Below are 72,089 nucleotides of genomic sequence, written 5' to 3' on the forward strand. Positions count from 1 at the left end.
ATGTGGTGTACACGTGTGTTATGTGGTGTACACGGGTGTAGGTGTGGTATGTGGTGTACACGGGTGTAGGTGTGCTATGTGGTGTACACGTGTATTATGTGGTGTACACGTGTGTTATGTGGTGTACACGTGTGTTATGTGGTGTACACGGGTGTAGGTGTGTTATGTGGTGTACACGGGTGTAGGTGTGGTATGTGGTGTACACGGGTGTAGGTGTGCTATATGGTGTACACGTGTATTATGTGGTGTACACGTGTGTTATGTGGTGTACACGTGTGTGTGACCATCAGTGACATGGCAGCTGTTTTAATGAGGTTCTAGAAATTAGATATATAGGAACTTTTTGTTATGACCGCAGCTTTAAAACTCGATAGCGGTAACTCGTTTTAGCGGTAACACACGATAGCGGTAACTCGTTTTAGCGGTAACACGCGATAGCGGTAACTCGTTTTAGCGGTAACACACGATAGCGGTAACTCGTTTTAGCGGTAACACACGATAGCGATAACTCGATTTAGCGGTAACACACGATAGCGGTAACTCGTTTTAGCGGTAACTCGTTTTAGTGGTAACACACGATAGCGGTAACTCGTTTAAGCGGTAACACTCGATAGCGCTAACGCACAATAGCGGTAACTCGTTTTAGCGGTAACACATCGATAGCAGTAACACACGATAGCAGTAATGCACGATAACAGTAACACAACGACAGCTGTAACCCTCGATACCGGTAACGCACGATAGCGGTAACTCGTTTTAGCGGTAACACACAATAGCGGTAACACAACGACAGCGGTAACACAACGACAGCGGTAACTCGTTCTAGCGGTGACACACGGTAGCAGCTCGCTGTGTCCGCTGCCTTCCGACCTTACGCAGTCCGTTGCCTCCCTCCTCCCTGCCGCCCACACCGCCCTTTACCGCCCTCCCCGCCCTGCCGCCCATCACCCTGCCGCCCACACCCCACCTGCCGCCCATTACCTTCCCACCCATTACCCTAGAATCACCTTAATGTAAAAGGTAGATCATCGTTTCAAGGACAATATTTTTTAGACCGTTTACAAGTGAGCCAGGTTATTTACTGTGGCTTCTACTGTTGTTGTTATTGAAGTAAATTGGTGATTGTCTGTGTAATTGAAGATGTGGTTTATAGTTGATGGTTTGTGTATTATTATTATTAATATTATTATTATTATTATTATTATTATTATTATTATTATTATTATTATTATCATTTTTATTATTATTATTATTGCTACAGGTATTGTTATTATTATTATTATTATTATTATTATTGTCGTTATCCATATTATCGTTGTTATTATTATCACCACCACTATCATCACTATCATTATCTATCATCATCATCGTCATCACTGTCATCGTCATCACTGTCATCGTCATCACTGTCATCGTCATCACTGTCATCCCGTCGACTGGTGATCAAAGCCTTCCTCATCTACTGTTTTTTCTGTCAGAGTAAACCTAACCTAACCTACCCAATGAGGTTAGATTGGGTTGGAGTTAGGATAGGGTGGGATAGGTTAGAGCAGGTTAGTTAGGGTTGGATTAGGATAGAGGTTAGGTTAGGTTAAGTTAAATTATGTTTTATAAAATACCATAAAATAATATTTTTCTCAAATTAATGGTCGACAATCTCAGCGCCAGGATAATCTGAGCTGAGAGTCACAGCAAAACAATCTCAGCTTCTTAGCTTATTGATGTTGAACGATGAGACACAAGGTTGAGCTGTGTGTGTGTGTGGCGAATTATTTTTTTTAGTCTAAACAATGTAATTAATTTTCTCTAATAGACTCCAGGTGTATAGAGGTTAATTAGTATCAGTAATTACAAGTGAAAGATCTTACCTGTATGTTGTGATGATGATGATGATGAAAATTATATTCTCAAACTTTCGCCGTTGTAAAATATCCTGGAGCTTATAATTTAATTTACACTTTTAATTACGTGTTTTCGTTTACACTCGCATGTCTTTATTTACATTTTTATTGGTTTTATTTTACATTTATTTTCACACTTATCATCACACTATTTTTTCATTTACACGTATTTTACAAGATTTACTTTCCCATAGTTTCTTCATTGCTGTCTCTTTTACACAGGTTTATTTTACACCTTAATTTACACTGTTCTCATTCGTCTTGTCTTCTCTTACCGTTTCCTCTCCCCTCCCTTTTCCTCTCTCCCTTTCCACAGTTCCTCTCCCTCCTTTCCCTCCCTTCCTTTCTTTCCCTCCCTTCCTTTCTTTCCCTCCCTTCCTTTCTTACCCTCCTTTGTCACAGTTCCTCCCCCCTTCCCTCCCCTCCCCTCTCCCCTCCTGAAGATCTCCCCTCGTCCTGATAACACTGGCTGGTGGTAATGATATCACGTTCGTCCTCGACAAACGTGAGGGCTGCGTCTCTCTCTGTTTCTGCCACACGCCCACATCCACACCACGCCCACATAGAGCCCACACCCACACCACTCATCACGCCCACACCACACCCACACCATAACCTCACCTACATTCCCTCCACACATCACGCCAACATCCACACCACGCCCACACCCACACACCACGCCCACATCAACACAAGACTCAAGATTCCACAATAACCAGCACCACAACACCATAATGCACCAAATTAGGATAAAGTACGTCACTATAAGCCACCATACGCTCCACTACACCACAATTCACCACAACATACACCATTAAAGCATTACTCCACCACATTACGCATCTCTTATACGCATTACACTGTAATAACGCCATTACGCACCATAATACGCCACAAATTATAATATTACTCCATAACAATACTTCACTATATCATTCCACGCCGTTAATACCATAGTATATAACATTCCTCCATAATTATACTAAAATACTCCTTTACGCTCAATAATTCGCTATTATTTATGATATCACTCCATATTAAACTATCATACTCCAAGACTATCATACACCATTATTTATTATCATACCACATCTGTATTACATTATACACGCCAATAAACACCATAGTATGTTACATCAATCTATAACAGTATTAGAATATTCCATAATACACCATCATACACCATCATACACCATCATACACCATCATACGCCATCATACGCCATCATACACCATCATACACCATCATACGCCATCATACACCATCATACACCATCATACACCATCATACACCATCATACACCATCATACGCCATCATACACCACTATGTCATACTTCATAACAAGGTAGTACTGCAGTATACACCAATCACCTGAATTTTACGCGTCAGTACTGTAACAAACTCATTATCCACCGCGACACGTCCACCTCACGACACGCGAGAGTGAGTCACTAAGTGTGTTTGAGTACATCATCAGAGTGTGTGTGTGTGTGGTACGAGTCACACACACACACACACACGTAGAGGGGTTCGTATGTATGTATGTATGTATGTATGTATGTATGTATGTATGTATGTATGTATGTATGTCCGTACCAACCAATATTAAATCGAAGTAGAAGCGACAACATGTCTTTATAAATCGTCTCAGGAGAATAGAACTTCTTGCACGACAGACAGACAGGCCACGACAGACAGGCCAAGACAGACAGACAGAGCAGGCCACGACAGACAGAGCAGGCCCGACAGACAGACAGAGCAGGCCCGACAGAGGCCAAGACAGACAGACAGGCCACGACAGACAGACAGGCCGACAGACAGGCCAAGACAGACAGACCCAGGCCACGACAGACAGGCCAAGACAGACAGACGGGACGAACAGGCCAAGACAGACAACAGGCCACGACAGACAGACAGACAGACAGACAGGCCAAGACAGACAGACAGCGACGAACCCGAACCAGGCCACGACAGACAGACCAGGCCAGACCAGACAGACCAGGCCGACAGACGGAGCCAGGCCACGACAGACAGACAGACCAGGCCGACAGACAGACAGACCAGGCCACGACAGACACAGACAGACAGACAGACCAGGCCACGACAGACAGACAGACAGACAGACAGAGCAGGCCAGGCCACGACACAACAATACTCAAGCTCTTTTAACGCGACAATAATTCACAGGTCGTCCAGGTACACAACACGACAAAAACACGCAGTACTTACACTTCATCTTGAACGACGATGCAACATGATACACCAAGGCTTGTCGTTTAGACTTGGTAGTATGTATAGGAACTAAATTATACTTCAGCATCTGTCTTCACCCCTTGACGACGACACAACACGACTCAACACACTACATCACACTTAAGTCGTCCTATATTCTGGAACACAACACCAACATACTGAATCATAAGTGTGTGTGTTTGTGTGTGTGTGTGTGTGTGTGTGTGTGTGTGTGTGTGTGTGTGTGTCCTGGTAAACGACACCATAACATCGTCAAACACGTCATACTTATCATACTGCTGACCTCGGCTATAGTGTGATACAGCAGTGTTGGCAGGTCTCTCTCTCTCTCTCTCTCTCTCTCTCTCTAAGGTCGTTCTCTCCCTGGGCATAAAATTTTTGATGGGTCTCTTTACTTTAAAATCTACTCCCTCGCTGTAGTTCCCTCCCTCTCAGTGCCTTACCCTCTCGCCTTCTCCCTTTCCTCTCTCCTTTGTTCTCCCTCACCTTTGTCCTCCCTTAGCTCTGTCCTCCATCATCTTCTGTCTCCCTTCCTCCCTCACCTTCCTACCATCACACCACTTTCCTCCCTCACTTCCTTCCTCCCTTACCTCCTTCGTCCCTCATCTCCTCCCTCACCTCCCTCCCTTCCTCACCTCTTAAACCTCTCACTTCACTCCTCCCTCACCTCACCTGCCTCACACTCCCTCATACTCTCGGTGGCCGTAGTATGGCTCTGAAGCGACCCTGGTAAAAGCTGTCATACTACTTCCAGTGTGTGTGTGAGAGCCTCTACTAGCCTACCCCCCCCCCTAGCCTCGACAACTGCCAGTGTAATATTGTGATGGTGTCGGAATTTTGTCCACAACAGACCAGCCTGTACAGGAGTTTCCACACTTACACCTTCTCCTTCTTCTTCTTCCTCCTCCTGCTTCTTCTTCTTCTTCTTCTTCTTCTTCTTCTATCTTCTTCTCATTCCTTCTTCCTCCTTCCTTCTTCTTCCTCCTTCCTCCTTCCTTCTTCTTCCTCCTTCCTCCTCCACTTCCTTCTTCCTCTTTCTTCTTCTTCCTCTTTCTTCTTCCTCTTCCTTCTTCCTTTTTCTTCTTCTTCCTCTTCTTCTCCCTCCTCCTTCTTCTTCCTTCATCCTCCTCTTCCTTCTTCCTCCTATTCCTCCTTCCTCCCCTTCGTTTAGAATAGTGCCTCGTTTTACACTCTCCCCCCAATAAGAACAGTGCCACACTCTCCCCCCCCCAAGCTGGATCGGTGCCTCCCCCCAATGTCACAACAGCTGGGCGGTAACAGCTTCACGCTCTCTGACAACAGCTCGTAAACAACCCTGTGATAGTTTCATAACAACCTGACAACAACTTTACAACCTTCTGGTATTATCTTACAAAATCCTCTGGTATGATGACCCCTTCAGTCCATCAGAACAGCCCCTTCAGCCCATCAGAACAGCCCCTTCAGTCCATCAGAACAGCCCCTTCAGCCCATCAGAACAGCCCCTTCAGCCCATCAGAACAGCCCCTTCAGCCCATCAGAACAGCCCCTTCAGCCCATCAGAACAGCCCCTTCAGCCCATCAGAACAGCCCTTCAGTCCATCACAACAGCCCTTCAGTCCATCACAGCAGCCTTCAAGTCCATCACAACAGCCCCTTCAGCCCATCAGAACAGCCCCCTTCAGCCCATCAGAACAGTCCCTTCAGCCCATCAGAACAGTCCCTTCGGCCATTTTAAAATCCTCTCTCGAGTCCTTTTTAATATTCCTGAAGCAAAATCGCAAAAGCCTTCAAAAGTCTTCAAAAGCCTTCCTCTTGGCCCCCAGTAACACCTCCAGCAGTCCGAGCAAAGCCTCTCTGCCAGCCATCAGCACCCCTTCAATAGCACCTTCAACAACATCGATCATAGCTCCTCCAACACCTCCTTAATAGCTCCTCCAACACCTCCTTTATAGCTCCTCCAACACCTCTTTAATACCTCCTCCAACACCACCTTAATATCTCCTCCAACACCACCTTCAATAGCTCCTCCAACAACATCGATTATAGCTCCTCCAACACCACCCTAATAGCTCCTCCAACACACCATCAGGATCTCCTCCAACAAAACCTTCAATAGCTCCTCCAACACCGCCTTAATAGCTCCTGCACCCCCCGTCCTCAACAGCCACTGGACCAGCCGGCAACAGCGTCGTGATCCAAAGGTTATGAAGACTGATCGAGCGACAATCCCGGGGTTTACAGGTTCTGCTGCCCACATGATCCCTAGCGCTCTCTCTCTCTCTCTCTCTCTTTAATATCCTCCATCCACCTCCTATCCTATCCTCTTACTTACAATCCATCTCCTAACCACCTGCCTAATCCCTCATCCCTCTCCTTCTACCTCCCTCCCTACCTCTCCCTCCCTCCCTCTATCTCCTAGCCTAAACCCTCACCCGTCAACCTCTTCCCTCCCACCTCTCCTCTATCTATTCTCTTGCTACTATCCACCACCTCCTATCCTCCTCTCTCACCCTCCTCCCACGTCTATTATCTCTCCCTGTCTCTCCTCCTTCTACCAGACAGACAGACAGAGAATAATTTATTTTACTCGTTAATTATTTTTTGTACACTTAATTGAAGTATTTTCTGGCATTTAAAGCGATGTGAGGCCATGGAGAGAGAGAGAGAGAGAGAGAGAGTCTGTCTGTCTGTCTGTCTGTCTGTCTGTGTGTGTGTGTGTGTGTGTGTGTAATTTATTGTTATTTATGGATTAAGGAAACGTAATAGTGCAGTGGAGCTTGGCTGTACGTCACTCGCTCTCGCTCACTTAAAGCTGACGTCCCTAGCTGCCTGACCGCCTGCCTGCCTGCCTGACTCGTACCATCTTCCACCATATATCTCCATCATATTCCACCAGCTTTACCATCTTTAAACTATCTGTAATTAGCTTATGACTTCACTATATGGCTGTTTTCCTCACCACCTACAACGTATCACCACCTATCATCACCTGCCACCACTACCACCTATCACTACCACCACCACCTGCCACCATCATCTGCACTACTTTTTTCCACTACCTCGTCACCACCACCATCACCACGTATCACCATCACCACGTATCACCATCACCACACCATCACCATCATCACTGATAAAGGATATGGGGATAACAGATGGGGAAGAAGGAAGAGGCGAAGGAGAGAAGAGGCGAGGAAAGAGAGAAGGGGGAGAGGATAGGGGGAACTGAGAGAAGGAAGAGGTGAGGGGAGGGAACAGATGAGAGGTGAGCTGAGAGGTGAGGGGAGAGCTGAGAGGTGAGGGGAGAGCTGAGAGGTGAGGGGAGAGCTGAGAGGTGAGGGGAGAGGTGGTGGGAGAGAGGGGAAACAGGGCGGCCATCTTAGTATGCCAGGCAGGTCGAGCAAGCCGCCGTGTATCTCACATTAGTTCCTCTATGTTTCATTCTCGCTCACAGGCGGGCGTGTGTTCCTGCCAGCCACGCCCGCAGGCACACTCACACACCAAGACGCCCACACCCATACAAACGAACACACACGCCCACGCTCGCTCTACACACAAAAAATAGACGCCCATATCCATACACCCTCTCACGCCTGTACACACTCCCACATCCATACACACGCAAATCCACACAAACACACATATCCAGACACACACACACACACACACACACACACACACACACACACACTTACAATATTATCTCCAAAAATCAAATAATTTCAGTAAGACTTCCCGCCTCAGGTGACGACGAAGGAGAGTAAATAATAATGAATTAATTGGTCAGTAAAAAACGGAAGGAAAATAACTGATGGCCAGAAATAACAAGTGAGTGATAAAGTGTTTAAGAGGAAGCACATTCCTGACCTCCACTCAAGCGGCAAGTCCTGGAAGTGCACTCAACCAAGCTCAAGTGGAGGCTCACGCTCAAGGGCCTCTTGGATCATTGAATGTGGTGGTGGTGAAGGTGGTGGTGGTGGTGGTGATAGTGGTGTCTCCTCCATGGCCTTACGTACCATTACACACACACCCCCCACACACACACACCACCCCACACACACCCACACCACCCCACACCCAAACACCACAGACACCTACTCCCACCCCACACGCCTACACACACACACACAGGCCCAGGAGTCATCGTGTATGCGTGCTGGTGTCTCGCTTTCCAAATTAACAGTCGGCTTCTCCCCGTATGTTTGGGGTCTAAGCAAACCTCTGATGATTTTAATTAAACTGGAAAAATGACGTTGTTGAGAGTCACCCGTGTAAGGCTGGTGGTAATGGCTGACCCTGTGCCTCTACCACACCACTGATACTTAATTGTTTTTACTTGTCTTTGAGTAGTTGTGGTAGTGTGGGGTGGTTGGTTGGTTGGTTGTTAGGGGTGGTGGTTGTGTTTGTTAGGTAGGTGGTGGTGGGTGTTGTGGGTGGAGGTGGTTGGTCGTGGTTGGTTGGTTTAGGAGGTGGTAGGGGGTGGTAATTACGTCTCTACCACACTAGGGATATTTAATTGCTTTTATTTGTCTTAAAACTTAGTAGTGGTGGTGGTAGTAGTAGTAGTGGTGGTAGTAGTAGTAGTAGTGGTAGTAGTGTCAGTAAGAGTTGATGGTTGCAGTAGTTTAGTTTGTGAGATAGTAGTGGTGATTGATGGGTGTGGTTACGAGAGGTGGTTGTAGTGGTGGTTAGCAGATAGTTGTAGTGGTGGTTGTTGATTGGTTGTAGTGGTTAGTGATTGGAGTGGAGGCGAACCCTATCTATGAAATCTGGTCGATAGATAGATAGACAAATTAGACAGATAGATAGATAGACAGACAGATAGATAGATCAATAGATAGACAGACAGATAGATAGATAGATAGATAGATAGATAGATAGATAGATAGATAGACGCGACCTTCTCTTTCTACCCATTTGTAAACAGTGTTACATCCTCTCCAGTTTACTTCTTCCCCAGCTTACGTCTTCCCCAGCTTACATCCTCCCCAGCTTACGTCTTCCCCAGCTTACGTGTTCCCCAGTTTACGTCTTCCCCAGTTTACGTCTTCCCCAGCTTACGTCCTCCCCAGCTTACGTCTACCCGATTTACGTCACCCAGCACATGTAAACCCAGGACTAGGGGGTGGGTGGTGGGTTGTGGGGTGGGTGGTGGGTTGTGGGGTGGGGGGGTCATTCCTCCAGACGGCACCAGGGGCTTTTTTCATTATTCTCTTTATTGCTCACGGGCGTGGTAATGGCAGTGGGCTGAGGGCGTTACATTTACCCGTTAATCTCTTCAATAACGCCAGCCATTTTAATTAAGAGTTTAAAATGGCTGCTGAACTATGCATATCATTAGTCAAGTCTCCGTGCCACATACACGCATACACACACTTGTACAAACACGTATGCAAGTACATACATACATACACCCATACAGACACATACACATACAAGTACATACATACATACACATTACACACACACACACACACACACACACACACACACACACACACAAAGGAAAATAATTATTGGGTTTTTTCTGTTTATTTTTGATCGATTTTTGTGAATATTTTTGCCGTTTTTGTATTATTCTTTAGTTTTGTGATTCATTATTGTTTTTGTTATTTTATTTGTCCGATTTTTCTTATTTTATTCTATGTTTTGTTCTTGTTTTATTTATTGCCCGTCTTGGCTCATTTTTCCCGAGATGTTTTATTGAGATATGATTTTTTTTTATTACATTGTCTTCTCAAGTGAAATAATTTTATACAATTATATTTTTTTTTTTACTTCCTAGTGACCATAAATATAATTCCCTTAATAAATCATTATTTTTTCCTTCCGTGGGAAATAAATGTAACTGTTTTATCTTCCTTGTGGGTCATGAATAAAAAAAAATATTTATTTGTCAACCTGAAGAGAATAAATTAATTTTTTCACCCATTTTTTTTTTCATTCTTGTGGAAATAATTTGTTTAATAATTTTTGTTTTGTCACAGGATATTTTTTGTTTAGGCTTCCATGGGGGTCTATTTTTTATAGGGGGTGGGGGAGGGGGTAGGGGAGGGGGGTGTGGGGGAGTGTTTTAGAGGGTGATAATGATTTTGCAGGTTATCAGGGTCACTTCTTTTTACCAAGTGATTTTCAAAGGAAGTTGATGATTGTGCAGAATGTGTTCACCATCACTACCACCACCTTTACCACTATCACCAGCTAGTCACTATCATTTACTACCGCCACACCCACCACCTACTACCACATCCACCACCTACGGTACTATCTATCTATCTATCTATCTACCACCACCACCACCACCACCACCACCACCTACCACTATCCATCACCATGGCCTACCACCGCCACCTACCACTATCCATGACCTACCACCACCACCTACCACTATCCATCACCATGACCTGCCACCATGACCTCCCACCACTTGATGAAAAGGGTAGGAAAGATAAGCACCCTATCCTATCCTACCCTACCCTACCCTACCCTATCCTACCCTACCCTACCCTACCATACCTACCCCTACCATACTACCCTACCCTACCCTACCCTATGTTTCTCACCGATAATCTAACCTTCCCTAACCTAACCTCTGGTGCTGGGTGGAGGCTGGACGGGTGTCTCGCTGTGTCTTGGTTGAGTAGGCACAAGGGAGGTGATCAGAGCTCGGCCCAACTTCCTGTGTTGCGCTACACCTGCCCAGAGTCACACAGTCATCGGATACCGTCGGGGAGGGTAGAAAAGTTATCGGATGCCGTCGGGGAGGGTAGAAAAGTTATCGGATACCGTCGGGGAGGGTAGAAAAGTTATCGGATGCCGTCGGGGAGGGTAGAAAAGTTATCGGATGCTGTCGGGGAGGGTAGAAAAGTTATCGGATACCGTCGGAGAGGGTAGAAAAGTTATCGGGTACCGTCGGGGAGAGTAGAAAAGTTATCGGATACCGTCGGGTGACAAGAACTTATCGGATTTAGTAGAAGAATTGTTGAATAAAAAAAGGTTTCATAGATTTGTCAGGTATCGTCGGAGAATCGTTGGTTATCGTCATGTGATGTCCCCCAGAGTCATCGTACAATTATTGTTTTATCGTCAGGAAGAGGTTCGGGTATTGTAGATAAATGGAGGGACGGGGAGGGGGGTCAGGAACACGGTGGGTATCGTAGTTGATGATAATACTGTGGCTATCGTATAGTTGATAATTGGATATTGCCCAAGGAAAAAAAAATACATTCAATATCATCGAGACCGTCATCTATCGTACCTACAGTCATCACTACGATAGGTCCTCCTCTCCTACCACGATACTTTGCCACGCCCAATTACCCATAATAAAAGCGAAAGAAAATGTGACTCAGGCCAAATAATATTATCATGGGAATGGTTGAATTATTGTCCAAATGAAGGCAAGAGTGACGACTTCTTTCTTAATTATGGGGTAATTATCTTAATGAAGGCGAGACCCACCGTGTATCACTTGTTCCCGTCCACCTCCGCGCGGCTAATTAGTTCCTCGCTACCTGGTGGTGGTCACTGCGGTGTAGGGAGGCTCTCTCTCTCTCTCTCTCTCTCTCTCTGACACATGAACTGACTCGCTAAACAGGTCGTAATGTTGTGTACCTGATATCATAGACATGTTACCGTTATGCAGTGTGTGTGTGTGTGTTAACTTCACCCTAACACCCAGGTTAACCAAGAGTATGTTAACCCCTTGAGTACCATCATTTAACGCCATTGAAACAATTATTAAACCCCTTGAGTACGGTGTTTTAAGCCTTAGTATTCAAGGGGTTAAATCATCGTACTCAAAGTATTAAAACATCGTACTCAAAGGGTTAAATCATCGTACTCAAGGGTTAAGCCATTATTTATAGTACTCGTTGCTTCCTCGGCTGACCTGTTTATTAGTGCCTGAGGTAACGTGTGATTAGCGCAGACGACGACAGAGGTGAGTATACGGTGGCACTGGTATGGGGCACTGGTGGGCGTATGGTGGCATACTAGTGGGCGTATGGTGGCACTTATGTTGGTACTGGTGGGCGTATGGTGGCACTAGTGGGCGTATCGGTGGCGGTGGGCGGGTGGCATAGTGGGCGTATGGTGGCTGGTGGGCTATGGTGGCACTGGTGTGGGCGTATGGTGGCACTGGTGGCTGACGTATGGTGGCACTAGTGGGCGTAATTGGCGGCACTGTTGGGCGTATGGTACACTGTGGGGCGTATGGTGGCACTAGTGCACTGGTGGGCGTATGGTGGCACTGGTGGGCCTATGGTGGCACTGGTGGGGCGTATGGTGGCACTGGTGGCGTATGGTGGCACTGGTGGGCGTATGGTGGCACTGGTGGGCGGCCATGGGCACTGGTGGGCGTATGGTGGCACTAGTGGGCGTATTATGGTGGCACTGGTGGGCGTATGGTGGCACTGGTGGGCGTATTGTGGCAGTGGGCGTATGGCTGGCTATAAGGTGCACTGGTGGGCGTGTTGTGGCGAGCGCGTGGTAGCGCTGGTGGGTGTAGGGTGGCACTGATGCGATGGGTGTATGGTAGACTGGTGGCATATATACATCCTACGTCTTAAGCTATCCTATCCACACACACACACACACTCACACACACACACACACACACACACACACACACACACACACACACATCCTAGCTTCTTAATGAGAAACAATTAATTATGCCGGAAAACTGCCTTGTTAGCGCCTCCCAAAAGTTTGCTGTTAGCGGCGCTGAAAAAGTTTTATTGGGTAGTGGTGGTAATACTGACGGGGGGCTGCTGCTGTTGTTAGGGGAGGTTGTTTGGGGGGTTGTTTTGAGGGCTGTTTGAGGGTTGTTTGAGGGTTTATTTATTATTATTATTATTATTATTATTATTATTATTATTATTATTATTATTATTATTATTATATAAAAAGAGATTCAACATTAATATTTGTGTTGGCAATAAACGCTATATTCTGTTCAAGTATTTCCTGATAGCTGTGTGGGTGGGCATGAGTGTTACCTGTCTCATGTCTGTCTGTCCGTCCGTAATCAATGGACAGGTGTGGACAGGTGTTTTAATTGACTTGGAAGGAAATATTAAACAGGAGTGTCTCAGTTCAGGTGTTTGAGAATTTTTATTGAACGTTTATTATGTTATTGTTAAGAGGTGATACATATGTGTTAGAGGTGATACGCATGTGTTAAGATACTACATATGTGTTGAGAGGATGACTAAACTTCAACAATAGAACCATCTGTTACCTGAGTGTTACACCGTATGAGCTATTAAACACCTGTGTATCAAAAGAAATTAAACATGTGTTATAACCTGAGCTGAAGATACATATCCATCATGTGTTATAAATATGTGTTACAACTTACTTACGATTATAAGGTGTTAAATATGTGTTGTACTTACCTAGATGTGTGCCACAGGTGTTGAAAAGGGGAACAAGTAAGTGTAAGTCATGTGTTGCATACTATACATATGTGTCAAAGATGTTAAGCCTTTAATATGTGTTATTTTGAAGAGAGACAACATTATGTATGTGTTAGGTATGTGTTATGTGTATGCTAGAGGAGGTTAGACAGGTGATACGCAGGTGTAGGGCTCACAGAGGTGTTATACATGTGTTAGAGCAGTAGGTAGGGGGCATTGGAGGTGATAAACATGTGTTGCAGGTGTGACATGGGAATCATACAGGTGTTAGACACAGGTGATTAAGGTGTACTAGGAGATAGGTAAGGGGATTACACACACACACACACACACACACACATATACACACAGCTGTTAGGAGTGTCAGAATAACAGACAGGTGTGCCTAAGGGAGGGAGTACCATAGACAGGTGTGTTAGACAGGTGTGTTAGCTCGTACAGACCATCGACTCACAACTATTTCTCACTTCCAGCTTCGCGCCCGACCAACAATGGCGACAAATGCCTGATGGAAGGTAGGCACCCAGCCCCTATGTGTCTTGCTAATCCGTGTTAACTAACCCCTGGCTAATCCGTCTTAACTAATCCCTTTGCTAATCTGTGTTAACTAATCCCTGGCTAACCCGTTTTAACTAATCCCTTTGCTAATCTGTGTTAATTAATCCCTTTGCTAATCCATGTTGACTAATCCCTGGCTAATTCGTGTTAACTAATCCCTGGCTAATCCGTCTTAACTAATCCTCTTGCTAATCCGTGTTAACTAATCCCTTTTTAATGTGTTAACTAATTCCTTTCTAGTATATGATAACTAATCTCCTGCTAATCCGTGTTAACTAGTTCTAAGTTATTCTTTGTTGATGTATGCTAACCCGTGTTAACTAATCCCTCATTAATCCGTGTTATAACTTATACCCAGCTAATCCTTCTTTACTAGTCCTAACTAATCCGTGTAAAATCCCCGTAGATCTATCTTAACTAATCCCGTGTCAACTGTACCAGGTAATCCTTAGTATGTTAAATTAACCTCTTAATCTAACCCATCAGTAATCCCTAATCCCTCATTGCCCTTCGATTGGTTTTCTCTGTAACCTTGTCTTCACCCAATCTTTAACCACACGTATTACTGTTAATCCAAGGCTTTGTATTGGCCAATCTGTCTTGAAATATATATAAAATTTCCAATCAGTTATTAGTTACTTTGATAATTACTTAGAAACACATTTTAAACAGAGGTTCCAGTTTTTCCCTAAAATTATCGTTCGTTTCGGTAATTTATCGTAAGTTAATACCTAATTATTTACAGTAATATGAACGAAATATTAAAGAATAAACAATCTTAAAGAAAATACTCTATTTAGTGTTTAGATAAAGTGTGGTTTACTTTTGATTATATTGAATTATAGTGGAGTTAAAATATTTCCAAATGACTCTTACGTATTAATGTTTTCGGAAATATTTTGGTTAATATAATACAAATGACGAGAGGATTTTTTTTTTTACTTTTTATTATTATTATTATTATTATTTTATAGTCAGTTCCACATCCCGTTTTCAATATCGATAAAATAACTACGATGGTAAACTATTTTATTATTTTGTGTGTGTGTGTGTGTGTGTGTGTGTGTGTGTGTGTGTGTGTGTGTGTGTGTGTGTGTGTGTGTGTTGCGTCGTTCTCCCAGACACTTATTTATTTTTATTTTTTAATCATTTTGTGTGTGTTGTGTGAAGTGGTGGGCGTGACCCTATCATCTGGGAACTGGTCACGTGTGTGTGTGTGTGTGTGTGTGTGTGTGTGTGTGTATGACGTTTGTGTGTATGTGTTCCATCTGTGTGTTTGTTGTATGTATGTATGCCTATGTGTGTGTGTGTATGTGTTTGTATTTTCTGTGTATGTATGTAATATGTGTGTATCCATGGCTTTCTTCGTGTGTGTGTGTGTGTGTGTGTCGTGACGGTGGACGGTTCCAGGTGTCATATGCGGTTACCCCGACACAAGGACAACCGCACCAAGCGTCAGTGTCGTGGGTAGAGCACTTGTCACTCTCATCATGGCGGCCGGAAGTTGAATCGAACCCTTTCATATTAAAGGAAATGGTTCTGTGTGTGTGTGTGTGGCAATTTATTCCCTATAAAAAAATATGACCATTTTCCTCCAATTATTAAAAAGTGAAGCCATTTTATCCCCGTATATTGAATAAGTAAGGCCATTTATCACTTATAAATTAGGATAACAAGGTCATTTTCCTCTATATATATATAATTAAACTATTAAATAACTCACTAAATAAAAATAATATTTACCTCATCGTCGTCATTAATTATTTACAATATTTCACAATTTATTTACAAGACCTTGATAACTTTTAACTTTAACTGATAAGATTCTGTTGTTAAATTTATCAAGGTGTCGGGAGCTAACTTACCTGCTAACTTACCTGCTAACTTTTAAAGCTATATGTAAGAGCTAACTTTACCAGCTAACACGGTGTAGCTTTTTGTGTCTGTTGTTGTTGTAGTTGTTGTTGTTGTTGTTGTTGTTGTTGTTGTTGTTGTTGTTGTTTACATTGCTTGTGTATCTTTGTGCTTGTGTAATTGTTGTGAGTTAATCAGGTGTTGTTGTTGTTGTTTCATAGCTAATCTTGTTGTTATTGTAGTTATTGATCAGTTGAAGTTTTGTATGTATGTATGTATGTATGTATGTATGTATGTATGTATGTATGTATGTATGTATGTAACTGCTCTACTAACTAATCACCAACACATCATAAAGGTAACTAAATGAGCCTGGTAGTTAGAGAGTACTACTGTTATGTCACATCTCCTTTAAAAAACAGTACAGTAATAATAATGGTCGTTTGTCGTGCATGAAAACTGATGCAATTTAATCCTGCTTTACCTGTGATGACGAGAAGATTAATTACAGGTGTGTGTTGTATTAACATTTTCCTTCACTAATTGTCTAATCCAATTTGTTATTTTTTTCCATTTGTTTGCTGGAGGTTGGTATCCCATAGTGACCTGTAGATGACCTGTAGAATGTGATCTGTAGTGTAGATGTGCCCTATGGGCGTGACCTTTACATGTGGCTTGGCAGTTCTCACCTGTACACGTGACCTTTTCAACATGCCATAAAAACATGACTAATAACCATGAACTTTAACTACCTCGTTAACCTGTAAACATGACCTTCAGATGCGAGTCGAGGTCCATACGCGTGAGCCATAGATAATTTACCTGTATATATCCCCTCCCCCCCCACCTTTGATACCTGTAGGTGCCCCCCCCCCCCATGTTACCTGTAGAGTATGACCTTTGACCTGACCTGCAACACTCCCTCAAAAAACACCAGGGTTCTAAGAGATCAGTGATCTTCCCCCTCATCTCTCCTTACACACCTCCCCCCTCAACTCCCCCCACCTCCCCCTACCTCCCCCCACCTCTCCCTACCTCCCCCTACCCCTCTCCTCCTCCCCGATGCTCGTCATGTACACCCATAAATATGTTGAGTTTGCATACATATATACATGTAATTCCTACAAGCATCCAGGTATGACTTACACTCGTGTCGACAGTGTGTGATCTGCGTTACGTGGTTGAGATACCTGACCACCTCACCCTCCAGGTTCTAGACTCGTACTTCGTGTGTGTGGGAGGGGGACTCATTAACACCTGGGGGGACTTTATCCTACTTGGGGACTTAAACCTAGGGGACTCATTAATACCTGAGGGAAATCTACCTAGGGAACTTTAACTAACACCTTTGAGGGACTTTACCCTACTGGGGATTTATACCTAGTGGGACTCATTAACACCTGGGTGACTCGTTAACACCTGAGGGACTTTCATTAGTACCTGGGGGAACTTATACCTAGGGGGACTCATTAACACCTGGGGACTTTGCTGGGTCGTCCATTAATCTCTTGGGGACTTTGATCAAGGGTGACTATCAACCTTCTGGGGACTTAGTGGCCATTTTTGTTCTCTGCTGGGACTTTAATGCTTGTTGTTATTGTTTTTATTATTTTTTATTGTTATTGTTAGTTAGGTAAGTGTTGTTGTTTTGTTAGTTTTATTGTTATTGTTGGTGGTCGTGTTGTTGTAGTAAATATCTGTAGTGTTATATATATATACTGTAGTCGTTGTTTATTGAAAAAAAAAACTAATCGCATGTTAGTTTTATAGTTAATGTATTAAACACAAGTACACAGTGGACGTGTAGGTTGGTAAACACGTTGACGCAAACTATTATTGTGTGTGTGTGTGTGTGTGTGTTGTTTTGTCACAGATGCAGGTGTGTATGTTCATTAATTTATACATACATACATACATACATACATACATACATACATACACTAAACCTATTCACCAGGCAGATTTTATCGTTTGCTGCTGTATTAATAACGTGTGTGTGTGTGTGTGTGTGTGTGTGTGTGTGTGTGTGTGTGTGTGTGTGTGTGTGTGTGTGTGTGTGTGTGTGTGTGTGTGTGTGTGTGTGTGTGTGTGTGTGTGTGTGTGTGTGTGTGTGTGTGTGTGTGTGTGTGTGTGTGTGTGTGTGTGTGACCAACACCTGATATCGTGCAGTGTTATATGATGTAATTTGTAGAATATTGTTGAATGGGGAGGCGGGGGGGTAGAGAATCCAGGTGATCCTACGCTCCCACCTGAGGTTCCTGCAATACTGTTAGCGCCCTTTCATTTACCGTCTCCCCAATTCACTAGTCATGATTTTATCCATGGACGCTGAGGACTCCTGGCCCAGCTGCGTCAGTAGACTGGCTGGAAGGTGACTGGTAACTGGTTGGAAGGTGACTGGCTTGACACTGACTGGCTGGGAGGTGGCTTGTGGCTGGCTGGAGAGAGTGGCGTAAGAAGTGACCTTGAGGTAGAAGTTGGTACTAAAAATAAAACACAAACACATCAACCAAGATAACGTGGACGAGTTTTCCTGTATATTTCGAACCTTTGTGTCTATTTAAAGCTTCATGTATTTTATCGAAGCTGTTTGTGTATTTGTAGTTGGAAGCTTCAATTGTGTCTATTTCGAAACCTTTTCACCGCAAAGTAGAGCGAGATCTTTGCTGTAAAGTCCTCGTGTGTGTGTGTTTGCGGTTCCAAGCTTCTCATGTTGACAGTTCACATAGGCATCCGGTCACCTACCTACTGAAGGAAATTCTTGAAATAAAAACATATTATATTATATTCAAGTTTCATCCATTTACAAAAGTCTCAAGAAGCTCGAACATGATATAGTCACTCTGGCCTGTCGTGTCATCTCCCGACGTCGTCAGATCATTATGACTTTTTCTATGACTTTCGATCGAGTTTTATTTTTTTAAGTGTAGATATTCTGAGGGAAACAATGAACGAAAGGTAACGAAAATTGTGATCTTCTGAGGAGGAGGAGGAAGAGGAGGAAGAGCAGCAGGAGGAGGAGGAGGAGGAGGAGGAGGAGGAGGAGGAGGAGCCATTGTCCGCGTCACCGATCAAATGTCATTTTTCCCACAACAGTTTTAAGGTTTGCTGTAAGTCAATTTTCGTCCAGGTAGAAGTTTGGTTACCTTGATTAAATTTTCCAAGAACACAGAGAGAGTAGGGGAGGAGGTGGGGGTTAGGAGGGGGTATTAGGGGAGGGGGGAGGGTAAGGGTGAAAGAAGGGGAGGAATAGGGATGGGATGAAGGGGATAGAGAATGGAGGTACATAGTGGGTAGAGACGGGGAAAGGAGAGGAGGAAGAGGATGGTAGGTGTTAAAGGGAAGGGAGGGTAGGTAAAGAAGAAGGATTACGGGGGATAGAAGAAGGAATAGAGGGAGGAAGGGATAGGATTAAGGAGGATGGTGTAGGGGATAGGAGGAAGACCGCAAGGATGTATCGCCAACAGCTGTTTCTCTATAGACAAGGGTAGGTTAGGTGGGATGGATTGGCTTTGGGTAGGTTAGGTTGGACTGGAATTAAGAAAGAGAGGATAGAGAGACAGACAGACAGACAGACAGACAGACAGACAATAACCTTACTTGACCCAGCTCGACCAATACCAACAGCCGAGTCATTGTTTATATTGTTCCATTGATCTTGTGGCTATAATGGTGAAAGTTAGTTAATTGGGGTGACCGTTAAACGTGTACTAATTAATTGGCTAACAGGTATACTTGTTAATTGGGTAACATTCTGAAGAGGAAGAGGAAGGGGTAATGAGAAAGAGGAAGAACACTAGAGAAAAAAGAAGAAGAAGAAGAAGGAAGGACAAAAAGAAGAGGAGCAAGAAGAAGAAAAGAGCAGATCAGGAAGAGGAAGGTCAATAAAGATCCAAGAAGACAAGGAAGAATAATAGTAGGAGGAGGAGCAGAAGAAGAGGAGGAGGAGGAGCAGAAGCACAACAACAACAAAAAATATATATAAAATGTTGAAGGTATATTGTGGTGGCGGCTCACAATTAGCCACCTATTCAAGGGCCGGGGAGCTAATTGTTTCACCGTTCGTGGAGCCTTTCTTCACGGAGCCTCCAACGGGTCCCTTTGATGCCCTACCACCACCTACCACTATCACCTACCACTATCACCACCACCTACCACTATCACCACCACCTACCACTATCACCACCACCTGCTATCACCGTCACCTACCACCACCAGCATTACCTACCAACCAACCAACCTACCAACACCACCTACCACCACTTACCAATATTACCTACCACTATCACCACCACCTACCAATATTACCTACCACTATCACCACCTACCACCACCACCTACCACTATCACCACCACCTACCTACTACCACCATCTACCACCTACCACCACCGCCACCTACCACCACCACCTACCACCTACCACTACCGCCACCTACCACCACCACCACCACCTACCAACCTACCAACACTACCACCACCACCATTAATCTTGTTATGAAAATGATGAGAAAGAGAAGGTGAAAGGGAATCGATGCCCCGTTCTCCCGATGACTCCACGAGCCTACGACACCCTCTAGCCGCAGGTGTAATGTAGTCTAGATTGATTTTGCGTAATTACAGGTATAATTTAGGGTTACTTAAGGTAGGTAGTTTCAACATCTTGCAAACTTTCTCGTGGGTATCTGAGGTGCTTTATGGGTTCAGGAAAGTATATCGAGTTACTTTCTTTTTACAAGTTTTCCAAGATGTGTTGCTTAAAAGTATATATATAAACTTTCCCATTAAGTAAAAAGTAGATTCGTTGGTTAATTCTCTCTCTCTCTCTCTCTCTCTCTACCTCTTTATCTTCCTCCTCCTCTCTCTTCCCTCCATCCATCCATCCTCCTCCCGCGTTTCCTTCCCTTCTCTCTATTCCTCATCATTCCCTCTCTTCTCCTCCCTTCCCTCACCCTCCACCTCTCTTCCTTCATCCCTCATCCTCCTTCCAGATCCCCCCCTCTCCTACCACACCCCTCCTTCACCCCCACCCCAGCCTACCACACCCCTCGCCCGGTCAAGTCAGCCCGGGGCGGAAACTCTCCCGTTGGCCAGGTCATGAGCCAACTCTCTTCAGGTTTTTCTCAACTCCTAGATAAACGGAAGTCAATTAACGAGTCAGATCTTATATTTCGCTGTGTTAATGTCCGTCCGTCTGAGAGGAAGTTCCTGATTGTTGTTTTTGTGTTTTCTGGACCGATGGAGCGACTGACTACATGTTTGTCTGAAGATATATGTAATAAGATAAGTGTACTGTAATAAGGTATTGTGCGGGTGTTTTGAAGAGGAAATAAGGTGGGATTTTCTGGTGTTTTTGTAGGTAAATTTTTAGGGAGGGATTTTCTTTGTGTATTTGGATAAAGGTAAATTTTAGGGAGGAATTTACGTATTTTTATATATATTTTTGTATTTTTTCTGAGATAATATTTGGTAACTTAATTTTTAGGTGAAGGATTTTTTTATTAGTATTTAATTTTTAAAGGTAATATTAGGGAAAGAAATTAATACTTTTTCTATTTAAGGTAATAATTTTTGTGGATGATATTTACATGACTTAAAATTATAACTTTCCCTTGAATATTGTAAAGTTAATTTTAGTAGTAATTTTATTTTTAATATTTGAGGAAGATAAAATAAAATTTCTCGTATTTTTAAAAGATTATTTGAAGTCGTAATAAAATACAGGTTATTTTTATTTTATTTTTGTAGTTTTTCTTCATTGTTACTTTTAATTTACATGAGGCGTTTATTTTTATATTAATTTATATACCGGTAATAATTTTCGTGTTGGTGCCCTTGTGATATTGTTTCGTCTAATAATTTCATATTTATTCTAATTAATTTGTTAATTTGTATTATTCTCAGTTGATGTCCATTTTTGTTATTTTTTACTTTCAATCATTAGGAATTATTTAAGTATTGTAATTAATTTTATTTATAATAATTTGTTATGTCAAAATTAATTTATGATATTTTATTGTATAATATTTAATTATTTTAATACTCGAAGGTTTTATGTAAAATTAATTTAGGTATTTTGATCTAATTTACGGTTTTTCGGATTAAATTAATTCCTCATGGTCTCTTAATTAATTTTTGGGTCGTATTAATTGGGTTTTTATTAAATATTTTTTGTCCTATGGAATTTTGTTTCTTCATTTTTTATTGTGAAAGTTTTTATAAAGTTAAATTTTAGTGTCAATGAGAAAAGTGAAAATTATTGATATGTAAAACAATTTGTCTTGTGAAGAAACTAAGAATGAATGGTGATTAAAGACCTTGTGTGTGTGTAAGTAACTAAAATTTAAAGACTCGATGAACAGCACTTAAGACCCTGACCGTTTTGAAGTATACATAAACACAACAGAACAACGGAAAACAGTAAAAAAAAACGGCACAGATAACCCCCAACCGTTGAGAATAACAAAAAACTAAAAAACTACAAAAAATATATGACTTTTTCATCATTTAGTCTATTGTTTTTGGTTTAGTGGTTCAGATATTATTATTAATTTCCTCTTTATAAAGTTTATTAATGGTACAAACAGGTGTGGCTATTAGTCATCCAGTAGCTATTAAATATTGTCTATTTTTTTATGGATTGGTTAAGTTTCCCCTGCGGCGTGAGACAAAGAAAACGAGAGGAAGCATAAAAAACGGGCAGCTGCTAATATCAGTATTGCCAACTAAGCGGAAAATTCACCATATCTAGCATAAATTTAATGTTTTAATGTAATTCTTTTGTGTTTTTGCTTACTGTGGTAACATTGACTCTAAGCCCGTTTAGGATATTGATTTAAGTCAAATTTATTAAGTTTGTTTTGATTTTAGTGAGGGATCAGTATAGCCAATTTTATCAGATAACCTTCGTGACTCATGATTTCAGAGATGGCAACAGTGTTTGGGAGCAGTGAAGCGTGAGGGAGGAACAGGGGAGGGAGGGAGGGGTACTCATGAGGGAGGGACGGGAGGGACAGGTGGGGGGAGACTCGTGAGGAAGTGACGGGGAGTGACAGGGAACTCACTCCACTACAACACCCACAAGAATGGATCATTTGGTCAGTATTGTTGTGGTAACATAGTTGGTGGTCAGCGCTGGTGAATGGTGCTGTTAGCTGGTGTACTTAGCCTAAGCAAAGGACCGAAGTTGAAATAAGAATCTGATGGCTTTGTTGAGTATCTTTGATCATATTACCTTTACTGTGTAGCATTGTCTGTATACCTGCACTGTCTAGGTACATTGTTTGTATACCCGCCCATACATACATACATACATACATACATACATACATACATACATACATAGTGAAGGTTGTCTCGCAGCATCCGAGTGGGTCGCTTAAACTCCAGCACGAAGATAACTCCTAAAATGGCGACGATACTGCCCCGAGACTCGATGCATTCGTAATTAACGACAATAAAATTAACAATCATATACCTGGTGGCGCCTAATAAAGCGTTCACAGGAAGTCGAGTGAGCGAGATGTCCCCGAACCCCACCTGACCGTTCGTGGTTAGGTTAGGTTAGGTTAGGTTAGGTTAGGTTAGGTTAGGTTAGGTTAGGTTAGGTTAGGTTTCATATTGGTTTGTGTGTTTTTTCTTTTGGGGGGGGGGGTTAGACCAGTATCGTTGTTAAGTCTCGAGAACAACTGTTTATTCATTTAGAGGGTTAACGAGTCCACAGGTAACCACAGGTAGATGCAATTAACACAGAGGATAACGTTAAGATACAGGGACATTAACCAACTTGGAGCTAGAGACCAAAATTACCCTTGTTAGTTATTGGTATTTCGACCTCATTGCCATACCTGTCTGATATAGTGTACGTGAAAGCTAAGATTACCATGCACTTAAAAGTTCCTCGTGACAAAAGCTAAGAGCATCACGGACTCTTAAAAGCTAATACAGTACTTGTTTTAGTGGTGCACGTGAAAGCTAAGTTACCATTCTCTCGTAACTTCTGTTATATTTCCTTTACAAACTCCGAACACAATCTTGCAACACCTGTCACCTGTCTAATTAACAAACTCCAAGGATAAAGGTAAATGATATCGTGTAGTTTTAATTGTCTTCTATTTCCTCTACGCAATGACCGCGACGAACCACCACCACCACCTTGTAGCCGTCATGGCACTGCCTTGGCAGCAGCAGCATAGCATATGGCATATGTGGCCTGGCAGCAGCAGCAGCATGTAGTCATGGCAGGTCATGGCAGGCAGCAGCTGGCAGCACTGGGCAGCAGCAGGTCAGCAGCAGCAGGATCGCCTTAGTCAGCAAGTCATGGATCAGCACTTGGAATAAGCATAGTCATGTGGCCACTTGGCCATAGTCATAGCAAGTCATGCTCTTAGTCATATACTTAGTCTTTATATAGCAAGTCATGTATATAATAAGTCATGTATATAGCATACTTAAAACATGATCATAGCAAGTCATGTATACCACCTACCATCACCACCACCTACCATCACACACCACCACCCTACCATCGCACCACCACCACCTACCATCACCCACCACCACCTACCATCTGCCACCATCACCACCACCACCACCTACTGCATCACCACCACCGCTCCCACCTAACCTACACTTCCCAAGTGCATCTCTCTCAGCTACTGGGGTCTCTGTGCGCTTTGCTGAGTGGTCTTGGGTCTTAGGTTTTTGCGTCTTGGAATTACTTGTCTCTCGGGTCTCGGGTCTTGTATCCCCCCCCGACCACTCCACCACGACACGCTGGCCACACACGCTGTACAAGTTTGGTTATTATGCAGGTCAGTCCCAGCAGGAAGACTCTGGCTGTACAGGTCATTGTGCTCGAGTCTTTTGGGTCTGGTTAGTGGTGTTGAGGGGCTAGTGTTGTTAGGGGTGTTGGTAGCACACACCTAGTTAGAGGCTAGTTAGTGGTTGAAATTCATTGTGCTTTACTAGTTGAGGGGCTGTATGTGATCTTGGTAGCACTGTTGGGGCTGTATGGTGAATCTTGGCACTGGTTGGGGGGGCTGTATGGTGATCTTGGTAGCACTGGTTGGGGGCTGTATGGTGATCTTGGTAGCACTGTTGGGGGCTGTATGGTGATCTTGGTAGCACTGTTGGGGGCTGTATGGTGATCTTGGTAGCACTGTTGGGGGCTGTATGGTGATCTTGATAGAACTAGTGGAGACCAGTTACTCTTTCAACCCTCAAGAAGGTGACCAAAACGAGACCAAAACACAGAAACTCTAAAAGAATTTCTGTAATAGTTTTCGGTCCAGCAGCAGCCGTTAACACAAAGACCAAAAATGTCCCCCAATAACTCCTAGACCAATCAAGAGACCAGACGGCAAAACTGGTCACGTGATTTTCCAAGCGTCATCACGGAGATCAGGAAAAGCTGCAGACAGTCTTCCAGTTCCTCTAAGACTCAAGACTCCTTCGGTGGGTCGATGGTGAGGGAGTGCAGGATCTGGGGGAGGGAGTGTAGGACCTAGGGGGTGAGGGAGTGTAGGATCTGAGGGGTAAGGGAGAGTAGGATCTGAGGGGTAAGGGAGAGTAGGATCTGAGGGGTAAGGGAGAGTAGGATCTGAGGGGTAAGGGAGAGTAGGATCTGAGGGAGTGAGGGAAATGGGATCTGAGGCCAGGGGTGTGGGATCTGAGGTGTGGGGAGTGGGATCTGAGGGTGAGTGGGATCTGAGGGAGTGGGGGGTGTGGGATCTGAGGGCAGGGGAGAGTGGGATCTGAGGGGTGGGAGAGTGGGATCTGAGGTGGAAGTGGGGATCTGAGGGGGAGTGGGGAGTGGGATCTGGGGGGAGTGAGGGGTGTGTGGGATCTGAGGGGTAAGGAGTGGGATCTGAGGGAGCTAAGAGAGTAGGATCTGAGGGTGGGGAGGCAGGATCGAGGGTAAGGAGAGTAGGATCTGAGGGTGAGGAGAGTAGGATCCTGAGGGTAGGAGAGTAGGATCTGAGGGGTGGAGAGCAGGATCTGAGGGGTAAGGGAGAGTAGGATCTGAGGGGTGAGGGAGAGTAGGATCTGAGGGGTAAGGGAGAGTAGGACAAGACACTCCTCAGTACCCGTCAGCAAGGCTACTAGGACAGATCAAGGGAGATTCCAGGGAGTAGAGGGAGTGCTTCGGGGATCCAGGGAGGGTATCGTTATTCCGCCTGGCTAGAAACTGATAGTAGTGAGGAGACATCAGTATCCTCCCCTCGCCCCCGCCTTCACCCTCGGCCCCCTTCGCCCCTGCCCACCTTCCGCCTCGCCCCCGCCTTAACCCTCGTTCCTCGCCCTGGAATCACCCACCTGATGTTTCCACACGCTTGGGTCTCCTGTCAGCCAGTCACAAGTCTAAAACATGTTCTACAGGCTTGAACTCTCTACCTACCTGTTACAAACGTTTATCAATTGTGTGGAGTATATACCAGTCAGTCACCAGTCACACACACACACACACACACACACACACACACGTACGTTTCCCCAATGCCAAGACCAGCTTCAAGGAGTTTTTATATGGCCAGAACCAGTCGAATATTTCACATGTCTGAGCCAGTCAACAGTCACTAACGTTCTCCTCACGACTGGACCACTCAACAGTTAGGTCGTTCAAATCTTACATCAGTCATTGTGGCTAGGAATCAGAGGAACTTTCACAACCTAACCTAACCTAACTTAACTTAACCTTACCTCAGTCATTCCCACATTTCCCTCACCTCAAGTCATTCCGTCACTTCCCACATCTCAGTCATTCCCTCACCTCAGTCATTCCCTCACTTCTCTCACCTCAGTCATTCCGTCACTTCCCTCACCTCAGTCATTCCCTCACTTCTCTCACCTCAGTCATTCCCTCACTTCTCTCACCTCAGTCATTCCCTCACTTCTCTCACCTCAGTCATTCCCTCACTTCTCTCACCTCAGTCATTCCGTCACTTCTCTCACCTCAGTCATTCCGTCACTTCCCTCACCTCCACGGCTTTTGCTTCACAATCACCTGAGTTTCCAGAATCATTTTACCTCGGTTCTTGTCTCTCGTTATCTCTGTGTGTCCAGAAGTTTGGAGTTCTTCTTCTTTTTCTTTTTCTTCTCCCTTCCCACATCTTTCCCACGGACTCAAGACCATTAGGACGCCTTTTCCAGGACGTTAGCAGAGTTGGTGGATGTGTAGAGCAATGGTGGCCATAATCTCCCGGGTGATCGCACAACTCTCCCGGGGTCTGGCCAGGCAGCGCTACCCACCTAAATCAATGACTCCTTCTGTCTCGTTCTCCTGCTACGGTTCATGGCCAGAATTTACATTTAAATTTGATTTTTCTGTTTCTTGGAGTCATATTTCTTAACTGCGATTAAAGGGGAGGGAGGGGTCATGTGTGTGTGTGTGTTTGTGTGTAGGTTTGATATTATATATGTGACTCTAGTCATTTATAAACCCACCTCCAACCCCCCCCCCCACCCACTTCTGTCTCCTCTTCTCCCCATCTCCCTAACCCCTCTTTCCCCTCCCCTCCATCTTCTCTTCCCACCCCCTCCTCCACCGCTCATCCCCCACCCCCTTCCCCCCTCCCTTCACCATGAAAAGCGTTTACCCCATTTAACAAAGAAAATTATAATTTAGACATTACAAACTGTCCCTCCAGCCATAAATATTTGTTAGTCTGTCAAATATATGTCTTAGAGGGAGGGGGTAACACGGGTACAGAGGACAGCTACCACAGCCTCTCTCCAGCTTACATAAACACAGACTCATCGGAAAAAAAAAAACAAATTTCAATATATATGTTTTTGTAATATATGGCCTTTTGCGGTGTTTTTATAGGGATATTTAATTTATTTTGTTATTATATTTTATTTGGGAGATTTTGTTTATTTTATTTTTTATTTTATTTATTTTTTTATCGAGAGCATAAAAGACACTACTGGGGGCTGGCTGTTAAGTGAGGCTGGGATCACTGCGTCCAATGTGACATAACGGATGAATTATTTTACTGTGAAGGAAGATTTACATGTGGATTTGTAGTCCACACACACACACACACACACACACACACACACACACACACATCGTTCGACATCTATTTTCCCCAGTTTTCTCCTCCTTAGCTCACCTTGCACCTCCCCGCTTCACCTTGCGCCTCCCCGCTTCACCTTGCACCTCCCCTCTTCACCTTGCACCACCCCGTCTCACCTTGCACCTCCCCGCTTCACCTTGCACCACCCCGTCTCACCTTGCACCTCCCCGTCTCACCTTGCACCTCCCCGCGTCACCTTGCACCTCCCAGCCACATCACGCCCCACCATCTCACTTTGCTCTGTCCCGTGTCACCCCTAATCTAACCCAACCCCTCACCCCCCTAACCAACCCCACCCCCACCTCCCCCTAAATCCAGGAACAGATGACAAAAGTGGCATTACCAAGGTCATGAGTGCCAAACCTTTGTGACACTGTGCCTGGCTCTGGTTAAGTACTTATCTCAACGTTTGTGTTTTAATATCGAAACAATCCGGTATTTTGATAACGGATTGTGTTTCCTCAGTTGGTTTAGTATAATTAAGAATTGTTTTCCCGTCTGTTAACATTGGTGATACATACATACATACATACATACACACATACATACACACACACAAACGCTACACGTGTCCTGTTTACTTTACATTTTAAACTCACTTTTATTTTATCAACAATCTGAAAAATGAACACAGTAGAATAACACGAGAAAGAAAAGGAAATGAAAAAATGTGTGAAGATAAATGTACCGCTGACGGGCGACACGTGGCGGACCCTCATTGGCTGTCTTGGCCCCGACCGTTCTCTGTGATTAATGATAGAAAACGGACACACGTTGTCGATGGGTGACACAGAAGGTCTTTTATTTCTCTCTCTCTCTCTCTCTCTCTCTCTCTCTCTCTCTCTCTCTCTCTCTCTCTCTCTCTCTCTCTCTTTCCTTCAGAATTTAACTGTATAGGATATAAAGAAAATCGTATGAGTCTAAAGATTTTTATTCATTTGTTTTTGCCATTGAGCCAACCTAATCTAACTTCCTGATCAAACTACTGGCATAATGTAACTAACCTAATGAACCCAATATAACTTAACCTAACTAATCCAATGCAACTAACCTAACCTAACCAAACCTAACCTAACCTAAACCTAATTAAAAACTTGTAAGTTCATTTAGTTAAATTTGGTTGCTTGGTTCTGTCTGTTGTGATTATTGAGGCACCCAGACTCTCTCCTCGCCACCCAGACTCTCTCCTCGCCACCCAGACTCTCTCCTCACCACCCAGACTCTCTCCTCGCCACCCAGACCTCCTCGCCACCCAGACTCCCTCCTCGCCACCCAGACTCTCTCCTCGCCACCCAGACTCTCTCCTCACCACCCAGACTCTCTCCTCGCCACCCAGACTCTCTCCTCGCCACCCAGACTCTCTCCTCGCCACCCAGACTCTCTCCTCGCCACCCAGACTCTCTCCTCACCGGAACCTTGAGATAAAACTCACCAGAACTTTTAATTATTGTGAAAATGTTTATGTTGAGTGAGGAGAGGAGGACAAGCGACCACCCTCAGGTGTTATTGCGTCACAATTGCTATGCTAATCAAATTCAAATTGGATAATTAGATAGAAGGCCAACATGGCTGGCGCCTTGTGTGTGTGTGTGTGTGTGTGTGTGTGTGTGTGTGTGTGTGTGTGTGTGTCTGTCTTCACCTCCAGCGAGCAGCCTTCGGGCCTTCCTCTGACCCCCAGCGTCCCTGTTCAGCGGAGCGGGGCCGACCCTGGACCCTAATTCTCCCCAAAGCTTTGTACGTTAAATTTCCTCCCCTTAAATAGAGACACAGATGACGCGTTTAAGGGTCATATGACACAAAGATGGCGGCCGGGATTGCATCTAGACTATGTGTGGGGCCCTGGAGCATGGTGTGTGTGGGCCTGAGCATGGTGTGGGGCCCTTGAGCATGTGGTGTGTGGGGCCCTGAGCATGGTGTGGGGCCCTGGAGCATGGTGTGGGCTCCTGAGCATTGGGGCCCTGAGCATGGTGTGTGGGGCCCTGAGCATGGTGTAGCCCTGGAGCATGGTGTGTAAATCTTGAGCATGGTGTGGGGCCCTGAGCATGGTGTGGGGCCTGGAGCATGGTGTGGGGCCCTGGAGCATGGTGTGTGGGGGTTCTGGAGGATGGCCACTGCCTCACGCTGGGATCAATAAACAGCCACTAATGGACAAAATGATGTAATTCCCACTTCAATGATTTGCCATTGGGCGCTCCTGACCAGGGTAGTCGGGGGGTAAGTGGATGGTTGGATTGGGTAGTGGAGGATAGGTGGATAGTAAATAGAAGAACGCTGAGGTGTGGGAGGTCGTCTACATGGATGCGATGTGGCTCTGATGTCAAACACGTACTCATGGGCGAGAGATCTCAGGTGGCAAAAGATGGCGGTATTGGGGGCGGTGCAGCAGCTGTGGATATGATCAGTGATAGAGTCAAAAGGGTCAGTGTTTAGTCGTCTGTTTTGTATTCTAGAAGTTCCTTTTATGTAACAATGAAGAAAGAAGACCAGGCAGGACAGTAGTGTGTGTGTGTGTGTGTGTGTGTGTGTGTGTGTGTGTGTCATCAGCTCTGGGCAGTGTGTGGTGGAGGTAATCATGTTACTTCCACACACCGACGAGGAACAAGGTCCATCTTTTTTGTGGGGGGTGGGGACCTCACACCGCCCTCCCTCCGTCCCTCCTTCCTCCCCCTCCTCCCTCCTCCTACCCCATCCTTCTCCTCCTACCACATCCTTCCTCCCCTCCCCTCTCCTCTCCACCCCCACACAGTACTGTCTCTCCCCTCACTCTCCCCAATACTCATTCAGCATTGCATCTGCCTTCTTCCTTGAGACGTCACTGTGCTCCTCCTTGAGACGTCACTGTGCTCCTCCTTGAAACGTCACTGTGCTCCTCCTTGAGACGTCACTGTGCTCCTCCTTGAGACGTCACTGTGCTCCTCCTTGAAACGTCACTGTGCTCCTCCTTGAAACGTCACTGTGCTCCTCCTTGAAACGTCACTGTGCTCCTCCTTGAAACGTCACTGTGCTCCTCCGAAACGTCACTGTGTTCTTCCTTGAAACGTCACTGTGTTCTCCTTGAAACGTCACTGTGCTCCTCCTTGAAACGTCACTGTGCTCCTCCTTGAGACGTCACTGTGCTCCTCATTGAAACGTCACTGTGCTCCTTCTTGAGATGTCACTGTGTTCCTCCTTGAGACGTCACTGTGCTCCTCCTTGAGACGTCACTGTGCTCCTCCTTGAAACGTCACTGTGCTCCTCCTTGAAACGTCACTGTGCTCCTCCTTGAGACGTAATGGTGACATTCTAGTGATGATGGTGATGACTGACAGCGGATAGTGATGACAGTGAGAGAGAGAGAGAGAGAGAGAGAGAGAGAGAGAGTGGTGACTTAGGTGATGGTAAAGGCTAGGAGTCGCCACACACTGAAGACAGATGCTGGATTTAATTCTTGACGTAATCCTATTGTCATATGCTAATAGGATTTTTGGCATGCTTAGTCATGTGTGGCGCGGATTACATGCGTCTCTAATCATGTACGTGGTGGTTTAATGCCTTGTACGTGATCATGTACGTGGTGTATTAATGCCTTGTAAGTGATCATGTATACGTGGTGGATTACATGTGTGTTTGATCAGTACTGTACGTGGTGGAGTTTCACCTTGTACGTGGTGGAGTTACACCTTGTACGTGGTGGATTTATACCTTGTACGTGGTGGATTATGATGTACGTGATCATGTGTGGTTTAAAGACCTTAGTAAACTATCTGAGGTCTTATTATTGTTATTATTATTATTATTATTATCATCATCGTCTGCAACTAACAAAATAGAGATGAACCGATCGAGTGTTTCTACCTTACCAAACCTAACCCTTGAGTGTACAGTGTAGCGGTATTCAACGTGGTATTTGGTTAGACTGTAAAATTCTATTGCAAGTGTAAAGTCCTTTTTAGAGCAGTATCCCCTTTAACCAACTCTCCCCCCCCTCCTTCCCTCTCCTCCCTTTCCCCTCTCTCCCCCTCACTCTTTCTCTCTCCACTGTCCTCCCCACTCTTTCCCCTACCCCCCCCCTCATACTACTCTGTTTCCCTCTCTTCCTCACTTTCCATCCCTACCTACTCCCTCCTTCCTCTCCCCCACCCCCGTCTCTCTCCCTCCCTCCTCCTCTACCCCCTTTCAGTTTTTTCTCTAAATGGAAGAGCTGCCGTGCTAAAAATTCAAGCTGGGTGGCTGGCTGAGCTCAGCACCCAGCAGGAGGGGGAGTGAGTGGTCCTTGTTTGTGCCTAGGACCAGGTCGAGGCTTGTTAAGAGACGAGTGGAATGGTTGACCGAATCCCCCACCCAACCTGCTAGGACCGACCTGCTAGGACCGACCTGCTAGGACCGACCTGCTAGGACCGACCTGCTAGGACAAGAATCCCCATACCCAGCTTGCTAGGACCAGACTCCCCCCTTGCCATCCACTACGACAAATTTCTTCCATGACAAAAAAAAAATCAAATTTTTTCCGATCAGGTCAGATCAGGTCAGATCAGGTCAGGTTAGGTTAGGTTAGGATAGGGTTGAGTAGAATTTGGTTATGTCAGGATGGATTAGGACACACACACACACACACACACACACACACACACACACACACACACAGTCTCTAAAGTGAAGAATTATCTTTTGTGCACATAGGATAATACAGGGTTGCCAACGAGTAAATAATTTAATAGTTTAATGATTCGTGAACTGGTGAAGATTCTTCTAGACAAAATTATTGGGTGGAGGCGGACCAAGACCGTCCCTCACTGGTGTACACACACACACACACACACACATACACACACACACACAGAGACACACACACACACACGTAAGTCACTGACACAAAGACTCTCACAACACATATTTCACCTGTACCTGTGTGTGTGTGTGTGTTTTTTTTTTTCTTTTGTTTATGGTGTATTTCTCTCTCTCTCTCTCTCTCTCTCTCTCTCTCTCTCTCTCTCTCTCTCTCTCTCTCTCTCTCTCTCTCTCTCTCTCTCTCTCTCTCTCTCTCTCTCTTTTTACCCATTCCCCTCACATCCTTCTGTTCCGTGCCTCACTCTTCCTTCCTATGGTGATGATAGCCCCCTCCTCTCCCCCCTTCCCCTCCCCCCCAAAACAGTGTCAAGACAGTTTACCACTCCACCACCTCTCACTATTTACCTCCACATCCTGGTCAGCTGATCCCCATGTAAATAAAGAGCAGCTTGTGTATACGTCATATAATACGTCACACATCAGTCGACCAATCACGTTCCATTAAAGACGAGTTGCATTCAAACCGGATGAAATAAGAACTAAAGATGAAGAAATAAAAGGCAAACACATCGATAGTGAGTGAAACACAATGAAAAAAGTAGTGTTCGAGGCATCACACTCACCCTCTAATGCGAATTATTTTGAGAAAAGACGCCCTTGATTTCGTTTACAGGAGGCGACAATTTGATTATTTCCCGCCTTTTCAGGGATGCAAGGCTGGTTCCCGCCAAATGGTCACTTTTGGCGGGAAAATCATTGGAGAGTTTTTCTCTTTTTACACGAAGCGCGGGAAAACTGTTGACGCTTGTTTAATCTTCTGTTTACCTAAATGTTTTCTGCAAGTTTATAGTGAAGTGTTGTTTTTGTGCGCGTGTTTAAATGTTTACCAGAATTGATAATGCTTATACGTATTTCTGGTGTAATATAAATTGTTATTCTTTTTTCTTTTTTTTAAACATGGTAAAGGTAATGTTTAGGAGTATAGTTTATTTAATGATTATCGTAATGTTTATAGTTTAGAATGATCAGTGTTTATTATTATTATTATTATTATTATTATTATTATTATTATTATTATTATTATTATTATTATTATTATTATTATTATTATTATATCTCACTCCTTCAGATAGTGAACAGATTGTCCATCGATGAGACATATGGACAAGTGACTGTTGTGGGCGTGGGTGGGGGCGTAGGTGGTGGGTGAGGGATGTGGATGGAGGGCGTTGATTTTTGTAGTCTCACCCTACCCCTCACCTTCCCCCCATTTCCCCTTCCTTCATCTCCCCCCCCCCCTCCCTTCTTCTCTTCCCTCTCTTTACCTCACCATCTCTCCCTCTCCTCTCCATCCCGTTTCTCCCCTCCCTAACCCCCCTCCCTCAGCCCCCCCCACCCCCCTCCTCTGCCCCCGGCCTCCCGGCTGTGGCTGGGGTCGGCCAAGTAATTTCCCGTCCCAATTTCCATTCATTACAGCCGTCGCTCACCATTCTTGCCTTTCCCTCCCTCCCTCCTCCTCCCTCCCTCCCTCCTCCTCTCTCTCTCTCTCTCTATATTCACTCCCTCAGTCTCCATCCTCTCCCATCCTTCCTCACCTCCCTCTCATCTTCCCTCAACTCCTCCTTCCCTCCTTCTTCCCTCCTCATCTCCCCTCCCTCCCTCCTCATCTCCCCCCCCTCCTCCTCATCTCCCTCCCTCTCATCTCCCCTCCTCCTCCTCCATCTCCCCTCCCTCCTCATCTCCCCCTCCCTCCCCTCCTCCTCCCTCCGCCTTATTTCATTCTGAATTATTGTTTTTAAAGAATTTTTCTCCCGAGGAATTAATTTATTTCAAGAAAATATTTTCGAAAGTTTTCTATTACGTTTGTACTGGTTAGATTAGGTTAGATTAGATGAGGTTTAGTTTAGAAAGGTTAGGTTTAAGTTAGTATAGGTTATGATTAGGGTTGATAAGGTATAGGTTTTGTTAGGTTTAGTTTAGGTTAGGTTAGGTTAGGTTAGGTTAGGTTAGTTTAGGTTAGGTTAGGTTAGGTTAGGTTAGGTTAGGTTAGGTTAGGTTAGGTTAGGTTTATTCATATTTTCTTTATATTTTCATTTAATCTTTTTCTCCCTGGCTGAAGGTTTATGGTCTTCCACTTTTAAGTGGAATTCCCTGTTTGACATATCAATTTGTGTGTTGTGGGGCACTTAAGTCCACTCAACGCCTCCTCCTCCTCCCTCCTCCTCCTCCTCCTCCTCCACCCTCCTCCTCCTCCTCCTCCTCCTACTTCTCCACTTCCTGCCTTGTTTCTTCTCCCCCCCTGTCTTGGTCCCCCAGCGTCCAGACTCCCCTTCCACCTGGCTAACATAGTTTCAGGTGTGACGGACAGCTGTAATGACCCGCCACTCGCCGCTCTACGTCTTTCACTGTGGCCCGCCCCGTTCCGCCCTGCCATGTAACTGTGCCCCCATCGCCCCGTAATTATGGCCCCCATCGCCCCGTAACTCTACCCCTTCGTCTCGTCGTTGTGATCCCCTTGAAACACAGGCTTTTTGCACCTATGTGTGATATTGTTTTTGTCTGAAACCTGTCTGTCACAGTAGAAGTCGCAGCAGAAGTCGCAGCAGAAGTCGCAGCAAAGGTGTTTATGTGAGGGACCTTAATATGGTGTTGTCATGGTGATGGAACTGATAGTGAAGAAATTGGGGTAATTGAATTAACCTTGAGGGACCCCAAAGGCTAGTGAAGAGGGTTCCTAGATGAGTGGGATAAACTCAGGGACCTCGACCCATAGTGGAGAGGGCCCCCTAGATGAGTGGGAAGACATGATGAACGGGGTGAGGGAGGGTGACGAAGGTACAGGGGCTTAGCGACGATAATTACCAACTCATTAGAGAACATTGTGGGAGGTGGGTCGAGGCGGCCTCCTTCTTCCTGTGATTAATAACTTGGACCGATCCTTCGTTCACATCTAAGGCGGTACGTTATGGTGTTGTACAGATTCATATGGTGGTTCGTTATGGTGTCTGTCGTGAATTCAGAGACACGGGTTTATAGTGTGAAGGTTAACTTACACTGTATATCTAGTCATAACAAAAAACTTTCTTTACCTAACCTAACACGGAGGCTTCACGACTTGGGGATTTCCTAAGCTTGAAGACTTTAAGCTTCATGTTTCCTAAAAGCTTGTGTGTCCTTGGCGTCGGTGAAGCTACAAGGAAGATAGGCGGGTGTCAGTGACCTTGGTGACCCCCAGGACTGCCCCAGCCTCCACCAGGTCGGGGCGCGGCGATACCGAGGATGAAGGAACGGCAGTCGGTGAGCTGATGGGCCGCTGATATTCGACTACTTAGCGACGGAAACGACTCACTAAGTGCAATATATGACGGGATAAGTATGTTCCCCCCGCGGGGCCATGGAGGCACAGGATAGGTCCCCCCTCCCGCCCCCGTCGTGCCTCGTCCGTCTCCGGTAATCATCCACGTCGGCTCAGGCGTTCATTGTGTCGTCATCGTTAAGGTGAAATATGACTGTAAATAATGTTCTTTATGAAGAGATCAGGCAGGCGGTGGCACCTACTGTGACCCCGGCTCCAGGTACAAACGCACATACACTATATAGGGACCGGGAGACGGGTAATATGTACACAGACGCACACAATCTTGTAAGACGTGTGTGTGTGTGTGTGTGTGTGTGTGTGTGTGTGTGTGTGTGTGTGTGTGTGTGTGTGTGTGTGTGTGTGTGTGTGTGTGTGTGTGTGTGTGTGTGTGTGTGTGTGTGTGTGTGTGTGTGTGTGTGTGTGTGTGTGTGTGTGTGTGTGTGTGTGTGTGTGTGTGTGTGTGTGTGTGTGTGTGTGTGTGTGTGTGTGTGTGTGTGTGTGTGTGTGTGTGTGTGTGTGTGTGTGTGTGTGTGTGTGTGTGTGTGTGTGTGTGTGTGTGTGTGTGTGTGTGTATAATGCCGCCATCTTACTGCACCATCTACGTAACGACTCACAAAATGGGGTCTACATCACCCCGAGACTCTACCCTACCTATAGATGTGACTCTTGAGATAATATGGAGTTATTTATTATTTTTATCTCGTAACTGGAGAGATAAAAAGTGAAAATCTATTTACGTTAAGAGTCTTGGAGCTAAATAGACGCCATCTTGTCTGCCTTTTCTCGCGCAATAGAATAAGTGAAAAATTTACCGTCCCAACAGTTGATAATCGGGCCAGATCGGGTTTAGTCGGGTCTGGTGTGGTCAGATTGGGTGTAGTCGGGTCTGGTCGGGTTTTGTCGGGTTGGGTCAGGTAGGGTTTAGTCGGGTCTTGGTCTGGCAAGGTTGGGTCAGGTCGGGCTTCGTCAAGTCGGATTTAGTCGGGTCGGGTCAGGTCGGGTCAATCCCTGGACCGTCCTCCTCTCCCCAATAATCTTGTTACGCGGTGAAAAGTTTGTTCGGGAGTTGATTGGCTGCATTATCTTTGATTACCCTCAGCTTTCCTCCTCACAAGCTTACCCACAAAGCTTTTCTTCCTCACAAGCTTACCCACAAAGCTTTATTCCTCACCAGCTTACCCACAAAGCTTTCTTCATCCCTAGCTTAGTCGCAAAGCTTTCACCCTCATAAACTTACCCACAAAGCTGCCTTCATCACAAGCTTATCCACAAAGCTTTCTCCCTCCTCAGCTTAGCCACGAAGCTTTCCTTCTGAATACCGGCCCTCCCCAGCTTAACAACGAGCCGCCACCTCCAGAACACAGCCGCCTCCACCCACCACCCTGTGTTGAAGGTGGGGGGGAGAGGGTGGGGGTGGAGGGAGGGGTTGTGTGGGATGGGAGGGTGTGTGGGTGTTGGGGAAGGATGTGGGATAGATACCTTGGGATGGGACAAGGGATGTGGGCCTGGTAGGGATAGTATGTGTGTGTGTGTGTGTTGGTATCAGCTACTGCCACCACTATCACCATCACTACCACCATCATCACTACCACCATCATCACTACCACCATCACTACCATCATCACTACCACCATCACTACCACCACCACCATCATCACTACCACCATCATCACTACCACCACTACCACCATCACCATCATCACTACCACCATCACTACCACCATCATCACTACCACCACCATCACTACCACCACAACTATTACCACCATTAACCACCACTACCACAATCTGGTCATCTGCGGCCACTTCTCCTTACTGCTGCGTCATCGTGCCTTCATCACACGACACGACACAACGTAATCCTGTATTAATGTGGTCATCTGTTGTACAACCCTGGGATACTGACCCCTCCCTTGGGACACTTGGACATTTCGATCCCTGGACAAGTGGACACATGGGCCGCAGGACACTTGGACATTTGAATCCCTGGACATTTGGACGCTTAAGTTGACTATAAAGACACCGTTTACTTTTGTTGGTGGTGTTGGTGGTAGTGGTGGTGGTGGTGGTGGTGTGAAATGATGACTAGTGGAAGAGAGGGCACGTAACCCCCTACACTTTTCCTTTAGCTCCAAGGATAATATCCCCAGAAATTGGAAATTATGTAAATAGCGACAATACTTCTCATATTCCGATGGTGGGGAGACTGAGAGAGCTGTGGCCAGTCTCCTTGTCTTGTGGGTGTGGGTTCATGTGGTCATGGGTTGTGGGGCTGGAGGTGGGTGAGAGTGTGGGGTATTTCTAGATGTGGGTAAGGGTTTGGTGTGTGTGTGTGTGTGTGTGTGTGTGTGTGTGTGTGTGTGTGCGCGTGTGTGCGCGTGTGTGTGTGTGTGTGTTCCATACATTTATACATAAGACTAAACTGAATGAAATGTCAAACGCATTGTCTGAAATAACAACAACAACAACAGTCTTATACCACTCTATAAACAACTAAAGTGCTTAAGGTAAGATAGAGCTTTACTAAGAAACAAGGATGTAATTACCCAGCATTACAGGGAGAACTTAGACGCTTACTGAATAAAAATAACTTAGTTGCCCCCTGAAGCACAACACGAGGACCTACTTGTATTTGGTTGAATTCCCTTCTTCTTTATGTTACTTCCCCTTATTATTGTTTTGTTTAATTTATCCTCTCATTATTTACGGTCTTTCACCCTTCAACACACACACACACACACACACACACACACTCTCTCTCTCTCTCTCTCTCTCTCTCTCTCTCTCTCTCTCTCTCTCTCTCTCTCTCTCTCTCCCCACCATTCCCTCAGTCTGCATCCATCCCTACACTTTCCTTCTTCCCTCCTCCTCCTCCCCTCCCTCCCTCCCTCCCCACCTCCCCTCCCTCCCTCCCTCCCTCTCCCTCCCCTCCCTCCCTCCCCCCCTCCTCCCCTCCTCCCTCCCACTCCTCTCCCTCCCCCACTCCCACCTCCCTCCCTCCTCCTCCCTCCCTCCCTCCCTCCTCCTCCCCCCTCCCCACCTCCCTCCCTCCCCTCCCTTTCCCCTCCCCTCACTCCCTCCCCCTCTTTCCTCCCCTCCCCTCCTCCCTCCCTCCCTCCTCCTCCTCCCTCCCTCCCTCCCCTCCCCCCAGAAACTTAATTTAGGCAACAAAAATTCCGATATGACAGTGTTGTAGTGTGTGTAGAAGTGGTTTGAGAGCAGAGGTGTAAAGTGGGGGGAGGGGAGAGGACAACTTTTGTTCACACATTACCATAACTGACCACTGCTGTATGACGCTCTCTCTCCAGTCCGTCAGTCCGTCCGTGTACCGCAGCAATTGTTTTTGGTCCACCAGTCTCACAACAGCAGCTTAAACCGCGGCTGTTTTATGCTTTTTTTTTTTTAGTGGATGATTTATAATGATGGTAATGCTTGTAAGCTTTTGTTGTCTGTTGTTTTTATTTGCATTGTTGTTTTTGTCGTGTTGGATTTTTTATTTGTTTTTTGTCGCATTTATTTGATACCAGTGTTGTTGTTGTTGTTGTTGTTTTTGTTTTCTCGTTGATGAGTTGCAGGGGAAAATGAGGTGTGTTGCAGGGGGTAGTTGAAGCGTAGTGATGATGATAATAATAACAACAACATTCATAATAACAATAATAATTACGACAATAACACAAGAATAAACATCGGCCTGTGTGTGTGTGTGTGTGTGTGTGTGTGTGTGTGTGTGTGTGTGTGTGTGTGTGTGTGGCATTCGTGAGGCATTCTTCAGTACGTACATAAAGTCATCATTCTATACACTGTTAGAATGCTAAGCTTATACACACAAACAAGTTTACGCACACGTATCTACACCAGTTTACGCACACACACACACACGTACACTAATTATGTGCACACATTCTCCAAGCTCACATTCTTATACATATATTGAGAATGTTTATAATTCTTGGTACACACAAGAATTGAATGTAAACGCGGACACACTTTGAGTACAGTGTGTGTGTGGTTAGGTTAGGTTATTGTTTGGATAAGTTATAGGTTGGGTTAAGTAAGGTTATGTTAGATTGGGCTACGTTTGGTTAAGGTAAGGTTAGGTTACATATCCTTAACTTGTAGTTAACACGTAGCAGGGAAATACACACACACACACACACACACACACACACACACACAGAACAACACAACACAACACAACACAACACAACACACACAGTAGTAAGGACGAGGTGGTAGTGGTGGTAGTGGTGAGGGCGTTCTGTCACAGTCAACAGTTTGGTCACGTCCATAGTGTGTGTGTGTGTGGTGCATGACATATCTAGAGCCACCTGCAAGATGTCACCTGCCTCCACTCCTTCAGGATGTTCTACCCTCCGTGCTTCCCTCCTTCATGCCTTCCCTCCTTTATGCCTTCCCTCCTTTATGCGTTTCCCTCCCTTTCTCCACACCTCTCTCCCTTTCTTCTTAGCTCCTTCCTTTCATACTTTAGCTTCCTCTCTCCCTACTTTTTGGTTCCCATCTCTCCCTCCTTTCCTCCCGCTTTCTCCCCTTGCATCCTTCAGGCCACCAATCCTCCCTCCACCCCTCATTCAGGCTACCAATCCTCCCTCCATCCCTTCTCCAAGCTACCAACTCTTCCTCCTTCCCTCCTTAAGTTGCTACCCTCCTTCTCTCCATTCAAGAGTAACAGGAGGAGGAGGAGGGTGAGGGTAGAAGTTACTCACAAACACGTGGATCATTGCACCTACGGGTTGTCAACACAGTACAGTACCTGAGACGAACAACAGAATGTAAACAAACTTTTATCATTATACCTATGTTATGGTCCTCGAGGGGGGGTCCAAACATCCATTATTAGTTGAGGTTTTGCTAGAGTTTGTTGTGACTACGTTTGATATTGTTGTTATTTTGTTGTTGTTTTGGTGGTGGTGTTATTATTAGTGTTGTTTTTAGCGGGTATTTTGGGTAGAGGATATAGGTTAGGTAAGGGGCGTGGTTAGAGGTAAGAAGGGGCGGCTATAGGTAAGGTGAGGGCGTGACTATAGGTTAGGTAGGGGGCGTGACTATAGGTAAGTGTAGGTGACTGTGGCCATAAAGTAAGGTAGGGGCAGGCCATAAAGTAAGGTAGGGCGTGGCTAAGGTAGGGCGTGGCCATATGTAAGGTAGGGGCGTGACCAGAAGTTAGGTGGATGGGAGGCGTGGCTATCGACCTCTCCGTCTCTTTCTTCATTCAGTAAGTGACATTATCCTCTTCTCTGTATTCTTCCATTCATATGTCTTACTTCATTCTCTGTTTGCTTGACGAATGGAAGAGGAGGGGAGGAGGAGGAGGAGGAGGGAGGAGAAGATGAGCAGGAAATGTAGGAGGAAGAAAACTGGTCTTCTTTTTTGCTTTTTCCCTGTTCGTGTTAACCTCCTCCTCCTCCTCCTCCTCCTCCTCCTCCTCCTCCATACAGCTCTTCACGTGACTCATTCATTCTTTATTTATTCCACATTTATTCTACCTTAGACCACTTCCTCTTACATTCTCTCTCATTGTTTTGGCTCCTCCTCATTCCCCATCCTCCTCCTCCTCCTCCTCCTCTTCCCTCTTGTCCTCTTCCCTCTCATCCCCCTCATTTTCATCTCCCTCTTTCTCGTATTTTTTCTTCCTCCTCCTCCTCCTCCTCCTCCTCCTCCTCCTCCTCCTCCTACACCAACACCTGGCGCGGTGACCAAGGAGGCCTCAGCTAGCCACCGATTTGCCCTCATTACTTTGAACTTTTGCCTCCCGCGTCCCTGGCCCTCCCTGAGTCCTGCCTCTTGCACCCCCCGCCCCTTGAGACGTCCTTCCTCCCTACACCTCCCTCCCACACAATCTACCCCCAAGACGTCCCCTTCTTTCCCTTACACCGCCACTCCTTAAAACGCCCTCCCACCCTAAGAGACTCCCCTCCCCTGAAGTACACCCTCCTTAAGGAATGCCCCTCCTACCCTTAACAGACAGACAGGATAGACAGAGACAGACAGATAGACAGACAGGGAGGACGTGAGTGTAAGAGACAACAGAACAAAGGTGTGTGAGACAGTGATGAGAATAACTATGTAATTACCTGTAGGTCAAGGAACACCCTAGTTATGAATGGGAGGAGGGGGCGAGGGGAAGGGAGAGGGGAAGGGAGCAAGGGGAGGAAAAGGAGGATCTCAGTGGAAGAGAACAGGAAGCAGATGGAAAGGAGAGGGACTTGCTGTAAGGGAAAGGAGGAGGACAAGAAGTAAGGAAAGTGGGAAAGATGATGAAGGCAGAAAAAAGAGAGAGAGAGAGAGACGTCTTTGCTTGTAATATATCTCAAAAAAATGGTATTAAATTTATAAAACAAAGACAATATTAATAATGTCAAGGAATTATATTTTATCAAGAAAACAAAAATATATCAGTTTCTTATAAGACATTCATAAGATCTTTAAGTACAGTGATGTTACTTCAGGTAGTGATGGACAGGTTAAGATGACTTTGTTAATTAATTAAGAGAATAACACAGGTAATCAAGGTGTATTGACGGTAGGTAAAGGTACTATTCTTACTTCTAACCACCACTACCACCATTATCTCCCTCCTACCACCATTATCCTCACTCCTACCACCATTATCCTCACCACTACCACCATTGTCCTCACTCCTACCACCATTATCCTCACTCCTACCACCATTATCCTCACCACTACCACCATTGTCCTCACTCCTACCACCATTATCCTCACCACTACCACCATTATCCTCCCTCCTACCCCATTATCCTCACTCCTACCACCATTATCCTCACTCCTACCACCATTATCCTCACTCCTACCACCATTATCCTCACTCCTACCACCATTATCCTTACTACTACCACCATTATCCTCCTCCTACCACCATTATCCCTCACTCCTACCACCATTATCCTCACTCCTACCACCATTATCCTCCCTCCTACCACCATTATCCTCACTCCTGCCACCATTATCCTCATACTGCCACCATTATCCTCCCTCCTACCACCATTATCCTACCCTACCACCATTATCCTCACTCCTACCACCATTATCCTCCTCCTACCACCATTATCCTCACCCTACCACCATTATCCTCACTCCTACCACCATTATCCTCACCCTACCACCATTATCCTCACTCCTACCACCATTATCCTCACTACTACCACCATTACTCCCTCCCTCCGTCATCCCACAACCACCACCACTACCATTACTCCGCCTTCCTTTAACACTCCCCTCATTATCCCCTTACTACCACTATCCATTCGAACAACAACTACTACCACAATCTACTAAGACCACAACTACCACCTCCTCTTCCTCTCTCTTTTCCCTACTACCACAACCATCACCCCTCTCTCTTCCCCTTATTACTGCAATCTATTAGGACCACAACTACCACTACTACCACAATCTATTAGGACCACAACTACCACTACTACCACAATCTATTAGGACCACCACTACCCCCTCCCTCAATCGTCACATCAGGTGTCTGGGATGAGCCGCTAAACTGCCTTTAATTCCCCAGACTGACAGGCCATTGAGGAAAGCTGTTGGTCAGTGTTGGAGGGGACAGCCGACCACCTTATTGCTCTCCCCCTCCCTGGCACCCTCTTTCACTCCCTGACGCTTTCTCTCCTTGCATCCTTAGACCCTCCCTCCCTCCCTCCCTCCCTCCCTCCCTTCCTCCCTCCCTTCCTTCTTATCTACTCCTTCCTTCATACCTGTTACACTCCATTTTCCACACACACACACACACCTCCTCACTTATTAACTTATTCAGTTCATTTTTTTCCAGGAGATGGGAGAGGTGTGTGTGTGTGTGTGTGTGTGTGTGTGTGTGTGTGTGTGTGTGTGTGTGTGTGTGTGTGTGTGTGTGTGTGTGTGTGTGTGTGTGTGTGTGTGTGTGTGTGTGTGTGTGTGTGTGTGTGTGTGTCCTATCTTTAACCTACCATTCTTCACCTCCTGTTCTCCTTCCTCCCTCTTCCTCCTCCCTCTTCCCATATAATATCGCTTCTACCTCCTTACCTCCCTCATACCCTCCTTCACCCCCAACACCACCTCCTTCACCCCCAACACCACCTCCTTCACCCCCCACCACACCTCCTTCACCCCCAACACCACCTCCTTCCTAACACCATCACCTCCCCACCATGTTCACCCCCTTCCCCCAACAGTGGCTGACCATCGACACGTACCAGTGGGAGGGAGGGGCGGGAGGAGGTAACCACGGCCATTGCAATCATCGCACATGAATGTTTAAAACCATTTGACTGTCCTAGACCCCACCCCACCCCTCCCCGCCCCTCCCCGCCCCTCCCCGCCCCACAAAAAAGCGTCCACCAGCAGCCCTTTCCCCCATGGGAGTTAAATGGGGACAAGAACGCCTGGAAAATCCTTGAATACGTATCCGACAGAAATCAGATGGGGAATCATCCTCAGGAATGGGGAGCGTCCCTTAGTGAGGGGTAGGGGTTAGAAAGGGCGAGTGGGTGTTAAGGGGGCGTGTGTGGGTTTAGGGACAGTTGAGTATGTTAGATAAGGGAGGTGTGGGTTAGCTGGGGCGTGGGTTTTGTGTGGAAGTTAGGGGCGTGTGTGGGTGCTAGTTGGGGCGTGTGGATTAAGGGTCTTGTGGGTTAAGGGTAGTGGGTGGGCGTGGGTCAGGGGCAGTGTGTGGGCGTGGGTCAGGGCCTTTGTTTAATGTTGTTGCTTTTGTTGTTGTTGTCCCAGTCGTGTATGATGTATTTATTACAAAATGTATAGTTGGATTATAATACACAACATACAACTAGTATCATGTGTATATTCTATTGTAGTCTTATGTATAGGTGTAGTCACAGGTTGTATATGTCTAGGCAGTGTGTATACATTCTTCTGAGACACCGTGTATAGTGGGGGGGATTCTGTATACTCTCCGTGTATTGTATCTGTCTTGTATAAGTTGTATATTCATTCTAGTTTGTGGTTATTGATGTATAGAGGGGGTTTATTATGGTGTATTTTATGGTGATGTAGCGCTGAATAAATCTTAATGTTGTGTTGTGTTGTGTTGTCTTGTCTTGTCTCATTTTACAAAAGTCCCTGCTGAAATATCGTTTTCTTTTCCTCTTTCTCCCTTCTTCTTCCTCTTTATCTTCTTCCTCGGCCTCCTCTCTCTTCTTCATCCTTATCTCCTTCCTCTTCCTCTTCTAACGTGTTCCCCTGCCTCTTTGTTCTGCCTCCTCCCTCTCTTCTTTCTCCCTCTTCCTCTTCTTTTAAAACAACAAACCCCGTGTTAAAACCAGCACTGGTAGCCACGAGTTTAAACCACTAGAGTTTTAAAGTTCCCAAGAGGTCCCAACACTCTACCTTCTTCAAAAGTTTCTATCAAAATAAATGTAGTTTAGCCCCAAATTTATAAACTTTGCAACGAGTTCTGTGGCAAAAGTGGTCGTCATCCAAGACACGAATGACTTGGACTCTGTGTCTGGGGTAAGATTTTCCTACCTGGTGTTGTTTCCTCTGGGTAGGAAACTTCTTTTGTTTTCCCCGTTTTTTCCCCAGGACAAATAGTTGGTTGTGTAAAAAAATATATTGCCCTGGCTTTTGTTTCCCTAGTTGGTTAAGAAAGTTTTTTTTCCTTTTTTTTTCCCAGGACAAAAAATGGTTGGTTGTGTAAAAAAAATCATATTGTCCTGGTTATTGTTTTTGCCAGTTTGTTAGGAAAAGGTTTTGTTTTTGTTGAAATATTACCTGGTATTTTTTTTTCCTAGCTATTGTTGTCCTTGTTGACTAGGAAAAGTCTTTTGTAATGGAATATTCTCTTTCCCATCTTCTTCCCCCATCCTCTTCCCCCTTCCCCTTCTTCCTCTTTCGTCGCTCTTCCTACCTATTCCCCTCTTCCTCCCACCTCCTCCCCATCCTCCTTCCCCATCCTCCTCCCCATCCTCCTCCCCATCCTCCTTCCTCCTCTTCCCCATCCTCCTTCCATCCCTCCTTCCCCATCTCCTCCCCTCCCCTTCCCCTCCTCCCCTTTCAACGTGACAATAGTGTTAGCGTAGTGGCTGCCGACAGACTGGACTTCATAAAACACACATCACAGTTTAGGAATTAGCGTTTCCCTGACAGCCCTGAGATGCTGATTTGATGGTCGTAGGTCAAGCCGCCATGGTAGTCGTCATGGTAGTCGTCATGGTAGCAATCCCAGGCGTCCAGTGCTATGATCATATTATATTAAATGATCCAGGGTCAGAGGTCGACCTTCCTCTCCCCCTCTCCCCCCTCTCCCCTCTTCTCCTCTCCTCCCTCTCCTCCCCATATCTCCTTTCCTGTTATTAATACGTGACTGTTATTAATACGTGACTGTTATTAATACGTATCTTGTTAATATACGTTGACCATTAGTACCCGCCAGGTTATATTTGTTCCCCAGGACGGTCACCGCTCCTCGCTAATGATGTCTCGTTCATCATATGTTAAGAATAATTTCCCTGGGACTGGCTAGCGTCTTTCTGTTGTTGTTGTTTTATTTGTGTTATTATTATTATTATTATTATTATTATTATTATTATTATTATTATTATTATTATTATTATTGTCGTTGTTGATGTTTGTATTGTTGTAGTGTTGTTATTATGGACACATATGTATACCACATTGTCCTTCAACCATATGTGTCACGGGTATATTTGTACACAGGATGGGTCAGCAGGGACACACACATATCCTATCAATAAGGAACATTATGTAAATCCTGGAGTAGTGGACGGAAGGGGAGGTGATGGTGGGAGAGGGAGGGCAATTGAGAAGGGTGATTGGGAAATGAAGGGAGGAAGGAGGAATTGAGAGAGAGAAGGATAAGGGTAGGGTGTTGATGAGGAGAAAGGAGGATCGAGGGTCGGAGAGTGGGGGTGATGAAAGGAGGGGGGATCGAACATGGGTCCGTCTTTCTCTCTCGACAGTTTTATCTCGTAGGTCCGGCAGCAGTAGTCTGCGCCCCCCACCCTAGATTGATGCTGTGATATCGTTGTGATGACGGGGAAGACAGTGCTATCCTCTCATGATGTCTCTCGTATTGTGACGCATTGTAAAAAAAAGACAAATGTATTACGCGCACACACACACACACACACACACACGCACACGCACACACACACATACACACACACACACACAGAATAACGAACATTTTTTACCTATAAATTGGCTTCTTATACAACACATAATACAACAATATGATAATTAATCTCTACCATAACTTAGTGTTCGTTGTATTAAGGAAACGTATTAGTGGTGTATTAACTCTTGAATATATTTTTATTCATACCACCTCAATGACAATAATTGACATTGTATACGTGTATTTATTTTCTGTATGATTATTACATTAGTTTATTGAAGTTATTGCTGTATGATAATCTTTTATGTATACAGTAGAATACAGTGGATATTGGTTGCAGTGTGTAGTTAGTGTTGCAGTTTTTATTGGTTGCAGTGTATTGGTTCAGTGTATTATGGTTGCAGTGTGTATTGGTTGCAGTGTGTGGTTGCAGGTATTGTTGCAGTGTGTATTGGTTGCAGTGTGTATTGGTTGCAGTGTATTGGTTGCAGTGTATTGGTTTTGCATTGGTTGCAGTGTATTGTTGCAGTGTGTATTGGTTGCAGTGTGTATTGGTTGCAGGTATTGGTTGCAGGTGTATTGGTTGCAGGTGTATTGGTTGCAGGTATTGGTTGCAGTGTGTAATGGTAGTGTGTATTGGTTGCAGTGTATTGCGCATATTGGTTGCAGGTGTATTGGTTGCAGTGTGTATTGGTTGCAGTGTGTATTGGGCAGTGTGTATTGGTTGCGTGTAATGGTTGCGTGTATTGTCAGTGTGTATTGGTAGTGTATTGGTTGCAGTGTGTATTGGTTGCAGTGTGTATTGGTTGCAGTGTATTGGTTGCAGTGTGTATTGGTTGCAGTGTGTATTGGTTGCAGTGTGTATTGGTTGCTGTGTATTGGTCAGGTGTGTATTGGTTGCAGTGTGTATTGTTGCAGTGTATTGGTTGCAGTGTATTGGTTTGTGTGTATTGGTTGCAGTGTATTATTGCAGGTGTATTGTTGCAGGTATTGGTTGCAGTGTGTATTGGTTGCAGGTATTGGTTGCAGTGTGTATTGGTTGCAGTGTAATGGTTGCAGGTATTGGTTGCAGTGTATTGGTTGCAGTGTATTGGTTGCGTGTATTGGTTGCAGTGTAATGGTTGCAGTGTGTATTGGTTGCAGTGTGATTGGTTGGTGTGTATTGGTTGCAGGTGTATTGGTTGCAGTGTGTATTGGTTGCAGTGTGTATTGGTTGCAGTGTGTATGGTTGCAGTGTGTATTGGTTGCAGTGTATTGTTGCAGTGTGTATTGGTTGCAGGTATTGGTTGCAGGGTATTGGTTGCAGGTGTATTGGTTGCAGTGTGTATTGGTTGCGTGTATTGGTTGCAGTGTGTATTGGTTGCAGTGTGTATTGGTGTTGCGTGTATTGGTTGCAGTGTGTATTGGTTGCAGGGTATTGGTTGCAGTGTAATGGTTGCAGGTGTATTGGTTGCAGGTATTGGTTGCAGTGTGTATTGGTTGCAGGGTATTGTTGCAGGTGTATTGGTTGCAGTGTGTATTGGTTGCAGTGTATTGGTTGCAGGTGTATTGTTGCAGTGTGTATTGGTTGCAGTGTGTATTGGTTGCAGGTATTGGTTGCAGTGTGTATTGGTTGCAGTGTGTATTGGTTGCAGTGTGTATTGGTTGCAGTGTATTGGTTGCAGTGTGTATTGGTTGCAGTGTGTATTGGTTGCAGTGTATTGTTGCAGTGTGTAATGGTTGCAGTGTGTATTGTTGCAGTGTGTATTGGTTGCAGTGTGTATTGGTTGCAGTGTATTGGTTGCAGTGGTATTGGTTGCAGGTGTATTGTTGCAGGTATTGTTGCAGTGTGTATTGGTTGCGTATTGTTGCAGTGTGTAACAGTGTGTATTGGTTGCAGTGTGTATTGGTTGCGTGTGTATTGGTTGCAGTGTGTATTGGTTGCAGTGTGTATTGGTTGGTGTGTATTGGTTGCAGTGTGTATTGGTTGCAGTGTGTATTGGTGGTAGTGTATTGGTTGCAGTGTGTATTGGTTGCAGTGTGTATTGGTTGCAGTGTATTGGTTGCAGTGTGTATTGGTTGCAGTGTGTATTGGTTGCAGGTAATGGTTGCGTGTGTATTGTTGAGTGTGTATGGTTGCAGTGTGTATTGGTGTGTGTGTATTGTTGCAGTGTGTATTGTTGCAGTGTGGTTGCAGTGGTATTGGTTGCAGTGTGTATTGATAATGTATACTGGCAATCTGGTTTATTGGCCGTTGTGTATATTGGTGATGTACAGTGTGTATATCTCAGTAATACAGTGTATAGTGTGTGTGTGTGTGTGTGTGTGTGTGTGTGTGTGTGTGTGTGTGTGTGTGTGTGTGTGTGTGTGTGTGTGTGTGTGTGTGTGTGTGTGTGTGTGTGTGTGTGTGTAGGAGACGTATACATTTTAGTGGTGGGTCGTGGACTGTGAGGGAAGGAGGGAAGGATGGTTGGAGGAGAGGGAAGGATGGAGGGAGGATTGAGGGAGGAGGGAGAGGGAGAGAGGGAGGGATGGAGGGAAGGGATGGAGGGAGGGAGGAGGAGGAGGGAGGGCTCTATTGGACATTAGCAGTCAGTTAACGTAACAGGTAGACCATGATACCTGGACGACGCTGAGAATACTACCACCATCCCGCTACTGTGTGACCCCAGCCCTTACTCAGCCCTCAGTCCCTTCCACACAGCCCCAACTCAGCCCTTAGTCCCTTACTCCAACCCCACACATCGGTATAGGGATGGGTGGTAACTAGGAAACTGTATAACTGGGCGGCATGGGGGTGGGTGGGTGGGTGTGGCTAGCTATTTGGGTGCAGGGGGAGACGGCGGGCGTGGGTGTTCGGACAATGGACGCCACAATAAGGGTTTGGACGGGGACAATACTGGCCGGCCCCCACGGAGACATAAACACGCCCACCCTGGGACACTTGTCGTGGCCCCGGGATTAACTCTGGATACTTAACGTCGACGCCCGATAGTTTGTTGTGGGCGTAAGGTCGGCTATTGCCCGAGAGCCCGTCCTGCCTTCCTCCCAGCCACTCAGCACCACGATTGGCTCTTCAAGTTAGTGAGGGAAGACCTGTGCCTTATGGGGAAGAGAGGCAATGAGGAAGAAGAGGTCGAGGAGAAGAAGGAGGCGAGGAGGAAGAAAAGGGCGAGGAGGAGGAGGAAGGCAAGGCAGGGAAGGGGTTGCTCTGGTTCCTCCACCCTCTCTCTTCCTCTCTTTCCCTAACCCCACTTCTTCTTTCCCTATTACGTTGCTTATCACACTCGTTTATCGGGGTCTCTCTCTCTCTCTCTCTCTCTCGTGTACAGGAGACCTTGAAGGTTCACTATAGATGTTGACACTGTAGTTTATTCCCCCCACACACACAACCCCCGATGATAGTATGGGGATTGTTTTAACCACTAATATGAACCTCTTTAAGTCAAGTGTTTCTCTTTTTCAACCCCTGACAGAACCCAGTAAGTCAATAACACACATAGAGGTTCCAAAACAATATAGGGTCTGGTTGAACCTATTATAAAAAAACTCTCAAGTCAATCTGTGTTTACACGCCCAAGAAGGTCCAACTCCCCCCCCCAAATAAACACATATTTCATACCTTCCTTCAGGCTCACAAACACACAACAGCTACACAACGACGACATAAAACAAAACATCAACTTTCACACAAACCACAAACAAACGACAAATAAAACAAACACAAAGGCAAGAAAACAACCCCACCCTCCCTTCAACGCAACCCCCAACCCCACCAAACCCCCCAACCCCTACCCAAGCCTCCACCACCCCAGAAAGTGACCAAATTAATGGGCCTTTGATAGAAAAAGTTCATATATAAGGTTCTTAAGAATTCGTATATGTATATGTATACCTGGTGTATTTATGTGAACGGATGTCTGTCTGTAAAAAATGGGTGGGCAGTACATACAGCAGCTGCTTGTTATTATTATTGGCGGACGATCCTAATTGCTCCGATACTAATTAATATTCATTTCCACGAAGAGACCTTGTAAGTGGAATGGTTATTGTGGTGATCTGCATACGCTTGTGTCCATTTGCCCCGGCCAGCTGCTTCTCCCTTTATTTATTCAGGCTGGGCATATTCTTTATTGTCACATTAATAATTATTTAAGAGGTTCGCTGGCGTGCATGTTTAACGCTGATCCTGTGGCATGATTGGTTGTTCATTTGTTGAGGAGACGGGGATGGGATGGTCTTAGTCTACGGTGTGTATGTTAAATGATAATGGTCTTGTTCTTCTTTGTTCTTCTTCTTGTTCTTCTTCTTCTTCTTCTTCTTTGTAGATAGGTCAGAGTCCTTTCGGATTTTCCAAGGCTTTTACATCATACTTTTTTTCTTCATTCCTTCTTCCTCCCTCCCTCCTCTTTCCTCCTCCCTCCTCCTCCTCCCTCTTTGTTCCACTCATTTTCTCCTCTCCTCCCTCTTCCTCGACTAAGAAAATTGAGACTACTTGTTCCGGTAAACTCTCAACCCAAATCGACCTTACTGTGTCCCTTACCGCCCCTCTCGGTACATTAAGTGAGTCAGTTAGATGCGTTCTCACATCATGCTTCCAAGACACCCAAGCAACATAGCTACCTACCCCAGTTGCTTCCGTCGACCACACTCGTAACAGCACAGGTTGTTTGAGTGCTCGTTTGTACCTGACTGTTATGAGAGGCTCGTGGTTAACATATTGATTTTAATGGGTTATATTTTTTTTAAGTTGTGGTATTTAGAACATAATGATTTGAGAAGTGTATATTGTATAAACTTTTTGTTGATTTTAATCTTATGGAAGGTGTGATGTTATGTTAATGATTTTTAAGGATGGTTAATTTAATTTGATTTGTTGTTAACTTAAGGTAAGCTAATTTAACCCAATTGTTATTTCATGTTTTCTCAAGTCACTCACTCTGTCCGTCTGTACCAGTCACTCTTTAACATTTCTATGTCACCAGTCACTCACCCCTCTCTCTCAGTCACCAGTCACTCACCCCTCTCTCAGTCACCAGTCATCACCCTCTCCTCTGATCACCAGTCACTCACCCCTCTCTCTCAGTCACCAGTCACTCACCCCTCTCTCTCAGTCACCAGTCACTCACCCCTCTCTCTGTCACCAGTCACTAATTGTCTGTCTCCTGCAGTATCCTGGAGCTTCGGAAGGAAAAGTCGAGAGACGCCGCCCGGTCCAGGAGAGGGAAAGAAAATTACGAGTTTTATGAGTTGGGCGAAGGTGAGTGTTGTGTTGTGTTGTATGTGTGTGTGTGTGTGTGTGGTGTGTGTGTGTGTGTGTGTGTGTGTGTGTGTGTGTGTGTGTGTGTGTGTGTGTGTGTGTGTGTGTGTGTGTGTGTGTGTGTGTGTGTGTGTGTGTGTGTGTGTGTGTGCACTTCAAAGTTCCTACGTATGTATTTGAAACTCCTGTGTGTGTGTGTGATTGAACTTCTGTGTGCACATGAACTGTTGTTGTGTATAACGTAAGATCGCTGCTGTGAGTGCATTTTAACAAGGCAGTGTGTATGCTTGTGGTAACCTAATGACGTCATACAACACACAGACATTCCTAGGTGAACTGAAACACCTGACTGGACAAAACGGAGGTATGGAAGGACAAAATAAGGTATGACTGAATAAAATGGAGGTATGACTGGAAAAAATAAGATGTGGCTGGACAAAATTAGGTGTGGTTGGATAAAATAAGGTGTGGCTGGACAAAATAAGATGTGGCTGGACAAAATAAGATGTGGCTGGACAAAATAAGATGTGAGGTGGATGAATGGAGGTAAGGGTCGGCGTGGCAGGTCCCAGGGGGTGAGACACGACCCTAAATACGTTTCTTCAGGGAGGGTCAAATTGATTACGGGAAAACTTGTCAAAAATATTGTTTACGACTGTGTGTTTGTCTGTTTTTGTTGTGTGTTTGTCTGTTTTTGTTGTGTGTTTGTGTTTATCTTTATGTGTTTTCTATTGTGTGTTTGGGGCTGCTGTGTTTGTTTTCGTTGTGTATTTGTTTTCTATCTACTGATTGTCAGATGGTTGTTTTGTATGTGCTTTATTGATTTTGTTTTTGCTTTCTTTTGCCTTTTTCCATGTTTTGTGTGTTTGTTTGTTTGTTTGTTTGTTTGGTGTTTTATGCAATTGTCCATTGTCTCTTTGTATGTTTCTTTGTCACGTGTTTCTTTGTATGTATACAGTCTATTCATAATTCAGTTGTAGAAATACATATTTATACATCGGGGTGGCGTGTGTGTGTGTATGTGTGTGTGTGTATGTCCTCTTTAATAGGACTTAGCCCTCTTTAATAGGACCAAACCCTCTTTAATAGGACCTAACCCTCTTTAATAGTACTTAACCCATTTTAATAGGACTTGGCCCTCTTTAATAGAACTTAACACTATTATTTTTTTCCTCCTGTGTGCCGCAGATGTTGCCGTTGCCTCCAGCCATCACCTCCCAGTTGGACAAGGCCTCCATCATCCGCCTCACTATCTCCTACCTCAAGTTGCGGGAGTTCACCTTGCACGGAGATCCTCCTTGGCCCCGCGATCATATCTCCGCCAACAAGTCACTCAAAGGTATGTCCTCCAACGCACTCTACCCATTATATTATGTTTTCAACGCACACTGCCCGTTATAATATGTTTTCAACGCACTCTAACCTTCATATTATGTCTTCGACGCACTCTATATGTCCTTCGTGAGATGATCGTGTCTTTCATTCGTTCGTTTGGGGCTGAGTATTCCACCTGTTGATTGAGCCTATCCTACTAGCCGTTCCACAAGTCTCCGTATGTCTTATACTTGTTCCACGACCCTTACAAGTTCTCCACACTCCCTAAAAGGTTTCCACGCCCCTGACAAGCTTTCCACGCCCCCCGATAAGCTTTCCACGCCCCCTTACAAGCTTTCCACGCCCCCTTATAAGCTTTCTTTCACCCCCATTGCTGCTTTCCACCCCCTCACAACACCTCCACACCCATGCGCGTCACGTCCCCGACATGCTTTTCTGACGCCCCCCGATAGCCTTTCCACGCCCCATAACCTTTCCACGCCCCGATAACCTTCTTCCACGCCCCCCGACATAACCTTTCCACGCCCCCGATAACCTTTCCACGCCCCCCTTACAAGCTTTTCACGCCGCCTTACAAGCTTTCCACGTCCCCTAAAAATCTCTCCACGGAAGACCTACCTGGCGGAGAACCTACCTGACGAAGGACCTACCTGACGGAGGACCTACCTGACGGAGGACCTACCTGACGCACGACCTACCTGATGGAGGACCTAGTATTTCATTCTACTTGTTTTCTTTCTTTTCATTTCTTTAATAATTGTGTTTTTCCATCTTTACTTTCTACTCTGGACATAAGAGAGAGGCGGTGGTGGGTCGTGGTCTCAAGGTCTGGTGGATACTGACACACGTGCCTCGCCTCAAGCCCTCTGTTTTCTTTCTTTGTTTTTTCTCTGTTTCTCCTGTTTTTTTATGTTTTTTCTCTGTTTTTCCACTTTTATGTGCTTTTCCTTTGCCTTACTTTGTTTTCTTGTGTTTAATTCTTTGTTTTCCTTTGTTTTTCCACTGTTTTTTCTGTTTCTCTCTATTTACCTATTCCTCAGATTTTCCCATGTTTTACTTCTCTATTTTCCTCTGTTTTCCTTCTTTATTCACTGCTTTTCCTGTTTTCATTCTGTGTTTTCTCCGTTTTCTTCTATTTTTCCATTGTTTTTCCTCTATTCTACCTCTGTTTTTTTCCTGTTTTTTCCTTCTTTTTTTCTTTAATCTATGAACACAGCTGAGAGTGTAGGTCACTGGGTGCTGCTGAACACACACTGATCGTGGAAGTATGCGTGAGGGGCGGGTGGGGAGGGGGGGGGGGTCTTTTTTCTTTTTCCTTTTTTCCTTCGTGAGAACCATTGACCTGCATCACACGAGATACCGCTGCCAGGCCGCCGTCACCCACTGTCACACCGTCACAGATCACTGAGATTCATACCCCGGGTTTCTCACTATCATGTATGTATGAATTTATTTACTGTATGTATGTATGTATGTATGTATGTATGTATGTATATATTTACTGTATGTATGTATGTATGTATGTATGTATGTATGTATGTATGTATGTATGTATGTATGTATGTATATCCCCGTAGGTAATATCTGTGAACGCGTCTATGAACTTTTCACTAAATAATTACATTCAATAACTGTGTCAGGTAAGCGCGTTCTTTTGTGCCAGATTCAAGTATGGTACAAGTTACAGCTGTTATGTACGGTGCAGTTATTATGTATGGTACAGCTGTTATGTATGGTACAGAGAATCGGAATAATTAGTAAATAGGTTATATATAATGTAAAAAATATATCCCTCACGCGTCTAAGATATATACCTACATCAGTCAGATCAGGAAAGATATTTAGTGGACTGATTATAGAGGTATCCAATGAAGTGCCTCAAAAATATGTATACACACTGCTTAACAGGTTCTGGTGGCGTGTTTGTATGATAACGGCAACATTGTATGAGACCTCAACATTCTCTTCACCTGTAGGAGACGTCAGCATTACCCTTTCACCTGCAAGAGACCTCATACGTTAACAAATGATGACAACGTTGCTCATTTAATACAAACATTCAAGCGATCGCCACGAAAATTTATAAGTGTGTATACATTTTTTGGAGACAACTTGTATTCTGTTGCTTGTCTGACTTACCGAGTGGGACCTTGTTGAAACTTGTGACGTGTTTCAAGAGGACAGACAGAACATGTGGCTTGAGCAAACACTTGACCCAGCGCCTCCTCAACCTCACACTCGATCCCTCAACCCTCGCCCCTCTCCTCCTCGACCTCCTCCCCCTCCACCGTCTCCCTATCCCTCTCCTCCTCGACCTCCTTCTCTCCACCCACCCTCTACTCACACATTCCCCCTCCACCCTCCCCCTCGACCCTTCTCCTCGACCCTCCCCCTTGGCTTGAGATGAGTAATCTCTGAGAACCTCGACTGTGATCCGACAGTGAGTGACACACGTCAGTTTGGTGAAGGGAAGACCTCTACTCAGTCACTCACACATTCACTCCGTCCCTCACCTCGTCTCTCACTCACTCACTCACCCCTTGCTCCACCACCTACTTCATCACCACCACCACCCACCACCAACACTCCTTGCACCACCACCTCCCCCATCACCACCTCCCCCACCTGCTACTTCCCCAGGAGGCATGAGGGCCAATCTAATGGCCCAAAATGACCCACTGAACCATGATGGCCCTGGTGGAACATTAGTGACCACCTGAACCACTGGACCATGATGGGACCAGGTGGAACAGCGACAGGTGGAAGGAGGGGAAGAGGAGGAACAAGAAGAGGGAAAATAGGAAGAGAAAGAGATAGCAGGAGAAGGAAGAGAACGAAAAGGAGGAAGGGGATGGAAAAGAAGAGTGAGAAGAGGATGAGGAAGACGAGGAGGAAGAGGGCCACCACCAGACAACCTGACATCTGTCCATCACCCTCGCCGTCAGCCACTCACCGCGACAAAACAAGACTCACGCCCGTAATCCAATATTTATTCAGTGACTCATTTCCACAATTCTCTCGCTTTTTCTCCAATTTCCCCTTCCATTGGGATTTCGCCCCCCCTCTTTTTCTTCCCCTCTTTCTATCCTCTCAACGGCCTGCCATCCCTCCTCCCTTCCCTCTGTTTTCCCTCCCACTCCAGCCCCACCCCCACTCACCCCTCCCGCTTTTCTTCCTACTCCAACCCCTTATCCTTTCCTCCTCCTCCCTCATCCTCCCCTCCTCTCTCCCTTCCTCCTTTCCTTCCTCCCTTCTCTCCCTCCCTCCTCGTATTAATATTCCCTGATAAGGTAGAGCCTCTTCATACTACCACCGCCCGAAATGGGATTACAGAACGGGAATCCTTGTTTTATCAAGAAATATCTCGGTGATTTTGGCGATCCCAGTAGGTCGAGTCTGCCCTGTGCCGCACCCTCCACCCCCCAGCCTTCCATCATACCCCCACCCCTCTCCCTAACCCCCTCACACCCCTCCACCATACCACCCCACCCTCCCCATCCCATTCCACCACCTGTCACGGCCTAAATAATCCCCTTCGCTCCTATTACGTAAGGGTCAGTTTTCAATGGGAAGGAAAGAAGGAAGGGAGGGGGAGAGAGTGAGTCCCATTGCATTCGTAACAACTTTTTTTTTCCTTTTTTTTTTCATAAGATATAATTTGGGACAATTGTATAACTGGCTGGACAATGGCGCTTTATTTCATATTTTATTGTCTCTTTCCACCATATATGTATTTTTTTTCCTTTATTTTCCTTTTTATGGCATTGTGGGTAATTTTCTTGGACATGGGGAAGGAGGGAGAGAGAGGGAAGAACACATACGTTTGGATATCGACAGCGATCTTAGGGACACGAAATATCAAGATCATACCGAGAATGTGTCTTTATATTACGTATCTTAGTATGTATCTCCATAGTATACATATCTTCATTGCATGTATCCCCACGTACACCCTAAGATGGCGTCTCACGTAAACAAAATAAAACAGTGAGGTAAATTGGGGTCGTGTGGTGGCCTCTGTCCGGTCCTATTTACTCAACAAATCCCTCCATTTGGCCTCAGATCCGAACATTATCCTATTTTTCTATTTTTCTCTGAGTCCCTGTGATCTGTCCTCGGCTGGCCCACTGTGTATGCAAAAATTGGTTGGGTAAACAGTATTCTTTTGTTCCCTGGCAGCTGTGAGAGGTGGGGAAGGTGGGGTGAGGGGTGGGGATGAGGGAGAGGAGAGGTGGGGGTGGTGTGGGGAGATGCTTGAGGTGGGTGAAGAAGGAGGAGGGAAGAAGGAAAGGTGGAGGAGGGTCAAGGCAAGAGGGAAGGGAAGGGAAGGGAAGGGAAGGGAAAGGGTATGGAAGAGGATAAAGGAGTAAAGGGGGGGGAAGAAGGGGGGAAGACAGAAATTATACTAAAAATAATACAACAAAAGATTTACTGTAATGTATTGTCCAAGAAGATATAAATTTATCATACAATAGAGGTAATGTATGATAAATTTATTTGTTTTATTTATGAATGTATGAGAGAGAGACATACACGGTGTTTGTAGTGTTTTGTGTATATATTAATGGTGATAAACATTCCGTGGATCATCTTCATCCTGTGTCACATTCCTTACCCCATGTCCACCACCACTATCACCAGCACCTTCTCCACCAACTATCACCACCAGCACCTCCATCTTCTCCACCACCAACAGGATCCTTCATTTCCTCTCGGTTAGATGTTTTACCCTCTGGAGCCCCTTGAGGCCTCGTCCTTCAGGCGTGACCCACCTGACGCAGGACCTCAAGAACTGGACTGATGCCGCCCATCACTCTCCCCCCAGCCACCCACCTCCGCCCACCCTCCCTCCTCCACTCACCCGCTTTTTTCAGTCATTAAGTCTCTTTTCTTAAGTGGTGCTCTTACTGTGTGTGTGTGTGCGTGTGTGTGTGTGTGCGTGTGTGTGTGGGCATGTGTGTGTGTGTGTGTGTGTGTGTGTGTGTGTGTGTGTGTGTGTTTTATGTATAGGAAAAGAACACAGGGCCAAGGTGGGGAGAAACGACAAGAGGGCCAGGTGGGGAAAGGGAGAAGGAGAGGCCCCAGGGAAAGACAGGCCAGGAGACCTGCTTACTGCTTCAATTTCTCCACTGAGACAGTTTTGTGTCTTCTTGTGGCCTTATACCTGCTTGCCCCCCCCTCTCCCTCCCTCCCCTCCTTGCTTGCCCCCTTCCCTCCCTACCCCCTTCTGCTGCTATGTACAGGGGTCTCTCTCTCTCTCTCTCTCTCTCCTTTTCCTTCACCATTCCATGCCATCCTCCCTCCCCTCCCCTCCCTCCCCTCCTCCCTCTCCTGTTTTCTCTCCCCGCCCCTCTCCCCGCCCCTCTCCCCACGCAGTAGTGTACACGGGGAGTAAGATGGTGAGGCTTTCACTTAATATAATTAATCCGGTGCAGAAGAGACTGGCAGAGGGTTGGCTGGTGTTGTTCTGATTGTAGGGGGCTACTGCTCGGCTCTGATTGTGTGTTAGAGGTTACTACTCGGCTCTGATTGGCTACTAGGGGTCATTACTCTGTTCTGATTGGCAGATAGGAATCAATACTCTGCTCTCATTGCCTCTTAGAGGTCACTACTCGGCTCTGATTGGCTGCTAGAGGTCACTACTCGGCTCTGATTGGCTGCTAGAGGTCACTACTTGGCTCTGATTGGCTGCTAGAAGCCAATACTCGGCAATAATATACTGCTGAGGGTCAGTACTCGGCTCTGATTGGCAGCTAAAGGTCAATACTCGGCTCTGATTGGCTCGTATGGACCGCGAATCATTCTCTCTCTCAAACTTAAACCCTGAATAATTAAAACCTTAAACCAGACAGCGAAAAACCCAAGAGATATAAATAAGATTAAACCAGAAGACGAATGTTCTTAAAACAACGAGAAATAAAACTAAAACCTTCGATTTATCTTTAAGAATCTCCCTCCTTCTCTTTACTTAAACCTGATGACTGACAAAAACCCACCCTAAAACTCCTTTCCAGAGACCTGTAAATAAAACTTAAACACTCTCACTCTCTCTCTCTCTCTCTCTCTCTCTCTCTCTCTCTCTCTCTCTCTGGGGGGCTTTTGCTGAGAGGTGTGTGTTTACCTCGCCAGGGTCCCCAAACAAAAGAAATTAACCCTGATTCAATTTGGTCCTTCAAGTCATCTGGCTGTGTCCTTCAGTGTAAACAAAGCGCTTCTCGACTGTCACTTGTTTCAATGGCGGCGGCGTCCAGTGGAGGATCCCATGGGTACGAATTTGTGATTAATTAACTGGGCCCTTAGTTCTAATGGGCCCCAGTCCTAATGGGCCCCAGTTCTAATTGACCCTTGTCATAATATAACCAATTTACCTTAAAACCACTACACCACATCCTGTCATTAAACCGAATTAGTAATACCTTGTAATGTATCTAACTTCTGGGGGTGGTTGTGTAAATAAATCAGTCGAACTATTTTATGAAACGCTTTTGTAGATCTGTTAACAAAAGAAGTTATTTATATTCAGCTTGTTGGTAAATAACTTTTTTTTTTACTGATTAATGTTTCCGTGTGCTAAGGTCAATTGTAAATGACTGAACTCTGTCACACCTGTAAATGTGTCATCTTTTTTCGTCACCTTTTGTAAATGATTTTTTTTTCTCACCTGTGGAAATTCATTCATATTTTCTTCGTCATCTTTGTAAATAAGTTCAGATTATTGCCTCTAACGCCTTTGTAAATGAACTGATGAGAAGCATTTGAGAGCTGAGAAATACTATGTGAGGGCTGAGAGAGAGAGAGAGAGAGAGAGAGAGAGAGGAGAGAGAGAGAGAGAGAGAGAGAGAGAGAGAGAGAGAGAGAGAGAGAGCAGCAGTTGTGGCACCAGTAATTCCGTTATCCTGCTGCTCATTGACATGCCAGCCTCGACTACAACAATTTCCCACGTTGAGACAAACCTACAGACAACTTTAAGATGGGTTTTTTTTTCACTTATTTTTTAACGTATCTTGAGGTTTTGTGGGGCTTCCCTTAAGTCTCTATTGATGGTAAAAGAATTAAAGTGGAAAGGTTCTGTTTTGTAATGTGTGTGTGTGTGTGTGTGTGTGTGTGTGTGTGTGTGTGTGTGTGTGTGTGTGTTACCTGGCTTAAACAACACAGACAAGATGGCGGCATCACAAAATGGCTTCAGAGTGTCATAGAGACTCGAGTGTATTACCTTGATGTGTTCGTCTGGCGTAGCTCGACGGGAACGACAAGGAGGGCGCTGGTGATCGCTGGTGCTGGCTGTGGTGTGTTTTAAGTGTGTGTGTGTGTGTGGCCCCTTAACTTATTTAAGATATTGTCCCCCCCCCTTGTTTACCTCACCCTGACCCGTCCCTCCCCTCCCCACACCTGCCTCCTCCCCATCTCTCCCCAACACACCCCTACTCCCACGTCTCCCCAACCAATCCTTCCTTCACTCCCACCGTTCACTTTCTCCTCTCCCCTTACTCCCCTCCCCCTCCCTCTCCCCAACGCGTCTCTCAATATATGGTCTGAGTGTGATAATCTCCGCTTATCATTAATACGAAAATATTTGTTACTCTACTGGTGATATTGACGCGACCTGCTACTACGAGTCTCTCTCTCTCTCTCTCTCTCTCTCTCTCTCTCGACTAAACTGTGATACAGTTTCCACTTAACAATATTTCAGTACAAAGGTTCGCATCCCATCTCGTTTATTATCTAAAAGTTTATTAAGAATTAAACAGCGGATAAAATGGCGTCGAAATTTTCCTGAGACTCTACCTTAACTAGTAGCGTTCTCTATAAGGGAAATTTAGGCCGCGTGTAGGAGGTGGGTGTGGGCGTGTAGGTGGTGGGACGGGGTGTGGGTGAGTTGGATGATGTACCGGGACGTGGACCAGGGTGAAGGCTGGAAGTGGATGATGTACCGGGACGTGGACCAGGGTGAAGGCTGGAAGTGGATGATGTACCGGGACGTGGGCCAGGGTGAAGGCTGGAAGTGGATGATGCACGGACGGACCAGGGTGAAGGCTGAAATGGATGATGTACCGACGTGGACCAGGGTGAAGGCTGAAGTGGATGATGTACCGGACGTGGACCAGGTGAAGGCTGGAAGTGGATGGTGTACCGGACGTGGACCAGGTGAAGGTTGAAGTGGATGGTGTACCGGGACGTGACCAGTGAAGACTGGAAGTGGATGGTGTACTGACGTGGACTAGGTGAAGGCTGGAAATGGATGATGTACCGACGTGGACCAGGGTGAAGGCTGGAAGTGGTTGATGTACGGGACGTGACCAGGTGAAGGCTGGAAATGGATGGTGTACCGACGTGGACCAGGGTGAAGGCTGGAAGTGGATGATGTACTGATCGGACCAGGGTGAAGGCTGAAGTGGATGATGTACCGGGACGTGGACCAGGGTGAAGGCTGGAAGTGGATGATGTACCGGGACGTGGACCAGGGTGAAGGCTGGAAGTGGATGATGTACCGGGACGTGGACCAGGGTGAAGACTGGAAGTGGATGGTGTACCGGGACGTGGACCAGGGTGAGGGAGGCGTTAAGTTACTTACTCGTGGTGGTAGTCATTCCCGGTACTTCCGACACAGGGCTGCCTAACGAAGGCCGGTCCAGGAGCTGGCTGTGACCCGTATAATCCAATACTCTCCCTCTTCACTCCTCATTTCTCCTCCTCACTCTCCCTCACTCCTCCTCACTCTCCCTCACTCCTCCCCACTCTCCCTCACTCCTCCTCACTCTCCCTCACTCCTCCTCACTCCTCCCCACTCTCCCTCACTCAATACCTCCCCTCACTCTTCTCACTCCCTCACTCTCCTCACCACTCCCCTCCCTCACTCACTCCCCCCTCCTCTCTCTCATCTCATTGTATTTCCTTTTCTGTCTTTTCTTCCATTACTCCATTCCCTCCTTCCCTCCACCACGCAAAAGAATAAAGGAGAGAGAGAGAGATAAATAACGTTGAAAGAAAGCACAAGGGAAGCAGGATAAAGGTCATGAATAGAGAGAAAATGTAGTGATGATGGAAATAGAGAAAACTGTGATAAAGTCATAGATAAAGAAAGTGAGATAATGATGATGTGAGAAGGAGGGGAGGTAGGAAGGGGGATTAAAAGAGAGGGGGATAGGAAGGGAGGATAATAAGGGAGTATTTACGGGAAAGAGAGAAGGCGATATTAAATACTGGGGAGAGGGGAGGCTGAGGGAGAGGAGGGAGGAGGGGGAGAGGGAGGCTGAGGGAGAGGGAGGCTGAGGGAGAGGGAGGCTGAGGGCAGGAGGGAGTGAGGGAGGCTGAGGGAGAGGGAGGGAGTGAGGGGAGGGGGAAGAAAAGAGCGAATGTAAACATATTGTATAATGCAGTCAACACAGTTAATGTATTAATAAGTAAAATATCTCTGATTAATTACTTGTGTCTGTCTGTTTGTCTGTCTCTTCTTGGTTGGATGTGTGTGTGTGTGTGTGTGTGTGTGTGTGTGTGTGTGTGTGTATCATTACCTCAGGTTAAGTACAGTCAGTGTTACCAACTACACGTTTACACCTATTATAATATATTAAACTATATTGTTTTTAATCAAGCAGCGTTACCAAGTTGTTTTTATTTACTCAAGAGATGATAAACACTTCCAATGGCCGAAAACACTTGAGCCGAGACTGAAATTCTTAATCTTGTGTTTTATTTTGTTTTAATTTGTTTTATTTTGTTTTGTCTCGTTTTATTTGGGAGAAGAAAACGTTTATAGTCACTGTGGAGTCTCACTGAGGTTTGGCGGCCATCTTGACCGCCATGTTTCGTGTCGTAAATAAGTTTTAATGACAAGTAATGGAAAAAATTTAATTTAACGAATCTTTTAAGAATTCGGCTTAAAAATATCCCTTAGTTTATTAAGTTTATGGAGTCTTATTAGAGAAAATGTATAGAGCTTTACGGGGGAACTTTAGAAATAGTGACGACATTGTGGGTGACTGGGTGGGGTGACTGGCGCGCGGACTGTACTAGTGACTGTGGGAACTGACTGTTGTAGTGTATAGATCAAGATTTCCTGAAGCAGTTGTTGGCCTCATATGCCCGGGAGGTTCCGCCATGGACTGCACTAAGCCTCTCCATTAGGGAACCTTTTTGCAAGTAAGACTCCTCCGCTTTTTCTAATAAGGAAAAGTAGTGACGTATCAGAACGACTTTTCTCTGTGTTAAAGACCGCATCGCCACCCGAGAATGGACCTTCCTGCTCCGGTAATCGCAGGGGGGAAAATCGCCCTTGTGGCTTCCTGATCTTAAGGGTGAGAGTCCCTGAAGGGTTAAGGGGGACGGAACGGTCAGGCCCACCTCAAAAGGGGGGAGGGGGAAGCTGGTGGAAATGTTGCAATTGAAAAATATTCAATAGAAAAGTTGGCGGCCGGGCGGGCGCTATCGGAGGCTAGGACGCCGCCCTCGACATACCAATGAGCACCACCACCACCACCACTCGGGAGGAGACGCCGGGCCCTGGGAGGAGGAGGAGGTAGGAAGGGGATGAAGAGATGAGGAAGAGGAGGGGAGAAGAAAAAGATGAGGAAGATAAAAGGGTGAAGGAAAGGAGGAGGAAGGGGATGAAGGAGAGGACGAAGAGGGAGGGGGTAAAGAGATGATGAGGAGGAGGAGGAGGAGAGGAAGACAACAAGAAGAATGAGAAGAAGAGGGAGAAGGAAGAGGAATAAAAGGAGGGAGGGTAAGAGAGGAAGATGATGAGGAATAGAGGAGGAGAAAAAGGAGAAGTAAGAAGAAGAGAAGAAGGAGAAAAGACGATGAAGAGGAGAGGGAAAACAGAGAGAAAATAAAAAGGTGAGAGAGGGTAAGACAGGAGAGGTCAGGAGGGAAGGAAGACAAAGAGAAGGAGGAGAGGATGAGGAACAGGAAGGGAAGAGAGAAGGGGAGAGATGAAAAAAGAGGAGGGAGAGGAGGAAGGACCATGAGAGAGAGAGAGAGAGAGAGAGAGAGAGAGAGAGAGAGAGAGAGAGAGAATTTTAACTCCAAGATCAACGCTCACCTGAGTATACCTTGTTCATCACAGGTGAAGGTGAACTCATAAAGCAAGAGGCTCTAGGGCAGGGGTTCTCAACCAGGGGGGAATGTATATGTACTAATATGGAAAAAATAAAGGATTTTCAGTATTATATGCATATTATTTGGAATGCACTTTTTGAGGCAGACAATCTTGGAAAGGAGGGGGGAATGACATTCTGACATATGGTGAAAGGGGTGCATGGGGCAAACAAGGTTGAGAACCACTGCTCTAGGGGGTATTGAACCTTCCCGCAACCCCATTTATCTCTTAAATTTCCTTAGGAGGTGGTAGGGATGGTGGTAGGGGTGGTAGTGGTAGTGGCAACGATGATGATGGTAGTAGAATTAGTAGTAATGGCGACTAGAAACGAGGAGGAGGAGAGGGAGGAAGAAGAAATAGAGGAGGAGGAGGAGGAGGAGGAGGAGGAGGATGATGAAGTTGAGGAGGAAGAGAAAGGGGGAATACAGTTGAAGGTTGATGGATCGTGGACTCCTCATGGTCAGTGAGATTATTGTCTTCCAAAGCACGAGTTGACACACACGCCCTTCCCTCCCCTTCCCCTCCCCTTCCCCTCCCCTTCCCCACCAGTTTTCGTTTAACAGGGACGGATCTTACACAAAAGAGAATTAAACTCTAATAAGCTCAGTCAGTCGCAATTCGCTGGACCTGAATGGTTGGGATCAGAGGCAGAATAGCAATGAGAAAACGGGGCCAAAATATGGACACCCAGAGGCAGGGAGGGGCGGAAGAGGAGGGAAGAAGAGGAAGAACAAGAAGAAGAGGAGGAAGAATAGGATCAGAGAAGGTAGGTCCTTCTTTCATCTTATTCTTCCTCCTCCCTTTTCCCCCCTCTTTTTCCCTCCTCCCGACCTCTTTGTCTTCCTCTTCCTCGTATCCCCCTTCCCACCTCCTTTTCTTCCTCCCCTCTTCATTTCCTCCTTCCTCTCCTCTTCCTTCCCCGTCTCTTCCTCATCTTCCTCTTCTTTCCTTCCTCCCCTTTTCCCTTCCCCTCCTCTTCCCCTCCTCTTTCTTTCCCTCCTCCTCTTTCCCCTCTTCTCCTTCCCCTCCTCTTCCTCATCTCCTCCTCCTATCAACCCTCAAAATAATAACCAAACTCTCACTCGCCTTCAATATAACTCTCCGCTCACAGTCAGCCACACTCCAAGATGGTCGTCTCGCTCAGGTAGTACCAGAGACCAGGTGACCTTATTAATGCAGGTGTAAATAATACAGAAATAACGCCTTACCTGTGAGTGTTACCTGTTTACCTGTGAGTGTTACCTGTTTACCTGTGACTGTTACCGGATTTGACCGCAGAGTGCCCAGACTGTTACCAGTTTACCTGTAGCAATTGGTTTACCTGTGAGTGTTACTGATTTACCTGTGAGTGTTACCTGTTTACCAGGAGTGTTACCTGTTTACCCAGAGTATAATTTGTTTACCTGTGAGTGTTACTCTGTTTACCTGTGAGTGTTAATACTGGTTTACCTGTGAGTGTTACCTGTTTACCTGTGACTGTTACCGGTTTACCTGTGACTGTTACCTGTTTACCTGTGATTGTTACCTGTTTACCTGTGACTGTTATGAAGCGTTACTTCGGTGAGAGTGAGTGAGTTAGGCCTGTAACACTAATGATGGCAGGTGGTCGGGAAGTAACGCTGAGGACATCTACGCCGACGATATCTACACTGACGATACCTGCTCTTACGATACCTCCACTTACGATACCTCCACTTACGATACCTCCACTTACGATACCTCCACTTACGATACCACAATAGAGAGACAATAGATACAATAATTCATCCTCATGTTCTTAAAAAAAAAAAATCAAAACTGCGCCACAACTGAGATTCTCGAGTGTAGGAAAGACCGTCCAGGGGGCTCGTCAACACTGTGGGGGGTGAGAAGTGTTACCCAGGTGCTAATGAGAGGAAACATCGCAGGTGTTCATAGGTGTAAGGGAACGACCGCGAACTTCCTGGAACTGTCACCGGAAGAGGAGGAAGGAGAGGGGGAGGGGAGGAGAGGAAGTGTATTGTAAAATTTGTTGTGATAGATCATTTTAACTCCTCAGCGTGTAATTGTCCGTGTTAGTAGTTGTCTGAGTAAGAGGAGGAGGAAGAAGGAAGAAGAGGAGGAGGAAGAAAGAAGAGGAGGAGGGAGAGAGTATTGTAATGGCTGTGTGTTTCCCTTCTTTCCCTCCTCTTCTTCCCCCACTTTCTCCCACACCCTCCTTCTCCCCTACATTCTCACCACTCCTTCTCCCCACTCATTCTCCCCACTCCCTCAAAAGTCTGTGGGACAGTTCAATTATGGCATTTAATCGCTGTTAGTGACTTATGACACGAGACAACAGCTGACCAGAACAACAGTGGAGGATGGGGGTGAAGGAGGAGGAGGAGGAGGAAGAAGAGGAGAAAGAAGGTGGAGTAGATGGTGGAATTATTATTATTATTATTATTATTGTTGTTGTTGTTGTTGTTGTGTTGACTCCCCCCCACTCCCCCCCACCCCCCCACCCCCACAGCCGCTCCCCCGGTCCGAGCGATGATTAAATTACGTCTTAGTTTATCAGTTTTAACTTCCATGTTTGTTCTTTTAACTTTTATGTACTTAATTATTTGTGGTTTCTTGTTGAGGCGGTGAGGCGCGACGCTCTTCATTTGTTTTGCTTTTCGGTGAGTTTTAGTCGGGTTGTTTTAGTCGGGTTCGTTTAAAGTTTGAAATGGCTCGCTTTAAAAGGATTGGCAAGTTAGTCGGGTTTGTAATAGTCGGGTTCGTTTTACTTGGCCTTAGTCGGCTTTAGAGAGAAAGAGAGAGAGAGAGACGGGAAACGTAATTAAGATAGAAAGAAAGAGAGAAACTAACACCAAATCAAATAACAAACACAGTTCACCGCTGACAATGCCAGGTACACCTCCGACACTCCCAGGAACACCTCCGGGACACCCCAGGTACACACTTCACACCCCAGGTACACCTGACACTCCCAGGTACACCTCTGTCACTCCCAGGTACACCTCTGACACTCCAGGGTACACCTCTGACACTGCCAGGTACTCCACTGACATTCCCTGGTGTACACCTCTGACACTTGGTGTACACGCCCGACACTCCCAGATACACCTCAGACACTCCCAGGTACAGCTCAGACACTCCAAGGTGCACCTCTCGGATACCCCAAGTGCACCTTGACACTCCCAGCACACCTCTGACACCCCAGGCACACCTCTGACACCCCAGGTACTCCACTGACACTCCGTGGTACACCCCTGACACCCCCAGGTACATTCCTGACACTCCCAGGTACACCCCAGAAACTCCCAGGTACACTTCTCACACTCCTAGGTACACTCCCTGACACCCCCAGGTACTCCTCTGTCACTCCCCGATACAATCTTTAACACCCCCAGGTACACCGCCGACATTCCCAGGTGCACACCGCTGACACTGCCAGGTTAATCTCAGACAGTCCCCCAGGTACAGTTCTCACACTCGCAGGCACACCTTCCTGACACCCACAGGTACACCTCTGACACTCCTAGGTATTCCTCTCACACTCCCTGGTACACCTCTGACACCTCACACAGGTACACCTCAGACACACCCTGGTACACCTCTGACACTCCCATGTACACCTTCTTTCAATTGCGGTTCTCCCCTGACACTCCCCAGGTACACCTCAGACACTCCCAGGAACACCTCCTCAGACACTCCCAGGTGGCCACCTCACACTCCCAGGTACACTTCTCACACTCCCAGGTACACCCTCCTGACATTCCCAGGTACACCTCTTGACACTCCCAGGTACACCTCTGACACTGCAGGGTACACCTCTGACACTCCCAGGCCACCTCTCTGACACTCCCAGGTACACCTCTGACACCTTCAGGTATACCTTCTGACACCCCAGGTACACCGGACACCGCCACAGGTACTCCACCGACATTCCCGGAAAAGCACCTGACACCCCAGGTACACGTCCACCCCTGCATACGCCTCTGACACTTCCGCACAGCTCTGACACCCCAGGTACACCTCTGACACTTCCCAAGTACTCCACTGACACCCCTGGTACACCCCAGACACCCCAGGTACACTCTCACACTCCTAGGTACACCTCTGACACTTCTAGGTAATCCCTCTCGGGTCACTCCCTGATACACCCTAACACTCCCAGGTACACCGCTGACACCCCAGGTACACCGCTGACACTTCCTGCCAGGCACACCTCAGACACTGCCAGGTACACCTCAGGACACTGCCAGGTACACCTCAGACACTCCCAGGTACACCCTAGAGGTTCCCAGGTGCACCTCTGACACTCCCAAGTGCACCTCTGACACTCCCAGGCACACCTCTGACACTCCCAGGTGCACCCTGACACTCCCAGGTACTCCACCGACACTCCCAGGTATTACTCCTCACACTCCCAGGTACACCTCCGACTCTCCCAGGTACACCTCTGACACTCCCAGGTACACCTTTGACACTCCAGAGTACACCTCTGACACTCCCAGGTACACCTCTGACACTCCCTGATACACCTCTAACACTCCCAGGTACACCGCTGACACTCCCTGGTACACCTCTGACACTCCCAGGTACACCTCTGACACTCCCAGGTACTCCACTGACACTCCCTGGTACACCCCTGACACTCCCAGGTACACCTCTGGATACACTCCCAGGTACACACCTCTGACACCCCAGGTACCTCAGACACTCCCAGGTACACCCCCAGACACCTCCCAGGTACACCCCTGACACTCCCAGGTACACCTCTGACACTCCCCAGGTACACCTCTGACACTCCCAGGTACACCCCAGACACTCCCAGTACACCCCAGACACTCTCAGGTACACCTCCCACACTGCAGGTACACCTCCGACACTCCCAGGTACACCTCTGACACTCCCAGGTACACCTCTGACACCTCCCAGGTACACCCTGACACTCACAGGCACAATTCCTGACACTCCCAAGTACACTGACACCCCAGGTACCTCCCACTGACATTCCGTGGTACACCTCTCGACACTCCCCAGGTACACCGCTGACAATGCCAGGTACACCTCCTGACACCTCCCAGGAACACCTCCGACACCCTTGTGGCACACTTCTCACACTCCCAGGTACACCTCCGGACACTCCCCAGGTACACCTCTGTCACTCCCAGGTACACCTCCTCCGACACTCCAGGGGTACACACCTCTGACACTGCTTTTCAGGTACTCCACTGACATTCCCTGGTACACCTCTGACACTCCCAGGTACACGTCCGACACCCCAGATACACACCTCTGTGACACCTCCCAGGTACAGCTCAGACTCTCTCCAAGGTGCACCTCTGACACTCCTGCACCTTTGATACCCCAGGCACACCTCTGACACTCCAAGGTCCACCCCTGACACCCCAGGTACTCCACTGACACCTGTGGCACCCCTGACACTCCCAGGTACATCTCTGGCTACACTCCCAGGTACAATTCTGTGAAACCCTTAAGTGTACACTTCACACTCCTAGGTACACCCCTGACACTTCTAGGGTACCTCTGTCACTCCCCTGATACACCTTTAACACTCCCAGGTACACCGGGCTGACATTCCTAGGTACACCGCTGACACAATTGCTAGGTACACTTGCTAGACAGTCTCAGGTACAGTTCTCACACACTCGCAGGTGCCATTCTCTGACACTCACAGGTACACCTCTGACACTCCTAGGTATTCCTCTGACACTCCCTGGTACACCTCTGACACTCACAGGTACACCTCAGACACACCCCTGGTACACCTCCTCTGACACCCCAGGTACACCTCTTTCACTCCGTGGTTCTCCTTCCCCTGACACTCCCAGGTACACCTCAGACACTTAGAACACCTCAGACACTCCCAGGTACACCTCTCACACCCCAGGTACACTTCACACTCCCCAGGTACACCTCCGACATTCCCAGGTACACCTCTGACACTGCAGGTACACCTCTGACACTGCAGGTACACCTCTCTGACACTCCCAGGCACCTCGACACTCCCAGGTACAATTCTCTGACACTCCCAGGTATACCTCTGACACTCCCAGGTACACCTCTGACAGTGCCAGGTACTCCACTGACATTCCCTGGTACACCTTGACACTCCCAGGTACACGTCCGGCACTCCCAGATACGCCTCTGACACTCCCGGTACAGTTTGACACTCCCAGGTACACCTCTGACACCTCCAGGTACTCCACTGACACTCCCTGGTACACCCCAGACACTCCCAGGTACACTTCTCACACTCCTAGGTACACCTCTCTGACACTTCTTAGGTAATCCTCTGTCACTCCCTGATACACCTCTAACACTCCCAGGTACACCGCTGACACTCCCAGGTACAATTGCTGACACTGCCAGGTACGGCCCCAGACACTGCCACAGGTACACCTCAGACACTACCAGGTACACCTCAGACACTCCCAGGTACACCTCAGATACTCCCAGGTGCACCTCTTGACACTCCCAAGTGCACCTCTGACACTCCCAGGCACACCTCTCTGACACTCCCCAGGTGCACCTCTGACACTCCCAGGTACTCCACTGACACCCCAGGTACATCTCACACCCTGTAAGTACACCCCTCCGACTCTCCCAGTACACCTCTCTGACACCCCAGGTACACCTTTGACACTCCAGAGTACACCTCTGACACCTCCCAGTACAACTTCTGACACTCCTGATACACCTCTAACACTCCCAGGTACACCGCTGACACTCCCAGGTACACCTCTGACACTCCCAGGTACACCTCTGACACTCCCAGGTACTCACCGACACTCCTGGTACAACCCTGACACTCCCAGGTACACCTCTGACACTCCCAGGTGCCACCTCTGACACCCCAGGTACACCTCAGACACTCCCAGGTACACCTCTGACACTCCCAGGTACACCTCTGACACTCTACAGGTGCACACCTCTGATACTCCCAAGTGGCCACCTCTGACACTCCCCAGGTACTCCACCTGACATTCCGCTGTGTTACACCTCTGACACTCCCAGGTACAATTCCTGCTGACACTCCCAGGTACACCCCTGACACTCCCAGGTACACCTCCTGACACTCCCCAGGTACTCCACTGACACTCCCAGGTACACCCCTGACACCCCAGGTA

The 72,089-nt window shown here is 46.3% G+C and overlaps 2 protein-coding genes across 2 annotated transcripts; both read left to right on the forward strand.

The window, feature by feature from the left end:
* Nucleotides 1-5,545: 5,545 nt before the first annotated feature.
* LOC121853335 (DNA-directed RNA polymerase II subunit rpb1-like) lies at nt 5,546-6,064 on the forward strand. The gene has a single exon (XM_042347398.1). It carries the CDS (start codon nt 5,546-5,548, stop codon nt 6,062-6,064), a length of 519 nt encoding a protein of 172 aa, XP_042203332.1.
* Nucleotides 6,065-14,005: 7,941 nt separating this feature from the next.
* Nucleotides 14,006-54,356, forward strand: LOC121853336. The gene is made up of 4 exons (XM_042347399.1): nt 14,006-14,075; nt 52,444-52,532; nt 53,721-53,871; nt 54,139-54,356. The coding sequence occupies exons 1-4, from the start codon at nt 14,069-14,071 to the stop codon at nt 54,354-54,356; spliced, it is 465 nt and encodes a 154-aa protein (XP_042203333.1). The 5' UTR covers nt 14,006-14,068.
* The last annotated feature ends 17,733 nt before the right edge of the window (nt 54,357-72,089 follow it).

The sequence above is a fragment of the Homarus americanus genome, unplaced genomic scaffold (assembly GCF_018991925.1).
Source record: "Homarus americanus isolate GMGI-L3 unplaced genomic scaffold, GMGI_Hamer_2.0 scaffold7911, whole genome shotgun sequence".
NCBI classification, from domain to species: domain Eukaryota; kingdom Metazoa; phylum Arthropoda; class Malacostraca; order Decapoda; family Nephropidae; genus Homarus; species Homarus americanus.

Excerpts from the sequence above, each read along its gene's own strand:
- LOC121853335 (XM_042347398.1), top strand. The coding sequence starts at position 5,546 with ATGACCCCTTCAGTCCATCAGAACAGCCCCTTCAGCCCATCAGAACAG.
- LOC121853336 (XM_042347399.1), top strand. Across the intron at positions 52,533-53,720 it reads GTTTTATGAGTTGGGCGAAG|ATGTTGCCGTTGCCTCCAGC; the intron begins GTGAGTGTTGTG and ends TGTGTGCCGCAG. Across the intron at positions 53,872-54,138 it reads CGCCAACAAGTCACTCAAAG|GTTTCCACGCCCCTGACAAG; the intron begins GTATGTCCTCCA and ends ACTCCCTAAAAG.